Genomic DNA, 62,893 nt, shown 5'->3' on the forward strand with positions numbered 1-62,893 from the left:
TGTCCCTGCCCATGGCAGGGGGTTGGGGTTAGGTGGTCTTTGTGGTCCCTTCCAACGCGAGCCCTTCTGTGATTCTGCCTCTCGCAGAGCTGAGGAGGGCGGCCGAGGGCCTGCACCCCTCGTAGCAACTCCAGCGCTGGCAGTGGAGCAGCTGAGGTGCGGCTGACTCTCACACTAACATCGCACCAATGCGGTAATAACTAACAGCAGGGCTTGATAATGGTCTTCAAAAGAAGCATTAAATCAGGGAATGCAGCCTATAAACAGGTGTAATGGCATTAATCACCACCAAGATGCTCATTTGTCCACCCATATGCTAATTGCCACACTTGGAGGGCCCTGTGCCATTTCAAGGCTGTGAAGGGCAGGACCCTCAAGCTCAGCTTTTATTAATCTCTTTTTGTTAAGGAACAGTAGTAGCTTACAAGCTTCAAAATTTGTCTGCCAGGTACTAATAGTAACCCCTCCCAGCAGGTGTTACTTCCCGAATTTGTGCGCTCAGCATCAGGTGGTCTAACCACGCTTTTCACATAGCTGTGTGACCTTTCTCAAGTTGAAGAGCAACAGCTGCTCTGACCTAGGTGACAGTAGTTGCCCTGTGCTACCTGTCCTATGTCGGACTGCCTTTGGAAAGTCACACGTATGTAACATGCATTTTCTCAAAGCCTTGTAGTTCAACTTTCATCTCTCTGCCAAAACAGGGTACCACATTTAGAAGGCTGCAAGCTGTTGCTGAGATGTCCTCTCCTTTTCGACTGACTACTGCTGAACTTGTGCCCCTGTTCCTTCTTGGAAGAGGCAAGCATGCAAAATGCAAAGTGTCCTGCTGTAAAGGCAAGCTTGCAACACACCCACAAAACTGAATGGGAACAACTACCCCATTCTCCCTAAAGTTAGCAGTGAGTGATTAGCTTAGCAAAGAACCAGGATATACCCTGAGAGGTTCAAGCATCTCACTTTGGTGACAGCACCACTCTGGATATAACAAGGTAGGCATGAGAAATCAGGGGTTTTCTTTAATCGCTCTACTGTGTTGAATGGGTGTGTCTGGGTTAGTCTTCTGTCATTGTTTTCATTTCTCAGCTTTTCTAAGTTAAAACTGTGCATCCAAATGTTTTCATATTCTACAATAAGTGTGAATTCTTTTTTTTTTTTTTTTTTTTTTCCATTTTCCTTTTACATTGGGATTTTCTGCACATTTGAAGTTTAGATGCACTCATGACTAGGAGAAACGTGTTACTGCTAAAACTCCTGGATTCTGCTGTCACTCTTGTCACTGTATTTGTAGATTAACCACTAACATCCCATCCATCCAGAAATGTCAAGTACCTACAACTCCCACTATGTGGAATGGGGACTGCAAATATTTAGCATCCTTGAAGCTCAGGTCATTAATGGCTTTTCTCACTTGTTTACCCAATGCACAAAATAGGTATAATAGCTGTCTTTTATCACACAGGGTTGTTATTAACATGAACTAATAAGAATTTGTAAAGTTCATTTAGATCTTTGGATTAAAAGGCTCATTTCAAGGGGCTGTTACTATGTGAAAACAAACACATGCACACAAGCAAGAACATTAAATGCATGCAATCATTCATAATGTGCACTTACATAGCTGCTCTTATCCAAGGTGTTCTGAGAGCTACACAAACAATTAATTTTGCCAAACAACCCCCCCGTAAGGTAAGTGATAGATAATGGTTTTATTTTATTGAGGGAGAAACAGAGACAGGTTAACTGGTTTGTCTATAGCTGCAGAAGTGATATCAAGTAACCAAGGCTCCTTCTTCAATTACTACTAAACTTCTTTATTAAGAAACATGTATGTAGACACATCCTATGAGACATGCTAGCTTGCCTTTCTTGGAATGAAGGGAAATAGAAAGTCAATTAAAATAAGAATGTTTATTTTCCTGGTGGATTCACTAACAGATTGAAAGGTAAGACAAGGTTAAAAATAGAGTCCCTGTTAATGTGGGACATACATGTGGTCCATGTCCAATGAGAGCGCCTGGGATAGGTACTTTTTAACTAGCTAGTAGTCATCTTCTAAACAGCTCTGCAAGTCTGTTTTATTGGTTTCTCAAAAGTCACCTTTGTTACCCAGTTCCAAGCAGCAGTTGAAGTGCTTGGTTATCTCCTCTACATCAGAAATTATAAGCGTACCTTTAACTGCCATTTTAAAATAAGCCTTGAAGGCTTTCTAATTAATATTTATCCTTTAATTACCAGCTGAAGGAAGGACAATCAAATCAGATGTTTTCTCACTTCTCCTTCTTAGCCCATACTTAATCCTTTTTGCTCCCTCTTTGCTGTTAGAGGGCTGCCTGTTCTGCTATCTGTGCTGAGAATATCAGTGCTCCTCTTGTGATTAAGACAGCGATGCAGCGGGAGTTATTAAAAGGTAGTTTGTAAAGTGGAACAAGCAAGCTGTTCTAAACCTAGCGTAACCTGAAGCAAGCAATGAAGTTCCCTCTGGTTCCTTTGGTGGATGAGCTGACCTTTCTTCTTCTTTTCTTCTGGTTTTGTTTGCCCTTTGTACTGCTATTGATCACAATGATTATCTGGCTACAGCTTTTACTTGATGAAGGTAAGTTCTGCAGTTGACTGCATAAATGCTTTTGCATAAAGACTTTATCTATTCACCTCTAAAGCTTTCTAGGAGCTATTTTTAGCCTATTGCCACTCATTGCAGAAGGAAACTAGAGCTAGTTTTTAGATTTTTTTTTGGTACTATTGGTGACGTAGGAAAAATCAAATTCAAATTGTTATACCTTTCTGTTAAAAATGCTTATAAGAAAACTGAATGCTGTCAGCTGATCTTCCTTTCCCTTTCTCTCAGACATACCTTAACTTACATAAAGGACAAGTAAATATTTATATTTAAAAAAATCCTCCCCTCCCTGCCCCCCAAGAAAAACAAGAAAAAACCTCACCCAATAATTTTGTATGCTTTCAAACACCAGTGTTACACGGTTCTCCTCTGTGTGTTAGGGGAGGGAGCAGGCTTTATCAGGGGAGCTGTTAAAGGATTCTCTTAGTAATGTTGAGGCAGATTAAAATTGTTTTTGAAGGGAGCAGGACATGCATTTTCATTTATTTGTGTATTGTGCATCTATTTCTGATCTGCTGCTGATTCTTGTTTCTAACATGTCAGTAACAACTAACAGGCTTTGATTTAGGCTAATAATAGGCTTGTTGATGTACTCCTGGGGATAAAGCTTTGCTGGTTTTGCTAATCCTGGAGCATAAGCAATTGCAGCTGAGGAATAAATCATATGTTCAAAAGCAGCATTTCTGCCTTTGCAGGACAGCTACAGGAAGGGAAATAAGAACAAAACTTGATTTCAACAAACTTTAAATAATTTTTACTTCTATTTGGTGCAGTTGGTTCTTAATTAACATTATGGCAACCAGTCCTATAACAGGTCCCATAGGAGTAATGACAAGAAAACAGCTCCTTTGGACCCACAGGCAGCAGTGGAAGCGAAGGCATTCACCACAACTGAGGCTTATGTTTTTCCCTCCTTTCCTGTCTTGCATGTGTGTGGTTATTGCAGTTTTTACTCTCAGCTCCCATTTTTTTGGGCTTAACCTGTAGCTGATGCTCACAGAAGTCTCTGCTTGCTGCTAGCTCTTTCTCCACACCCTCAAGTGCGCTCTTGTGGATACACAATGATGGTAATTAAAGAATGCAGGCATATGAAGCTGTGATAATGGTACAAAACTACCCCGAGCAGTATAGGCATGGCTTGCTTCTGATTTTTGAAAAACAGAAGAAAATGATGTATGTATTTTGTGTGGGTAAGAGGTAGCTGTGCCACAGGCTTATGTTGTGCTTGGGTGTCAGCTTTTGTCTAGACACAACAACTCTGGAATATTTTGATGTCGTAATAGAAATTTTCAGGTTATGTGTACTGCATTTACTTTTATAATATCTGGCCCTAGGATGACTGTTATTGGCAGCAGGCCTCTAAGGCCCTCTTTTATATAAAAGCTCTAAATTCCATTTCAGTCAGTAAGACTAGTTGCATTACTAGATTTTGATATACTCGTGTGCTTGTAGAACTACAGCATTGAAGTGCTTCTAAATCACTCTTAAGGGAACGAAATAGAACAGTGCTCTTTTTAATGTCTTTTTGATTAATTAAGTCATATCCACTTATTTTATGCCCCTTTACATCAGGCATAAGTGGAAAAAAAACAAATGGTGCATTATATTAATTACATTAGCCCCTCCTTTAAGACAGTTGCTGGTTACAATCTAATTGGTTAAAATCAAACACTTCTACAAGCCTCTTATTGCCTAGTTGGGCTCGGAAATGCTTCATTTCCAGTGAAAGGGATTCAGAAAACCTTGTCCAGCTCACAGACAGAACGTACAAGGCTTGTAGCTAGAATAAAAAATGTCTCATACAGATACTTACATGATATTTTAAAATCTGTTTCTAGAACAGGTACCCCCTGCAGAAGAAATAAAGAAACAATCTTTTGATGAGTCTGAGTCTAATTCCAAATTTGAAGATGAACCAGCAGAGGATGAAAACCAGAATGACACATTCAGTACAGAATTTCAAGAGGATGCATGTTCAGGTGGGCCTATGGGAAAAATGAGGCCCAGATTTGCTTTTCTAAGTTCAAAATGAAAAAGCCAAAAGCAAACATTTTTTTTTTCCTTGCAGTTTCAGACAGCTGGTCTCAGAATCAGAAGATAAGATCCTCCCACAATGAGAAGAGTAATCTTTGTAACATCATGATGGTGAGTAGCATGACCAGTCTCTCTCTTTGCATATTTACTGCTTTTGTGCCTCAGTTCTTATTTTTTTCCCTCTGCCTGACTCCCCTTCCTCTTGAGTAAGAATGAATCCTGTTATAGACCAAGGTAGGACAAGATTGTACAGGTATAAATGTTTGAATGTATGTTATTAAAGGTATGTATGCATATTTGCAAAGTCTCCTGGAGAATCACATTTGAAACAATGAAAATTGCTACCTTCTCTAAGATTAGGGGTTTAGCTCAACTGTATCTAGAAACTCTCCTTCGATTTGCATGGTTTGAGAACACTGATATTATGTATTCGTAAAAGCTGCTTCAGATTTCTTAAAAGGAGTATGTAACAAAATTTAGACTTATTTCTTCCCTTTCTTGGTAAGAGCTGGAGCCAGAAGTCCCATTGTAAATTTTGCAGTCCTAATCCTTTTACACTTCATACAAATCCCAAAAGATAATCTCAGAGTGTTAGAGATCAGTGTCTTGTGTCTTCATTCCCTGTTTCCTTACTGTATGTGCATTTGCAGAAGGGGCTTGGAAGGGAAAGCTGGTCTCTGCCTCTACTGTCACTGTTCGGTCCTGTCTGCTCATTTATGTTGCTTGGATTTTTGAATTACAGCCTCTGAGTTACCCACATTTACTTCTACCAGCTTTGCTGGCTGCTTTATTAGACTAGAATAGTTAAGGACTGGTATCATCTTAAATTGCTGTCACTGTTTGACTAAGCACACCCTGAAGCTGACCTCTCACATGGAATCAGGAATATCTCAAGTCAAAGTATTTCTGACTTCACTAGCACCACCAAGACAATACAGAATCAGTGTGGTAAGATTTTTTTCCCCATTATTGTTGCTTAAAAAAATAAAGGAAAAATGCTAAGAATGAGCCCAGACTTGGTCAGAGTACCGTTTGGTTCTCCTACAGATCTTCACAAATGCATATATCAACTCGAACAGAGCAGTTTGAAGAACTGGAGTTTAAACTTGTCCCTTAAATGACATAATAACAGCAAAGGGCTTGTTAGTTTGTCGGGTGGACAAGAGAAGGAAGCAGTTACGGTCTCACAGCATTTATATCCTACTGAAAACTGAACATCTTATGAAAACATCATTGTCATGACAGTTCTTTCCCTTTTTCTTCACCAGCTGTTGTGCAGCGTGCTTTCTTCTCTCATCTGGAATTTTCTCAGCCACTTGCACCAGATCTCTAATGTCCTGAGGATTCAGCTGCTGCCATCCTCTCTGATTATCCCTGTCACTCAGCTTTTTGATTTGCTGGGTGACAATGCTGTGAAAATCCTGGGCTCCTTGAAGCTTGAAAGCAGAGGGCTGTTAACTTCAGTCTTGGGGGTGAGATGCAAGAAAATTGGAATGGTGATGAAGCGCACAGAACCACCTCAGGGTAGAAATGAAAAAGGTAGTCCTGTGACCATTGGCAGCAATCCTTTTCAGCATCAATGAAAGCTACTACAGAATGGCAGAGGGAGGTTATTTTTTTAATTAAAAAAAAAAAAAAAGTAGTCAAGATTAAGTTGATGCATGTTCAGGTCACAAAAGCTACTTTCCAAGTGAACAGTACTGACTGGCTGTATATTAAGTGGACCATAGCCAGTAGCATCTTGTCTGGTGCTTGAACGTGTATTCTGCTACATTCCCACTTCAGAGAAGGATGAGTTACTTTTATAATGGCCAAACTCCCCTCTGGCACTATTGATACTTTCTGTTCACCACCACTAACTGATTTCAGGCCAGTAAGAACAAGGTCATAACTCTCAGCAGCAGTTCTTACTGGAGCTTCAATGCAATACAGTCCAGTGAATATTTTACTTGTACTGCAATCAGCACTTCTCTGATCTCCAACTTGGGTGTTCTCAGAGCAGGAAACATCTCTTTCAATGCTCAATTCTAACACATGAAGCAAGTCTACCTCCACTTTAGAAATAATTAAGCCCTTGGTGGATGCAGAGCATGCATTTCCTTTGCTTATTTCCTTTGCTTCTATCCAGAGTATACCCTTTCAGCACATTTGACAAGCAGATTTAAGGTTAGACTGGTGGTCAATGAAACAGCTTGGTTCTACCAGTTGGTGGGGCCACCAGTAAATGGGCAGGACTGGGATAAGCTATGGTTTGGTTCCCTGAAAGTTTATCCAGCCATCAGTCTATAAAGAGAACAGTTATTTGTGCCATGTGTTGAGGCACACATTCAACACTCTTTTCAAAAGAAGAGTTAAAAATAGGGAGTCATACCCCAAAAAACACATTGCCACTTGAGAAAACATTTATCTCTGCTCCTGACATAAACACCTCACTCCACAGTCTTGCATGGGAAGGCTGTTTTACCAACCCATGCTAATTATGAAGCATGCCTTCTGTTTGCTTGTCTTTCCCTCTCCATCCCCTAAGGTCCACACACCAAGTATTTACCCGCTGCAGCATGCTTTTAAATAAAAGCTGTTTGCCCACTAGCTTTATATTAGCGGCTTATTTATTTAGAGAGAGGAAAAAACAAACAAAAATCATTCCCTGCCGTTCTCTGAGGATCCCACCACCACCTCCTCTTCCCGGGGGCCGCCCAGGGGCCGGGACTCTCCCTCTGGGGGCGGCCCAGCGCTGAGGAACCCCCGCCGCCTCCTGCCCCCTGCGAGCCGGGACTCCTCCGGTGAGGGGCCGGGGGCCGGGCAGGTGTCGCGGCAGGGCCCTGCGGGGCCGCCCCGGGGCGGGGAAGGCGCCGCCCGAGGCCGGGCTCCGGCGCGGGGAGGAGCCGCGGCCGCCTGAGGGGACGGCGCGGCGGGGCTGGGGGCTGGGCCCGCCTGGCGGCTGCCGGGGGCGGCGGGAGCCGGGAGCAGCGGGAACGCCGGGGACGCCGCTCGCCTGAGGGTAACGCTCGGGAGGAGCGGGGACGGGAGCGCGGCCAGCGGTTTTCCAGCTCCGAGGCCGGTGCTGGTGGTCCCGGGGCTTCTCCTCCGCTGGGGGGCGGATCAGCGGGGGCTCGCTCCCGCGGGTGGCTCGCTGGGGCTGCCTGCTGCCCGCAGGGCTTCGTGCTCTTCTGTCTGCCTCGCCGTCCGCTCAGAAACCTTCGCGTCTTCGTCTCCAGGCAGTTCCCTAACCAGCGTGCTTCAAGTTAAAAATGTTTTACTGCGATCAGCCCAGCAAAGGAGATAAACTGAGGCGGATAGGTAACCTGCACGGAGATCTAGGTGACATCGCTGCTTCTTGCGTGGCACGGTGATGTTTTAAAGCCCGCTGGTACCAAGGTGTGCGTCCAGGGCAGTTTTTAGTCTGTGTAAACACGCTCGGAATAGCTTTAGCCTGGCTGGGCTGGCTGTCGCTTGCAGCGTCCCTGTAATAGCAGGGAGGTTGGTGCCAGCGTGCGAAACCTGCCCGGGAAGCCGCCTCTGAGGATTATTAGTTCACGCCGAGTTCCCCGGTACCACAGCTATGCCATGGCAGTGCTGGCTTTTCCTGGTTTTCCTCTCTCTGAGCTGTGGGAAATACCGCATGATTGAATGTTTGGGTATTAGAAATAAAGCTTTTGTGTGAGGGTTCTGCTAAAAGTAATACAGAAAGCAATTTTGGCTGTTTCGGGACTGTGCTTTTTGCCAGGGGTCAATGATGCACGAACCCGAGCTGGAGAACGGGCCCAGACCCACAAAGGTGGGGACTTGGGCTGAACCTTGCCTTTGTCTTTGTTAAAACTTTTTTTCTGTCTGCGAGTCTGGCTGTAACGCCTGCCCTGGAGCTGGTCAAACCAGAGCATTCGGAGTGCACGGCGTGAACGTAGCGCGACCTCTCAGCTACCTGGTAGTAGTCTGCAAGTACCTCAATGGCACCAGGGAATTTCTGCTTTAGTTTCCCTTAGTTGCTGCATGCAAAAGCTGTTTTCTTGGTGTTAGTAGTAGCATTAGAGCCTGCAGACCCGTGTGGTTGCAGAGCTTCTTCCAGTGTGCGTGCTTGCTTACTGTGACTGCAAATAGAAGCTTCTTTAAAGTGAAGGCTCCTCTGTACTTGTGGATTGAATTCACCTGTGAGGTCTGTTCACCTGGGGCAAAGCACTGTTTCTCATACGCACTCGGCAGCCCCTGTCCCAGAGCGTTCTTGTCTCGTCTTCAGCAAGTACGTGTCTTCCTACCAAAGCCTGGAGCAGGAGCGCAGAGCGCAGCAGCAGTGGTAGCTGCTGCCCTTTCCCAGCTGTAGTTTGGTGTTTCTTTTGTCTGGGGTTAGGCCTCCTGGGAGACAGAGCCTGCCTTTCTGTATGCCAAACTGTAATACTGTAGTGTAGGTGTGTTGAACATCTTTTCAACATCTTTATTTTTAATCTTTATTTTTCCTCTTCTTATTTGTAAAACATTTACTTTGCAGGCGTTTTATAGAACGGGACTGGGCAAGCGTCCACTAGGAAGATTCAAAGTTGAAAAACTTAGAAATCAGTTCTGTTCTCCGCTGAGCTCAAAACTCTGGAAGAAACTGCTAAAAGACCCAAACTCTAACGCAGTGCGAACTGCAGTGAAGTAACGTGTTTTGATGGATGTAGATGATAAACACGTCCAGAAAGCAGCGTGTCAGAGCGCTTTGGGATACGGCACTGCGGCGTGCTGTGCTGCCTTGTCAGCGTAGGGCCAGCTGGTGCCGCGTGCTGCGCTGGGGCTGTTTACAGCCTTCTCCTGGAGGAGTCATGCGATGATTTAACTGGGCTGACATCTGGTTTGAGTGAAGAGAAATTGGGGTTCTTATGTCCAGCTGTGTGTAGAAAAACAATGCTTGAGAATTGGCTCATCAGCCTTTGTGCCCCAAGAGGGCGCAGCAGCAGCGTAGTGCTGGGTGTACTCGAGAAATTTGAATTTTTTTGTGGTGGTGGTGGTAGTTTTTTTGTGTATGTGGGTTTTTGTTTTTGAGGTGGTGTTTTTGCCACTGAAAGGAAAAACCCGTAAATGTTGGCTTCCAATTCTCAGCGTCTTTGAGTAGCTGGATGGTCAATCACATCCTTGTCAAAGCATTATAAATCGAAACAGGTAAGGGTCCAGCTTGCCGTGAGGAAAAATAACGCTTCCTCTGAGTCCAGGGAGCAGCGCTGAAATGCATCCCACAGATATGACGGCACCTCTGTCCTTTACAAGACCCAGCTGGCCCAAGCGCTCAGCATCCAGGTCTTGCCTCAGTGTTGATCCTCCTTTAAGCAGGAGGCTGGATAAAGCGGTGACCTGCGGATCCCCACGAGTGTGGTTGAGATAGTTTGAGCACGGCGTGCTGCGCTGGGTTCTTCTGCTCTGATGGGGCGAGGAGGGAGCTAAAGGTTACCAGTGTAAATGCTAAACACTCTTAGCTTTTCTTAAGCCTTTAAAACTTGGAGATCACAATGCACGACCAAGGTTGCAGTATATTCTAGCTCTATTTGTCTTTTAGGCTCTCAGTTCAGCAAAACATTTGCTCGTTTTGGGATGTTTTGGCCCACGTGCCAAACTCCAGGCAGTTTAAGTGCTTTCAGTATGGAGACATAAAAATGTCTTAGCTGTGACATGGTGTTTGAGCTTTCCTGTTGCAAATGTAAATTCCATATGGCATTGATTCTTAATTGAAACCTGCTGGAGTTATTTTTAATCCTGCAACGTATTACGTGGAATATTCTTCATGTAGCTGACTTGAAAGGCGTGCCCTTAATTAGATGTTTCTAATCAGTCCGTGGTGCTCCTTTCCGTAATGCTGTTCCTTTCTAAGAAACACGATTCTGATTTATATAAACCACTTGATTTCTTAACTAAGAAATTAGCCTCCAGCGAGCCAGTGCCAGGCAGGAGTGTGAGTTCCACTGGTCTGTGTGGTGTTAAACAGGACAAGAAAATGATTACTGAGCAAAGCCATCTACATATCGAATGCAACCCGTATGTTTTGTGTTTTATACTGTAGCCTTCAGGTGGTCATTCAGAGCAGCATCGTTGGCCATGTGGTTGAGTCCTTCCAGGTGTGTTGTGTAGCGAAAAAGCTCGTCTGAAAGCTGTAGGTTTTAGACCGAGGTGTTCATAATGCTTTCTGGTATTTGCTGTTCAGTAAGACCGTTAGGTCGGCTTGCAGGGGAGCGCGTTCTGTGATCGCAAAGAGGTTTGGAGAAAGCAATACAAAAGCTGATGTAGCTAGAACCATATTCCCCAAAGCAGATTACTCCAAGAGTCTGGAATGTGTTGGTGGGAGGCTTCAGTTTTAGCGAGACGTTGCTCTGTGCATGCAGGAGTTCTTCCCCTCCGAAATAATTGTTTCCATCTGCACAGCTTGTTCCGTCAGTGCCTGGGCTTTGGGCTGTGTGCTGTGGGGCTCTTGTTCAGATGAGGGTCTTCCCCTAAACCCTCCGTGCTAGCTGTGTGTGAAGGGAACTTTGCTGTTATCGCACAGCCAAAAAAAGGGCAGTGCCCACTGGGGGCACTTGGAAAATAAGCGACAATCTGGTCTGTCCGCCACGTCCTTTTAAAGGGTTAGAGGGAGAAGCTCTGGGACCCTCAAATCTCCTTGCATAATGTCTGGCAAGCGCTGATGTTAATTCACGAGTCGGCATTACTCGTTTCGTTTGTATGCAGTGTGAAGCTGTGTCCATCCGTTGTACCTGGAGGTGTCCTAGACCGCTGGCAGTGAACCCTGCGGCGGCTTCTCCGTGGGCTGTCCTGGTGAGCCTACGCAGTGCCATCGTACGGTGGAGCCTGAGCACAGGGAGCGGTACCGAGTATGTGGTACAGCGAGAGCTCAGCATTCCAGCAAACAGCTTGGCCGAGGCCCAGACGCATGGATTCCTGCTTGCTGAGTTTTGCAGCACTAATGTGCTTAGCGCTTTGTCCCGTTTTGCCCTTTTACAGAACGTATCTCCTAGGATGAGGGACTTCGTTAGCAACGGAGGGCCGTGCCCACGCGTTACTGGTACGTGCATTTGGGGAAGGGGCTGCCAAGGAGGTGCTGAGCGCAGTGGCGAGAGGCGGCTCGCCCAGCACGTGCTTGCGGAGCAGCAGAGCAGGCAGCCTGTGCCTTGGTAAAGCCGTGGCAGCAAGCTCCTGAGCAAGTGTTTCGCTTTTTTTTTTGTATGCCAGCTCACCTGACGCAGCACAAGAGAGAGAAGCTTTTAACTAAGAAACAGTGTGATGACACAAACGGGAGCGCTCGGCTCCCTCGCCTCAGAGGCTGTATCACGTCTGCTGTCTTCTCTCCGAAGGGCCAGGCTTCTCAATTAGCTGATGCCAATTAGTTGGGGTCAGGGAAGTGCCCGCTTCCTGGAGGGGGTGGCACAACATGACTTCAGTTCTGGGTGAGCCTCCACTGTGCTCTGGTGAACCTTCACCGCACTTTCCTGGAAAGGAAGGAGGTCTGGGGGGGGGGTGCCGAGGCGTTTGGAGGGTTGTTTTGTAGAGCTGCTGCTTTGGGGCAGGACGATGACTTTCACGTGACAGCTCTGGAGCCTGTGCACGGGACTGTCTTGCTGAGGGTGGCTGCCACCCGGCTGCTGTCAGCTTGGACTTTTTCAGGCTGCTGCTGTCAATGAAATCCTGTGCTGGTGTCCTGGGATCTCAGATTTCTCAGCATCTCTGCACGGACACAGCTGAGCATGCAGCCAGTGCTTGACCCTGTTTTTTAGTGCTTGATCATATCCCAGCAGCCCTCACCAAGGCACCATCACTGGAAATGAAAGCAGCATTTCTTGTCTTGAGGTTTGAATCCTAGAGGAAAAACAGGGCTCCGGCTGCACATGCACTGACCGGGAGCCGTCTCCTTTGACCTCCTGATTGTGCCGTAGGTTCAGTTCATGCCTGCTTGTGAGGTTGGTGCCTGACAAGTCTACTTCCCCTGGCCAGCCCGTTCTGTGCTGGCTGTCAGATTGCTGGGCAGCAATGCTGACCTGGTGCCTTGGTTTAAACCCCGGGGGATCAGTGCAAATGAGAGTCTGGGTTTCTTGAATGTCTGTTGGTCCCTGAGCCTAAGGCAAAGGATGATACCTGCAGCTGGGCGCTCCCAAGCAGTGAGAAGTCAGGTCCCTTACACCGTGGAGTGAGGTTATAGCCCGTACAGGAGCGTGTTTTACTGATCTGTGCGGTGGGGAAGGAGCCCAGGTGTGATACCTAACCAAACGCCCAGCTGGCTGAGCTCACGCGTCTTAAACTTGAAACTAAAAATATCCTTAATGATCCAGGAGGAGAGAGAGGACTGCACGCATCGCGAAGGTGCTGCCTGCTCTCGATCAGGCTCCTCTGTAGCGTAGGAGGAGTTAATATCAGTTCTTGGGTGAACAGAAGCCTGAAACTCTCGGTAGGTCCACAGCAGGTGGCCAATATATAATGGAACTGGAAGGATATCCTCTTTTGGCAACAAATAAATACAGCTTTGCTGATGAAAGTTGTTTTTCTCGGTCAAGGTAAAGCTCAGACAATGTTAATGTTTGAAAACTGCCGGGCTAACACAGTGGAAGGAAATCCTTGCATGCCTCATAGCGGAAGGTGGCCATGAGGCTGCGACGTATACATCCCTGCAGCTGACCCGAGGTACGGTTGTTTTGGTCAAATACTCGGCGACCCTGGACTCGCTCCAGCTCGTGCATAAGAAGGGTAAAAGTAGATAAAGGTGCCGGCTGTACTTAGATGCAGCGTTTCCTTTGACTAGCAGGAGAGGAAGGATCCCTGCTGCGAGCACCCGCTCCAATGCTGTCCCTGCTCCAGGAGCTGCGGAGTTCCTTCGCTTCGTGCTCCCTACGCTCTCTTGGCTCCGCAGAGCAGGCATGAAGCTGCCGGATGTTTGCAGGCCAGGAAGAGCTGGGACCAAGCACAGAGCTGCAAGGTCAGCTGGGAGAACTCACGGCTTTATTAAACACCAGGATGGTGGGGAAAAAGCTTTCTGCAGAGCTTAGTCCAGCTGCCGTGATACTTTAGCTGGAAAACAAAAAGGAGCCAGGGCCAAATTAAGAAGTAGGATCGAGGAGAACTGCTTCTTCAAGGGTTTCGTTAGCTCGGTTAGGGAGGCTTGTGCAATTCTGTAGTGGATTACACTGCCAGTGTAAACAAAGCAGGTGGCAAAGAAAAGCTGGTCTTTGTGAAGGTCCAGAAGTGTGGTTGCTAGCTGTGGGTCTATGAATATTGTTTAACCATCCATGAGTATTTCTGACAGTAATACTAAGTGGCACAGTTTGTTTAGCCCTCTCATCTACAGGACGATGTACCGTACGAATCAATCATTTCATGAGCTCTTTGGGTAAAATCCAACAAGGGCTCAGCCCCCAGACTGAGACTGGTGTAACTTGTTCATTTTCTAATTCCTTGCTCCGTTAACTCACAAACTCACCAGCTCACGTGCTTATGAGCGAGCCAGCTTCCCAGCTGACGTTGGGAGCACTCGTCCTTCCTCCTGCGTTACGGTGCCTGCGCCTCCTGCACACAGCAGGAAGCCCGAGGCCCTCAGCCCTGCGGGTGCTGATGGGTCTGCCCGAAAGGCTTTGGGGCAAGCTGCTGTACTTACACCTCCCAGCGTGGCAGTGGGCCCCTGCCGTTCCTGTGGCTGTTCCAGATCACTCCGCAGATGTTAGGTCTTACCAGGAACTGCCCAGCAATGCTTCTGCACAGCTGCAAGGGCAGTCAGCCTCCTCTGCTGCTGCCCCTCGAGCCTGGCACATGCAGGGCTCTGCCTCTAGCCCCATGGTGCTGCTCCAGCCCAGGGCAGTGTGTGCTGTGTCGGGCCACAGCCTAAGCTGTGTGAAAGGCCACCATAACGCCATGCCTGTGTCAGGAAGCGCCCATAGTACAGCAGCGGGGCTGGTGAGCCCAGCCTGGTGGTGTGACCCACGGCTCTCGCTGTCAGGCTGGCTCTAACAGCCCATCGGACTTGCTGCAGCGGAGTTAAAACACAGGTGCGGTGTGCACGCGCTTGTGTGCACGTCTTTAGGTTTACTTTCATGAAATGTTCTTAGTTTTCAACTCAGCTGCGAGTCCAGCCTGAATTTCTGACTCCTGAAGCTGATGGATTTGGCAGTGTGTGCTCAGCGGATGATCTTGATGATGTGATCTTTTTGCCTTTGAAATAGCACTGTGTTACTCTGAGCTTACGTGAAACGAAGAGCGAAGATCTGTCCTGTGCTGTCACTTGATGTTGGACACACGAGGTCCCCGATACCAGTCTCCCTCCAGCCCTGTGATTCGAGCAGTGAATCTTCACAGGAGCAAAGCAAGCAGCGCACAGGCATGCGTAGGCACTGTTGGCTCTCCCTGAGCCCTGGGACGGTCAGTGCGCAGCCAACCTCACCTGCCCTGGGTGGTTCTCCAAATCCTGTCCCACAGAGCAGTTTGGCAAGGTCTAGCAAGCTCTTCGTTCCCCTCGTTGGCCCTCAAGTCCTAGATCACGGCTGCAATCTTCTGGTTTTCGTAAAGACTCATGTAATTAAACTTTGTCGTGAATATTTTGGAAAAACAATCCCACCCCCGATGAGCTAACGAAGCCCTGACTGCTAGCAGCTCCGTCAGAGCGGCTGGCCGCGTTGTGAAATCGCTTCCAGCATTCCCCACGAGTTTTGTTCCAGCTGTTGCATCGTTTATAGATGAAACGAGTACGGGCAAGCTCTGCGTGCTGGCTGCGCAGCAAGGCTCCAGCGCGGCGTACATGGGGACAGCTGACTTGTTTTTTTTAACCTCTGAGCCTTGAAAGACGCATCCCAGTTCTGTTTCTGTCCCAGCTCTCTTCTAGAGGACAGATGAGGGGAATGCCCATAAATACAGCCCGTAGCCTGCTTCTCATCTCTCCACGCAGAAAACAAGTTTGGATTTCTCCTCGTGGACCTGCTGAAGGGATGACAAAGTAGAACAGAAGCCTGTGAGGGCAAATGCTGGCACTTCTGAGTACCGGCACAACTGTTGTTTATGGGTGGAATAATAGACACCCACTGTTGTCTGCCTGCTAATTAAAAGCCTCTGCTCCTAGGCTGGGTTACGTTTTCCTTTTATTTTGGAACTAATTGAGTAAGAGGGATCTGTGAAAACGCTGCTCCCTGTAAGAGGGGAGCATCGTGCTGTCCCCCACACCCCTCGGCAGGGACAGTCCTGCTAATGCAGTGCCTCTGCTCTCAAGTTTCCGCGCTGGGGACCAGCACGGGGAGGGGATCCCAGACCAGTGGAAAAGGGTGGGCAGCTCCGGCTGCCTGCAAGTTCCAGCCGAACTGCGGCCCGAGAGGTGGGAGCCCCCTGACAGCCTTCGGGAGCTTTTCTTTGCTCGCAGGAGAGAAACCCCCACGTGAGCAAAGGGGCATTCAGTTCCGAAGCAAACACCCTGTATCCAGGAGTATGCAGGGACCCGTGTGGTAGCTGCTCTTCTCTGGACCTCGGAAGAATTTGGAGCATCTAGGTAAGTGGATTCAGTTTTCATTATTTATGAATATTTTATTAGTTATAAACACTTCTGGGGAGACTTAAATCTTGTAAGGTAGTAAAATTGGTCCAAAAAAAGAAAATAACCAAGCAAGAAGTTGCTTTGAAAACTTCATTTTTGCCTGGACTTGGACTTGAAGTATTTTGTTTTGACTAAATAACTCGGAGTGGCCTGACGCTGCTACACAGCTTACTTCTTTCCTCCCATTGTCTCACCAGCCGTGTGGAAGCTCTGGCTGGCCTGAGTCAGGCTGTCAGTTGTTCAGTGTCTCATCGCCGTGCTAGCTCTGAAGCGTTTGCTCCTGTGCTGACCGTGGAGCTGCGCCATGTGCACGTCCTCTGCTCTAAGAGAGGCTGTCTGGCATTCCTGGGGCAGCAGCTCCCGTGGGATGCCTGACAACACCCTGACTCACGGGGAGTTCAGCCCGGGGAGCCCATCCCGCTGCTCGGGATTGCGGTGCAGGAAATAAACAAGATGACAGCCTGGCACGTCACGTCTTGGGGCTGAGAACTGGGGCAGTAAGATAGCCCCTTTCTGACCCTCCTGCTGTTTGCAGCTGTTGCCCCATCCCTTTTCCCAAACGGGAAGAAAATCCAACCTGCAGAAACCAGAGTACGGTGTGTGAAGTGCCCTGCCATGCGAGTTCTGGAGTTTGAGCTCGTGCATGTGCCTTTTTTTCCTGTGAACGTGAAGGAGATGCAGCGCACTCGGTGCAGGAGGTGAGGACGGTGCTGGGGCGAGCTCTGCAGCAGGGATCCCAGTCCCATGTGAGCCGAGCTGACCCAGCCGGGCTGTGTTTGGTGCTGGTTACTCATTACTGCTGGCCTCTTGCCTTTCTTCCTTCACACCTTAAGAATGATGTGTGGCACTTTGTCAGCACGGGCCCCTGTGTTTGAAGGAAATGAACAAGCATCTGGGTGGATATTAACCCGGTGCCTGTGGTGTCTGTCACCCCTCTGCCTTCAGCGTCCCGCAGGAAGGAGAGGGTTTTTGCAGGCATGGCACCCAGTAGGTGTCAGGCAAGTGTTTGAACGGGGAGGCAAACCAGGCCAGCCTCACAAACCAGCGAAGGTTTCTAATTTTACAGTCTGAAAATGCCCGGGAGGCAGAAGCACACTCAATTTAAGTTGGTAAATAGGTCCTGGTTATTCATCAGAATAAGTGTTTTTGTGCATTAAGAATAGCTGCTGTGTCTTAGCACTTCCTCCTATTGTTACAGCTCTTCCTTCAACAGTGGAAATGTTTTGGGTGGTTTAAATTACATTTACAGTAGTAATTAGGTTTAAACAACATTGCAATTCACTTATCTAAATATACACGTGTGTAAAAAGCGCTGGCTTCTTCCTCCTCCTGTCCTCCCCTGAGCCGTGACATGCTGGATCGGGCTGCAGGATGCTGGCTGCTCTTTGCCTTCTGCCTTCGTCCAGCGGCCACGAGCCTCAAGGCAAGGTGGGAAACTGCTTGCAAATAATCCTGTGGGTACTGGTGCTTGCAGTAAATCTGTTTAACTTATTTTTATGGCTTCCACGTTGCAGTTCCTTGCACCTAATCCATTCATTCTTGTGCATGGTTTCAATGTATGGTAAGAAGAGGAGGGGAAGCAGGAGGTGGCCGTGCATCCCAACCTGGTCAGCGTGGGGCTCTCTGCTCGGGGCTCCTGGGGCTCTCTGCTCGGGGCTGCTGCCTCTGCCTGGGGTGTGCCTCTGCTGCTCATCCCGCTCCGCTGCAGCATCGCCTCCACACTGGTACCCGTGGCTCCTCCTTTGCCTGTTGGTGTTCTGTTTTTATTTATTATTATTATTATTTAATTTTTAGTTTAAGCATGGGATTGATAGCTATTTGTGTGCAAACAAGCTCTGCTCAGGAATCATCCCCTCTTGCAGTTCGCCTGAAGCCCTAATCCTCTGCTGCAACCCTTCGGTGCTCTAAAGCAGATTACGTGCTGTGACACAGAGCTCGTGGCTGTTTTACAGTAAGTGGGGTCAGAGCCATTTGTTAAGGGCTCTGAGCCCTCCTCAGAGCAGGGGGGCAGGGAGGGTGAAGGGGCAGCACTGGGCGGCCAGGGACGTGGTGCTTGACCTCCATCCCTCCCTGGGTTGGTGCAGCAATACCACTGGGAGCTGGGGAGCTTTCCCAGGGAGATGACCAAACTCTGTCTTGCACCGTGGAGTAAAATCACTAACGGGAGCACCTCCCGGGGTCTGAGTGCTGTGTTTCTTGCCAGCTGTTGAGCTGGGAGATGCTTGCTTGATCTCGCAGCCGAGGGCAGAGCAGTGACGGCTGCCTGCCGGTAGCTGGGGCCTGGTGCACGGCCGCGGTTGCAGCCGAATGCTTTGCCGCGGGGCACAGCCTGGGTGCCACCTCCCTGCTGGGCTGCCAGCAAGCTGGGGCTTGGGTAATGGCACAGCCCTGGTGGCTCCAGAAACTGCAATAATCTGCTGATCTTAATGGCTCCGCGTGGCGGATGGGTAACCCTGCCCGAGGGTTTTCATGATGGAGTGGAGGAGGGGGATACACTATTTTGGGGTTTGCCTGACAATCTGGACTCCAGGAAAATGAACCTCCCCAGGGAAACCGAATTGTGTTTAAGGGGCTTCAGCTGCATTCTGGGCTTTTGCTCTTCTTCAGGTTGTAGTGCCTTTGACTTACGTTTGATTTGGGGATGCTTGACAAATGAAATGCTGCCCTAAGTTCTTGCAGTGCAGCTCGTGAGCACGTGTTGAAACCGACCTGCAGGCGCTGACGTCGAGCTCTGTTGGGGCAAAGGTTTGGTGCAGCCCTCCCAGACTCGCAGTCCCTGGGCTCAGGTCTGCAGGCATCACATGCTGAAATTCCTGACTATCCGAAAGTGGCTGGGATGTTTTCCACTTTATTTTTGGTCCTGGAGGAAAAAAAAAAAAAAAAAAGGTTTCTGGAACAAGCCAGGTCACGTCAGCTTGGCGGGGTGCACAGGTCCCTGCAGAGCCAAGTCCTGCACTAAAGCCGTGTCGTTGGCAGTGCTGGGCTGGTACCAGTGAGTCACTGGAACTAACTGTGCCTGCTGGGAGCACTGGTACGTCTCTTTGTTCCCATGTTTGAGTAAGGTGATCTCGGCCCGGTGAGCTTGGCTCATCTTTAATGACACCAGGAAGTCTTTCCTGGTGAATGAAAGCTCAGAACCAGGGTTGGATTATTTAGCCTGATCCGGTCCATCCTCAGCTGCAGGCTCATCTGCCCCCTCTGTCCTATTCTTGCCCCTTTCTAATGAAGTGGGAAACAAGCTTGCTACTTGCTCCTCTTGAACCCCACGAAGAGCCGGAGTCCAGGCAGGAAGGAAGGTGTGAAAGGCAGGAGGTGGAGGTACAGCTGCTGTGTGTGCACCCCAGTCAGTTAGATCTTAATGCTTCTGCAATGCTTGCATGCTGCGCCGTGTGAGTAATTAAACGTCCTATTAAAGAATTTGCTTGTCACCCTGAATGCTTTAGATTCTCCCCAGTTTTGCAATAAGCCTGTGACAATGAAGCTGGCTCATCCTCGCGCCTGACAGAGCCGGTCTGTCTGAAAACCTACCAAAAAGTAAAAGCATCTGGCTGCAGTTATTAAAGGAGATGTAATGAGAAGGAAAACAGCTGAGGGATAAAATAAACGCAGTTACAGGCTGTCGTCATCTTCCCCCAGTGCTGGCAGCCCGCGTGTGCTTTTGTGTAACCGAGGAGCAGCCTGGTTGCTTGTTTTAGGGCAAGGTGTGTTTGGTGGGAAGCCTCTTGGAGGGGCTGGGTGGTCCCAGGGCAGGACCAGTGCTTCCTTGGGTGGGAAAAGCAGCAGGCTCAGAGCAGCCAAATCTCCTCTCGTAAATCTGTCTGGTTTTGCCACTCCTTGCTCTCCTCTCGAAACCCGGCAGCGTGTGCTCACACGCGGTGCCTCCTTGTGTCACAGGCGGCTCTGCAGCACCCCTGGGCTTGTGAGCCTGGACAGAAGGGTGAGAACCTTTTCCTGCCTTTTTGCATCTCAGTGAGGTCTTTGCATCGGATGCATCCTTATCAAGCGCTGCCCACGTGTAATTCAGTGCTGTTGTACGAGCTGCAGCTCGAGGATGGGCTTTTGTTGCAGCTGTGGCTTTCACAAGCTGAAATGCTCCCAGGCTGGTGCCTTCCGTGCTTTATCTTGGTGCGGAGCTGGCGTGGGAGAAGCCGTACAGATAACCTGCGTCGTGGATCTGATCCCTTGTGGTACTCAGGAGGACCACCTGCAGTGAACGAGCTGAATAAGAAATTTAACGTAGGATGTGCGTGCAAGAGCTGGGGGCGTGCTGGGAAGAGGGGGCCAGCTCCAACTCCAGCTGTCTGGGGTGATCCTCCCCCAAAGCCAGGCTGTCTGGCGGTGCGGCCGCGGGTCCCGGCACGAATTCGGGCGGCCGGGTGGCGTTACTGCTGGAGGAGATGGATGCGGGGGGCGAGGTGGGGTTAAAGCGTCTAGACTAAAGCAGTGGCTGAAATAAGGGCTGTGCTAATGGGTCGGGAACTAAACCGGGATGGCTTCTTTGCATGCTTTCATGAGGGACCGTCTGAAACAGCTGCTGCTGCCCTTTCAAGCCGTGGCAGGCAAAGCAGGCTGACCCATGGAGCCAGTCTTACTGGGAGCATGGGGAACCCAGCGCGGTTATTACCTGGGCTAAGTCGCTTTGCATGTCTTTACAAGGACACTTTAAACAAATCAGTCAGGAGTGAGACGGATAAATATCAGAGGGAAGGGAAGTTAGGGAAATGCTGTGAAAAGGTTTGGTGGGGAGGATGGGAGTAATAGATAGGAATAAAGCCTTTTGGGTACGGCAGAGAGAAAGGACTTTAACCCTTTGCTCGTTTGTGCATGGCTTGTTGATGAGATCTTAAACAGGGATCTGGATCTTGCGAAATGCCCTCCGTAGATGGTTTGGGTTTGTGCTGCTCTTTCAACACCAGTGTCTTTCACAAAGCTGTGATTTATGCAGCGCTGAGCTACGGCAGGGTGTGCTGACTTGGCTTTTCTAGTAAGTGCTCTGTTTGTTGGTGCTGGTGTGTTGCTTTTTGTCGCCTCCCTCCCACTCTATACCCAGGCAGATTTTTTTTCCCTTGGTGTTCTCTTACTCCTGAGAAGTGTAACTCTGCGGAGCAAATCCAGTATTTGACTCCTCCTTCCCAGTGCTGCTTGTGGGAGTTACTCTTTTCACATGGCCGTGACTCCAGTTAATATTTAGCAAGCTTCAGCTCCAGCACCGGCTTGGAAGTAACTCCTTGCTACTCCCTGATTCCTCCGAGTGCCGGCTCCTGGCTTAGTGCTGTCCTTCAGGTGTGGGCAGCTCAGCCCCTGGAGCCCCTGCCTTGGAGTCACAGGTGTATCGGTGGCACCTTCTGCTCCGTGTCCCGTGGGAGGGCAGGGAGGGAGGGAGGAGAGGCTGGGTGCAGCACCAATCAGCGACACCTGCCAGGTGACGAGGAACAGCTCTTGGCAAGCGCTTTCAGGCTCCTGGGCTCGGCAGCAGCGCTTTGGTGCGGCGCGGATGGACTGACCGCTGCGCCCCTTCCCCGCCGGACATGGACAGGCTGGGCAAGCAGGGCTCGGCGCTTGCCAGGCCGCGGATCCCCAGGCCCCAGGTGGTGCTGCAGCCCATCCAGACACCTGGCTGCTCGCCAGGCAGCAGCAACTGCAGGTACGGGGCTTGGTGTGCGGGGCACGGCTTCGCCGGGTGGGCATTCCTCCCCCAAAGGCAGGCTGGAGAGAGACCCGCGGCACGACGGGTGGAAACGAGACAGATGATAGCTCGCTTGCCTCTGGAAATCTGTTCTTTAAAAGTGTGCTCTCACCGCCTTGATTACGAAAACCAAACATATTAAAACTTCCTTTTATTTAGTGTTAAAACTTGCTTTTATTTAGTGTGAGCATCATAGTTTTTTTCCGATGGTGTCAGTCTGGAAGTTGGACCCGTGGGTGTGTGTGTTTGGGGTAGCGCTGTGGGAGCTGGCGAACGCTGTGTGCATCTTCACAGTTCAGTAGTAAAGATGCCTTCACAGCTTGTCTGTTTTGAAGGCTTTTCAGTTACGTACAGAACCTGTAGGAAGGTAAGAACCGCTCATGTATAAATACTCTGCAAACCACGTGGAAGGTACAATTGAAAACTGAACTCCTGCTCGACAGACACCGTCCGCTTTGGGTGCTAACAGGACGTTACCTGACTTAAGGTCGCATTTAAAGCCTGTTCGCATCAGCCTAAACTCGCTCCAAGTTTCAAGATGTCTCCCTGCTGCGGTGACCTAAGTGTGTTGGTTCTGTATGAATATGCTCACAAGCATCTTATTTATAAACGTAGCATGCTTTGATGTTTCTGTCCGACTTCTCACTTTGCCCAGTCTGTTTTGGATTTGTGTGTAGAAGCAAGAAAGGAAGTCTTGAAGAGATCCCAGGCAAAATTTGAGATTCAAAAGAAAATCTTAGGGAGAGTGACCCAGGGGTAATATGGTAAATTACTTTAAACTTATCGGTGTGTAGGAGGACCAGACGAATACTTAGAGATTATTGCAGGGTTTCTTTGATGAAAAATAAAAATATCCTGTAATTTTTTTTATTTTATTTTTTTTGCCCAGCAAGTTAGATTTGTTCCAGGGTCTTTACTGGTGCCCGAACCTCTGTGGTCAGATCTGAAGAGGCTCTCTAGCTGTGACCGTAACATTCAGCCTCTACCGAGGGGCAGTTTGCAGCGGCTCAGCCAGCTCTAAGCAGGTGAAATGTGTCCCGTGCATACCAAACTCCCGTGGTGGCTTACACCTAGCATGTGCCCGTGCAGTGAGGTGCCTGGGAGATGATACGCAGAACATCCTCGTGGTCTAATTAATTGTCTTTAATGACTGTTTGTTTCCCCAGCGGTAGCTGCGGGGATCCTCACTGGATTCCCATGCAGAGCATGTGGTGGTGTCACGTCTCCAAAGCGCTCCTGAGCAAAGGCAGGTGCTGAGCCGGCTCTCCCCACCCCGTGCTGCTCCTCTGAGCTGGTGCTGCACGGGGTGCTGGCAGGCGGAGGCTTTGCAGGCAGCTCCTTCCTGGTGCGTGGGGTTAACCTGCCCTCGGCAGCTGCCTCGGATCAGCTCCCCGGCCTGGCTGTTGTTCTTGGAAGGCGTGCTTTCTGCAAGGCCAGCGTTTCTTCCTCTTGCTACATGGCCTTGAGTGAAGCACTATTTATAGGGCTTAACTGAGCAGAGGCTTTTCATGGCGACGTAATAGCCGAGCAGTTTGTCTTAGGTGTGATAACTCTCCCCCGAGAAATGCAAACGAACTTAGCCTCTCTTCCCCATGTTCCAGCATCCCTAGGCCCCTTATGCATGAAGCATAGCTCGATTCTGCAGCACGTCTCTCACCCCCTCCTTTGTGCTGGCCAGCAGCTGCTTCTTGTCTCCTCCTTGTAGTCCCTTGCCTGTTCCCACATATCTGAGCAACACAGAATTACTTTTTCTCTGCTCTAGTGTAGGTACGGCTGGTAGAATGGGCTACCAGAGCTGACAACAAGTCGTGTCATCCTTGCTTTAAGTTCAGCATCGAAGCAGCTGTAAGATATTTAGTACGGGTGAATGTGTGCTTCTCTAAAAAGTCTTTGTTTTAATGAATAATGATGTGTAAAAAAATGCTCTGAACTTATTTGTAAAGGATTCAAACACACTAAACTAATCTGTCCTCAGAAAGCCACGTGGTCGCTCTCCTGCTCTGTCCTCCAGCTGGGAAGCTGAGGTCCACAGGGGCTGAGCGTCTTGCCTAAAGTCACAGGCAGTGGAAGTAAAGTGAGGAGGTGAGGGTGTCTCGTAGCAGGAGCGTGTTTTGGGGATGGGTTCAGTATCTGGGAGGCATTGACTCATTCCGGCCTTGCTCAAGTCCCTGGCACCGCGTGCTGCGGGGATGTGACAGGCGCGTCCCTAACGGGCAGGAGTGAGTGCCAGCACCTCGTCAGAGTCCCGTGCGGGTGCTCTGCCCGTGGCATCCCGGGGGGACACGGGGCTGGCTCTGCGTGGGGGAGGCAATGGGTAGGAACAAGCGTGCAGGAGCCCTGTGTGCAGCGGGAGGTGCTGGCTGCTCTGTGGGTTTGGGCAAGCTGGTGCCCTGCTGGTAGGAGAAATTGGCATGGCAAAGTCCTTGCAGCTGCTGGAAAGGAAAACTGTTCAGAGTTGGGGTGTGCCCCGGTTCTGGGAGTGCATGAAGATGGAAACAGGGCTGGAAATGCTACCCTTAATTAATAATTCTCATATGTTCATATGGCAGATCAGTTCAAACTCGCTTTAAATCTCAGAGCTTTGTTTTGACCGTGTGCCTCTTTCTCCAGCAGGATGTCCGTGTCGGCAAAAGGCCTTTCCTGTTTGGCTTACCTTGCTGCAGGGAAAGTGAGCCCCGGGCTCCTCCGTAGTGACCTTGCGGTGAAACAAATGGAGAGAGGGCATGGCTTACGTCTTCTGAGGTCAACCCAAACCTTAATGCAACAGGGCAGGCACCTAAACTATCAGACTAGACTAAACAGGACTTTGTTTTTGGTTTGGCTGTGTCTGCACGGGTTTATCAGTCCCGTGTTTGTTCTGCTCTCGGTTTCAGTCTGAGACACCTCCAGGCAGATCTGTGATTTTAGGCAAATTTCGCTATTCCTTCGCTTGCTTCTTTAGACCCTTTCCAAAGGGAGAGGAGATAAGTCTCTTCCGGACGAAGGGCTGGGATGGGAGTGTTGAGATCGTGTTTCTTTGCCCTTACACACTTTGATACCAACGTTTGGTTTCAGGTAAGTTATAACCCATGCTTTATCCAAAGCTTGCAGCGCTGTGGCTGAGGTAACCTCGAGAGGTCAAGTCCGGCACAAGGCACAGCAAAGGCGCCACGCGTTACACAACCGCATCTGTGTGCAAGTAGTTCTCTCCCCGTAGTGCTGGACAGATAACGACTGTTTTGTCTCGGTGGTGTCACCGCGGGTGTCAGGACAGGAGCTGGGGAGTGGCTGTGTTGTTGGGGGGGGAGAGCTGGCTCTGGTCTGCGTTGCTCTCCACGTACGCGGAGTGATCTGGCGTGTCCCCTTTATCACTTGCAGAACAGGCTTCTTCACAGCAGCCTTCGGTGACGCTGCTCCCAGAGCCGCTTGCATAATGGCACATCTTGATGAACTGATTGCCGTGTTGCTGCAAACAAGCTCTAATCTTGTTAGCAGGCCGCGCAAGGGACATTTGAACTCTTCTCGCTCGTGCTGTAGATACAGACCTTCGAGTGCGTTGTCCCATAGGTGCAACGTCTGTGATAAAATGCCTTCGTACAAACAGAAGCGGTGGTAGGCAGCAGTGCCACATGAAGCATGGAGGGCCAGAGGCACTGTAACTTTTTGTAGGGGTTATACTCTGAGACAGTCTGCATGGCAGTGTATGTACGAGCAAGCCCCGTGTGGTTACGGGTATGCAAAGATACGGCAGCAGTGGTAGACTGCTGCTGTGATTGCTTTAATTCTGACTCTTAAACTGCTCTGGGTTGTTAAGCCAGGGAAAGTAAAGCATGCTGGGGGTATATTGGGTGAGTTATTGTTCCTCTTTGCCACAGTAATTTGATAATTAGTCTACATTTATGGTCTCGTCCAAGAAGCTTGAACAGCCCTGTGCTTCTCGCTTTCTCCCAAGGGAGACAGCGCTGCTCTTCTGCTCCGCGGGTGGAGGGGAAGGGGGAGTTGGCAGGCTGTGCTGCAGGCTGTGCGCGAAATCTGGGGGATTGCAAGAAGAAGAGTTAGACCTTAAAGTAGGACCTGAAAGATTTGCAATAGCTCTTTCTTTTGAGTCAGACCTTTGGCTGACTTACTATGAATTGGTTCTGTTCTGTTCACAGAAAAGTTATGGAACTTGTGTCCACGACATCTCTTACGTTAAACTTGCTATCTGTGCATTGGAAATTGGTATTTTTTTGGCAATTCTGCGAGTCTGAATGAAATCCCGAACTGTGCATCACCTAAGATTATGCTTCATCTAAGGTTTTGATGAGTAGGCTGTTGTCTTTCAACAGGGATCTGTTACCACATTAACACTGATATATTTGAAAGGATGATTGAGGTGTAAACTTCCAATTCTTTAAGTAAAACATATATACTTATATTTAGGTGTAAGTATATAGGTGTATCTATATATGACTTTTGAGGATTTTCTCTATTTTTTCATGTACTCCTGTCCGTTATTTCTTGATGCCTTTATCTCACTACTTGATCCTAAACGAGAAAATCTAACACATTATATAACTGTGATGATCTGATCTTCCAGGTACATCAGCTGGATTTAAACTGCTTGCTTAAGATAGGAACTTGGAAGCAAATTAAAGAGTTTTTTTTTTTTTTCCTGCATAGACGTGCTTGGTTTGTTTCCCTAAATCTTATGTTCTTGTACTCATTGATTGTTTTTGACCTTGAAGTAAGTTGCGGGTGAGATGCACATGTTTTGTGACGTTAACATATGTGTGTTCTCTGAGTTAGCATCTTTATCTGTCAAAAAATTGCAACAAGATAAAATAATTTCCAACTCTCTTCCTTCAAAAGAGTTTTTGTTTTGTGCTAGAGTTCTAAATTGCTATGAAATGACTCGGTGTACTGCTCAGGGCTTGCTCTTGAGGTTAACTCAGACTCCTCCTAACTGTTTCTTTGTTTCCTGTGTCTCCTTGTGCTTGCTCCAGATGTGTGGATATGCCCTTAAACTGGGTGCTTGCATGTGCCTTATATAACTTAGTTGTTCTGTTCTTGTTGCCTTTTTTCATCTTATTTCTTCTGGAACCAGTGCTAAAAGAATTCCACTTTCTGCATTTACACTTGCCACCTTCTGTTCTGTTTGCAGTACTTAAGAAGGAACTTCATTTATTCACCTGCTAGGGAGTTCTTTCAGTGAGGAAAGGATGTTGAGCAAGCAGTGAAGCAGTCCCGGCAGCTATGATCCTTTGAGAAAGTCTCTGACGAGAATGATTCAGCCCAGGAATGAACAAATGCTAAGCAACGCTGTTTGTCTTATTTTGATATTCAAGAGGGCCAAGAGTTGCCTGAGTGTTTACAATAGATTTGCTGTGTGTTGGCAGTATCTAGGAACAGATCAAACCCTACTCTGAGATTTCATATCCCAGCTTGGGACTGGTGAGCCACCAACACTCAGCTACCAACGCTCTACGCAGAGAGGATCTGTAGAAGAAATAGGAAAATGAACCATGTAAGGTCCATGCCAGGCTAGTTTTGTTTCTCATAACTGCTATTAATCCTGTAAAATCAGGCTAGACTGAATATGTAGGTGAGCCAGGTGGATGAATCTAGAGCCCCACTCCAATTAGCTCTCTTAAACGAGAGGAGGAGATGGCGTTAGGATGGTCGGTCTTCCCACAGTCATTCCTTAGCAGTTGCCCTTAGCTAGATCTTTCTACCCAGCTTGCTCTTCTGTTGGGTTAATTTTTAAATCTGTATGATGTTAAGCTTTTTTGTAATGCTTACAGTGCATCTGAGAGAACTTGATTATTCCACTTTGCCCAGTTGCAGCTGAGCAATTAACATTTTAAGCCAACAATCTACACTTGAAATCTAAACTGTTGCTATGTTTATACGTCACGGATTGCCCTCTGTTGACTTGGGAATGCAATGAGGAAGAACAATCTCCTAGGTGCACTGAATCTGAAATTAACCTTCCACTTGGCTGGTTGGATTTGTAAAGCACTGTGCAGCGCGTTCAAGAAAAAACAGACCAGAGAATAAAGCATCTTCTAAGTTTTAAGGTCTGACTCTAGCTTTGGTGTTGTCCCATCTCATAGGGCGACAACAACAGGAGCTCGGGACTTGTAGAGCTGGGCTTTGGATCCTGCTAACGCTGCGTATTGTTGCTGTGTGTTGGTGAAACAAGGCATAGAGCGTCACGCCGTGGGGATGTCGAGAAGAAAAGTTCAGTTGGCCTTTGGGCTGTTCAACCCACAAACAGTTCGAATATGGCTCTCCTGTAGGAGACATGCAGTGTGATGAGCAGTGGAGCTTGTTGATGCAAGGACTCCCAGCTCACCTGAATGTCATTCCAGTGGAAGGAGGTAAAATAACAGTGGGTTGCACAGAAGTAAGAGTCACAGTGGGACGTGGGTGCTTACAGCAGTTCCCTGGTGTCTCCCAAAGCCACATCCTGGCTCCATGTTATGTTGTCCTGATATGGAGCTGAAGGTGCTGGTAGACCAGAAAGAGCCGGTGGCAGAAGTGCAGCCTGAAGATCTGGGCTGTAGGGATGTTGTGACCCTTCTCAGACGTACACCAGGAATCTGCCCCAACTCTTTAGCTGGGCATTGCTTCACTTGGTCCTAGCATCTCCTGGACAAAGCTTGTATTCAAAATCTGGTGCCTGGATAAGTCGTGTGGGATATCTGACTTAAGTCACCCTTTGAAAGAGCTGAAGATCATAAATATGGCCTTAAATTTTTGTTGTTGGTTTTTGGTTTTGCTTTTTAAATTATTTTCAGGCAGGCCTGTGGCAGGTTTTGGGTTTGCCATAGCTCCAGGTGACACAGGCTTGCTGCGGCGGGTGTGCCAGGGTAGGTGCTGCTGGGTCTGCAACCTGGATGTAAATGCTGTTCGGTGTGAATCCCCAGACATTTCTGGGATGCCAGATGAGCCTGCTCTAAACGAGGCTGAACACGAAGGAGAGGTACTTTTTTAGATTTCCTTTGATCGGTGTAACTTAGATTCTGAAGTATACTTACATATCCACTGCACCATCCCACCAGTGTAGCGCGGCAGCTTATGGCGAGAGGAGAGTTACGTGCCTGCTAAGTGCCTTCAGCAGAGCAATTGGGGCAGCTTGTAAGGCAGCTCGTCAGCCTGTTCAGTGTTACGCGTTGAGAGACTGCTCTGCACTGCAAACTTGGCTGTGTCGGTGCTTCTGGAAGTGATGCTGGCCAAAACCATGTCCCTCAAAGTGATCAGAAATTCTCCTCCTAAACTTAGGTCTCAAGTGGCGCTATCTGTTGACCATCCTATAACATCTTAACAGGACGTCACGGCAATGATGTACTGAAATAGGCTTTTTGATGGTAGCAGGGTGGCTTTGTTTAAACCTAATCCTCTTAGGAGAAGGCTGGCAGCCAAATGCGAGGAGATGCAGAGATGTAGAGTATTGAAGAGTTGATGTAAGCAAAGCCATCTAAATTTTAACTCCTAATCTTAGTTTTAATTTTAACTCTTAGCTCTTTATCCTAGTGGGTAAAGGCATAAGTATAAGGGAAAATAATGATTTAGGATGGCAGCTGTATGAGAGCTGTGAAAAATGGATGTCAACTATGAAGGTTAAAAACCAATAATAAAATCTTAGATTAAATATTTCAGTGCTCCACCATGCTGTGAAGTGGAATCTCAGCTGCAGGTCTGTTCATCCAGGAGTAAGAAGGAAAAAAAGATGTGGATGGATAGCAAACAGAATGCCTCTGCCTTTGTCAGAGGTGGGCTGTGTGGTGCAATAGCTCTTTTCAATTTTTAACTTTTGTGTTCCTGTAAAACAAACAAAAGGCTTACTATTCGTGTTCTCCGCTCTGTTGCTGTCTCCAGATGTTCTGCAGTGATGGTTATCACTGTAGTTCTGACCTTTAGAAGAGAAAGGCTGGCTGCATGCATGTTAGGGAAGTATAAGCAGAGTATGCGTGCACATGTGTAAATATAAGAGCAAAATAGCCTCTACCGCGTGCCTCTTAGTTTTTAGATCTTCACATTTGTTATTTTAAGACTTGAAATGCTTCTTATAATAGCAGTTCATGCCAGAACTGCTAGTAATGCCTTTCCAGAATGAAAGGAACTAAAACTTGCAAGATAGTTTTCATCAGTAACTTTCTTAGTCCTTCTACACCTGTGATGTTAATTCAATTTTGGTGGTGGTTTTGTTGTTATGTGCTGTCAAAGCATAAGACTTACCTGTTTGTTGGTGTTTTTTCTTTGTTGTGTGACTAGAAAGCAATTCTGTGCCATGTTCTGTAGTGGTGGCTGTTCATAGCTATTCTTGGAACATTTTTCAAACCATCCCGTGTTGGCATAGCGTGCGGTCTCTTGATTTTTGTGTTCCGAAGTTAAACCGTTGAGGTGTTTATATAAGTAGGCTACTCTTACACCTACTTCTTTTTGTCTTTAAAAAGATACACAGCAGGATTTAAAGGGCTTGCAACCCTTTGAAGAGAAAAACAAATTCATTTTAGGAGAGACATTTCTTTATGAAACGATGAGAAACTCACAGCTTCCTTTAGGGGTGTTGAAAGCTTAGCTGAACGCCAGTCAGGACTTTGGCTGTCCATGAATTACTCAGCAGGGTGGTAAGAAAATTCTGTATGTTTGGGTTTCCCAGGACGCTTCCACTGTTTCACAGCCAAAAAATCTGGTCTGGGCAGGAAAAGAGGGCCTCAAACATCTGAGCTGTTTATTGCATGAACCGAACTGCAGGGCACAGAGCTGTGTCAGATTTTGCATACAGGGGACAAGCCTACGGAGGTTCATGTGCTGCGGTTGGGAGTCGTCAGGCTTGCCAGATAGGCAGAGCACATGTGTGCAAAGTTTGAAACGTCTTGGTTGTCTGTGGATGTAGAGAGCGTATGTGCAAGCTTACAGGGGGATCTTGGAAGCAAGTCTGGGAAACGCAGGAGGTTGGAGGTTGCTGGAAGGACCACATAGGAAGACTTGTGCCAATATTGTGTCCGCTCATGTACTTGGACAGTAGTTTTTTTTTTTTTTTCCCTGCTCTGGTGGATTTGATCCCAACCTTGTCTGTTACTGCCAAAGACTAACAAAAGGAAGTGTAGTACTTACCTCTGTTTGGCTTTTACTGTAGCCATTAATCAAAAAGGATGTATTGTGAATGCCGTACCTGAATGTGTGTAGCTTAATCTCTCTTCCTTATCTCTTCCTCCCTCAGTACCAGACATTGCCCTTGCAAAATGAGCCAGCTTCCTCAGAAGAGTCCTTTGGCATCCCCGTTGTCAGAGGGCATCACTTCCAGGGTAGATTCTTTGGACAACTTGTCAATGGACAGTTTTTGGCTGGAAGTAGAGAACATTAAACAGAGCACTGAAGCCGAGCAAGAGGAATGCAGCCTTGCAGATGTCAAAGCACAAGAGGGTAGGTTGCCAAAAACGTTGGGAGTGAGGGGAGGAAGGAAGATGTTTGTCTTTGAAAATTTTCTTATGCACCTGAATGGTTGAAAAGCATGATGGCATATGGTTAGAATGTTACTGTCAAGTCACAGTTATATTTATTTAGATATTCTTTTTCATTGGATGATGGTTAATTCCTTGCAGAAGAGGAGTGCTAGCCTCACCTAGTTTCAGCTTCTGAAAAAAAAGCTGACTGAAGATAGTTGAGAAGTACATTCATGGCTCCAGACTTTTTAAAGCAGCCACCACTAAGTGTGGGTGCCCTCATTCCTTGTGCACTAGCTGTGTGGTGAGCATGCTTTAACAGCTAACAGCATTTAGGACGGATTGTTTGTGTACGTGGTCCTGAGACTTTATCGTTGGCTTTTACAAGAGCTGCGTTTGTGGAAGGCAAACTTCCCCCTCTGATTCTCTGTTCAAGAAACCATAATAAACGCTGAGAATGACAAGGGTGCATCCACGCAAGATTTTTCTGATACTACTTTTAATTTTCTTTTCTATTAAAGATCATTTTATGCATGTGGAGTGTTTCAGTTGGGCTTTCTAGAGCATTGCTTTTTATCCAGGATTTTGGAATAATTGGAGTCTGTACCAATTTCCTTTTGACATGAAAGTTAAAATAAATATCCCAGGGTGTTGGAGGACTGATGAGCGCGAAGCAGTTCCACAGCTGGGGGTTGCACGTTTCCTGTGTCCATTCTGCATGGTGGGATTGCAGCCTGCACAGCCTACAGCTGTTGTTCTGGCCTGATACTGAGAAGGATCTATGAGTGTAATGGAGAAATGTTTGAGTGAAAGTCCTGGTGTGATGCTATGTTTGGAAAGGGTAAATAACTATGTTGGGTTCATAAAGGGGCCCTGGAGAGTGGGACAGGAAGATAATCTGTGCTGGCCATAATGGGCAAGACACTGAACATCAAGGCCCACTGTCAGTGTCCCTGCATCAAAGACTTAAACTTGTGTTTTAGAACTGGAAGAGATACAAAAGTGACTCAGAAACTGACTGCGTCAGGGAGGAGACTGTGGAAAAGAGGGCATGCCATTAGATGAAAGGCTGTCTAGGATATCCGAAATACTGATATGCTAGAGGCAATTTGATTGCTGTGTGTAAGCAGGGACACAAAGAAAAGTTTCCTGTAATGCTGTGCGTTAATCTCGTAGGTAAGAGCTAACTGCTTAATTGGCACTTGTAACCAGACAAACTTGAAGTAACGCTCCTGGTAGCGAAGCCTTCCTGGCAGGCCGGGGAGGGCAGCGCGATGTGCTCAGCCTCTGGGTGCCTTCTGGGAAGGAGTTCAGTCAGCAAGCCTTGTGCTCGAAGCGTAAGTAATGAGGGGAAACTTGAGGCTGGCCTAAATGCAGGAGGCCAGGCTGGGCTGGTGCCTCCTGGGTTTGTGTCTCTGCAGCCTCCAGGCGGAGCCAGGTGAGGTGGCCGCGCAGCTGGGCCGCTTCAGGCCAAAGGCACTGCCGCTGTTTGCATAAAGGCCAAGAAGCTGAGCTTGGGCAGCAGTTAATAGCTCCGTCTGGAGCCGGTGACGAAGCGCTGATAACCATCACGGCACAGAGACATGGCGGCTTCGTGCAGATAAGGCAGCGCAAAAATGCTGACCCAGTTGGAAGGTGATGAGCCCCGCGTGAGGGGTGGTGAAATGGGAGGCTGCTCATGGCCTCCCACTGACAACTGGTCAGCCTGTAACCTTGGGGAAGAACTGGGTCAGCAGGAAGGTGTTGGGGTTTGTTGCTTGTGGCCTCACCCACAGTTGAAAGGGGCAAAAACAGGCTTTTTTCTCCAACAGGAGTAGTGTAGTATTTTCCTAGCCGCTTGCTCCAACTATCTCCAAGGCCCATGGTACAACAGATATATGCATAGTGTGTGGTGGTGGCACTAAAATATCTGTTAGCATCTTCGTAACATGCAGTCATCTCTGGGAAATGTCTGCAAAGGCTGTTTCTTCCTCTGAAAAATAAGTGGGAAGTTGCACATAATGTTTTGTCTGATATCGTAGGATGTTTAGCTGTCATTCAATTTTTTGGAAACTGAACATAATTATTATGAATACTAGTTTTGGTTATCTCATATTTCAAGTAAGTTCTTGCAACTGGTGTGCTTTAGTTTTGCTTATCTATTCCCATTTGTGCCTCCTTCCCCAAATGTTGCTTGTCTAGGTCTCAAAAGGCAAATGTTAAAAACTCTCCAGGCTTAAATCTGCAGCCAGACTGCTATGGACTTCTCAATTCTGGCCTATTCCTCTCTGATTTTCCTCTTCCCATAAATAACCTATTTTACTGTTTTCCCTTTGTGTTACTGGTAAACATAATTGGGCCAAAAATATTAAATTGAGAAATTAACATCTGAGGTGCTTTGGCATCAGATGGAGCAGTAGGCTTAAACGGATGTCCGATTTATGGTCTTCTGCTTAGTATTGTGTATTAGATTAGTTTCCTGTTATGACTGGATTTGGATATTTTCAAAATTTGCAAGCAATACACTAACTTCCTGTAGTTCCCAAGGACAAAATAGAGAAGTCTTTTGCATGCTGTGATTCTGTGAAACCGCGGATGTAGGACAAATAGCAGTATAGGGGGAATTCATAAATGTGGTTGAGTCCCAACCCTACACACGCATGAGTAGCTGTAACCAAGTGAGCAGTGCCAGTGGGGATGCTTTTAACTGCTAAGCTTTTGGAGAACTGGACGTGAGAAGTGCCCAAAATCAATGTGGGAGAGCTAGCCAGTTGGCTAGAAGTCCGGCTCTATTTGCTCTGGTGTAATGCTGAATAGAGTTGTGTTTTCATGCAACTTGCAAAAAGATATTGGGACTCCAGTAAACTCCTCAGCCTTTGGAGCATGCTCCTTCCATTCTTAGGTGCAGTGACAAAACAATAGTCGCTCCAGAAAAATTAAACGATTTAATCTCATAAGAAGATCTGTGTGGCTTTTATTGATGCAACAATAATGAAGTTTTGCCCAGCAGCTGTGATAGATAAGAAATACCAGTCTGCATCAGAAAGAAAGAATGGGAATGAACTACTCCGTTTCAGTCAGTTCAGTGTTTTTTTTTGTTTGTTTTTTTTTTTTTCTTTTCCCGGTATAACCTTAGGGAGAGCTGTGCTGGAGTTGCCTGCAGTGAATGATTGTGGTACTTAAAACTGAAAAGGTAAAGGCTCTCTGGTGTTCACACTATTAAAGTTGAAGCCAGCTGCTAAATTGCTGCTTTTATCCTTGGATTTCAAGTAACTGCCATGCTCGGGGCACTTTCCCACTTGCACAAAAGGCACATCCTGTAAGGGAAAAAATGTCTTCTGTGTTTGAAGTGCAACTTTTATATTGAAGATTGGTATGGAGTTGAGCTTGTTTGAATAATGCTGCTGTTAGTGTTTCCAGGCTTGTCACACTTCACTTTGGAACTGGAATGGTCTTTAATTTTAGAGGTGTTCTGAGTAGATACAGCCATAAGCGAATGCATAGAGCAAGCAGAATACTTTTGTCTAATGTCTGTGTGGGTAGCAATCCACTTAAAAATATAATACAGTAAAGGAGCAGTGACAGTGCATGCAAATAATTCTGCAAGTGTATTAAATAAAATCCACTTGAAGCTATCAGACTAGTATCTGGATTTTTCTAAAGTTGATACTGAGGCATGCATATGGATAAATAATAGTTAAAAGAAATGGCCAAATGATTGGGAATTGTATGAAAGCCAAATGGGCAGTGTTAGATGTTGTGTGGTTTCTCACAGACCTTTTGTATGCTGTCAGAGGACCCTTTGTGCCCAGGGAGGCAGTGCTGTTCGCTCTGACTTACTGTACTGGTGTACTTGTGCCTGCTGCCACAGCTCCCCTTTGCATGTATAGTCCGTGTGAAAGCAGATTTCAGCAAGTACAGTTGCATTTCCTCCCATATCCTGTGAAAGCCCCCACTGGGTTCAGTTCCTCTTGCAGTCCTCGTGCTAATGCCATACAGTCGCTACTGTGCGCCTTCTGCCCAGCTCTCTGCCCAGCACGTGTATTACCAGGGTTCTGGTAGCACACACGTCTCAATAGTCTTTTTCTCCTCACCCTAGGTGAGGAAAAAGGAGTGTGTGGACAGTTATAGCTGCCTGAACTGTCTTTTGTCTGGCTCAAGGCTGGTACTCAGCCAGCTACCTGGGAGCAGGACTTCAAGAGTAGCCTGAGCTTCCCACAAGAGATGTGACTCTCGATCATTGCCACCCCAGAAAGGCAGTGGCTCAGGCTTCCGATTTTCTGATGTTTCAAGAACTCACATTGCTCTTCTTTCTCTTCTTGCTCCCCCTTCTTGTCCATTGTCTTGCAGAGGGAGAAGCTGAAGCTGAGTGGCTCCAGGATGCAGGTCTGTCAGACCTCATCAAGGACCATGCCTCAGAAAACGACAACGTGGTGCTGCTCTCCACCCTGACGAAGACCCAGGCCGCTGCTGTGCAGCGACGGTTAGATACCTATTCCCGGTCTCGGAGGAGGAACAAGAAGCATCCTGTGCGTGATGTTCGAGACATTTTTGGAGTGGTCAGCTCTGGGGTATGTTCATTGAGTGGAATGTCCCGAAAGGTTTTGTTGTACTGTGGTAGCAGCCTCAGCTTGCTGCACCTTGGGCTGCTTCTGTTTCCAAAATAGATGGCTTCATCTTTTAAGCTGAAATGAAGCTTAGATTGCAGAACTTCTGCATCCAGGTTGCAGGACTGAGAAGAAACTACTACAGAACCTGCAATTCTATAATCTTCCTAGAGACTGCCGGAAGAAATGCTTTGCACCTACAGCACTGCAGCCTCACGGAGCTCTGATATCATTTGGAGCCCTCTTGTGTTTTCTTTATTCCAGTGACATTTTATTCCAACTGCAAGTTCTTCTTAAGTTCCTCAGTTAAAATTCAGCAAGTTTTTAAACTTGCATATTAAGTAGAAATCTGTTGTACACTCTGTTGTATGGGAATGAAGATTTTTAGCTCTTAACCTGAAGTGCTCACTCACTAGGTTTCTTATATTTGCACTTGAAAATCTGAGCAACTAAATCCAATCTGATAAAGTGACGTTCTGGTGTGAATTAGTTACAGATGCTAAATGGGGTGGTTCTGTTTTCATGGTAAGCTCATCAGTTGTATGCCTACTCTAAATATATAGTACATCTTCTGTACAGATTAACTTCTGTCCATCTGCGATGACTTTGCACAGGTTCCTTTTAGCTTTCAGTCATCTGTCCACAGCTCCATGTCATGAACAGGTTCTCAGAAAGTTGCTAACTTCTGGTAACAGAATATGCTTTCTTGTATTCTGGCTAGTTCTAGCAAGAGTAAGGTTTTCCTTAGTAGAATTAACTGCCAAATGTCTTTTTATACTTTAAAGATGCACTTCTCTTTCTAGACCAGAAGAGGCAGGTTACCGTAACGGCTGCAATGGGAAACTTTTAGGTACTGACCTGTGACTAGATCCCGTGCAGTTTGCTCTGTACTCTGTTAGCCCCTTAATGTATAAACAAAAAGAGAAATTGGCTGCTGATCGTGAGGAAGTAAGACTTGCTTTCATGGTGTGGAAATTCATCATAAATACCATGTGTGAAAGTTGTCTCTTTTTCACCTGCCTGTCAAATCCCCTAATTGTTATTCTTTTAATAATTCTTAGTTTCGGAGCAGTCTTAGTGTCCTGACTTCAGCAGCATTTTCTCAAAGTTGCAATCAATGTCAGGTGTTCTTTGGCTTTTTTTTTTTTCTACCAAAATCAGGTTGTCATTATAATGACTTCTGTTCAGCTTTGTGTAATTAAGAATGTTTTGATTTACTTTTCAGGAGACGGTAGCAGAGAAAGAGGAGTCCAGCCCAGATCAGTTGTGGCACAATCTACGGACTTCAAATGTTCAGAAACGTAAGAAGGAATTTTTAAATGTACAGTAGGATTGGAAATGGGGTGTAGGATCTGAAGTGGGACTGGAACTGAAAGGGAAGTTAGGCTAATCTGGACTCTGAACTTGAACAGCTCTATCTCCAATATTAGCTGTTACCATTAAGTAACATGTGGTATCTATACAATACTGCTGTCAAGAAAGGCTGAAACATTGGCCTTGTGTTTTTTTTTTCTTTTAAATGCAAGTTTACAAAATTTATTGAATTTAGTAAACTTTTCAAGGGCCTAGTGTTGTTAGGAATTAGCACTCAGTGATAACCTTCAATCTTCAAGAAAGCAATTAAAAAAGCAAAGATCATATAGTGAAATCCTATAAGCACTGTACACAGTTGCATGAAGAGAAGTTAGCCACAGGTATGTCCTTTAATTTAAGGCCATGCTCATGTCTTACTACTGACCTGGTGTTCATAGCTGTCATGTTAAGGCTTTAAGCTAGGCTCACTCTGCTATGACAGCACTCTTTTCAAATGCTAATATGATCCTTTTTCTCTTTCCCAAAAGCAGTTGACTCCAAACATGTATTAAATGGCTATTTTAATGTTTTCTAAGCTTCACCCTTTTAGCTTTCTGAAATTCAAGGTGTTTTCTCCTCTGTAGCAGAAACCCCGGATTACTCCTGCACAGTTCGAAACTCTGGAAAAGAGGAGGTGTTCAACATGGACATTGCCTACTCAGAGCAAGCAGCTGTCCTGCTCAAAGGATCATTCCTGTCTGAATCCAGAAGAATAAAGGATGGAAATGCCCTAACTGTAAGCATAGGAAGAATTTTTCATGTTAGAGCTGAATTAGCTTCCCTTCTTGCTTAGATGGGTGCGAGACATTTGATTCAATTGCATGATCAACTCTTGGAAATATCCTCCATAGATAGTGTTGCAACAGGCCTGTACTATTTGAAGAGTAATACTGAAAAAGGGAAATATTTGTTGAATTATGGGTTGAGTAGAAATGGGAGTAGTTTTGTTTATTTGCCTAGTGTTGAAAATAGAATGCATAAATGCTTAGTTAGTGATAAAGAATGATAAAAATGCAACAGAAGTTGATAATCACTAGGATCAGTAGAGTTGCTTGTACTGAACCTTTTGTGTGTGTGTGTTTTCCTTTAGAAATTTAAAATCCACAAGGGCAGACTGGGAGTGACCAGGGTTGGAGATCTATCTGCTCAGGACATGAAGAAGATCCCCACGCTGGCCCTTATTGAACTAACAGCTCTTTGTGATGTTCTAGGCTTTGAGCTGAAGAGAAACAAGGCAGCAAAACTGAAAACAACAGGTTAGTTGTATGTTCCCTTGATTTTTATTTTTTGTGCCCACCCCTCTTTTTTTTAGTTGAGATCTTCTTACAAATTTGTTTTTCAAGTGGTAGAACAAAGAGGGTCTGTGATAAGAAACCTTGTGACGAGTTTTTTTGCATTAATTTCTTCTGGAATCACTGCGTTATGATATCAAGACCTACTATCACCTTTACATCTATCGTGTAAATTTGTCCTATTACCTGTTCTTCTTCTCCAGAACTTATAAAATGTGCTATCTTAGTCTGTAGTGCTGGAAGTATCCCTGACACCTGTATTAGCAGTGGTATAGACTTAAAACATGTTTCTGTTGTAGAGAAAAGACTCTTTGGAGTTCCACTCAACACTCTGCTGGAAAACGACCAAAAACTGCTTCCCAACACTAAGGTCCCTCTGTTACTCCAGGCAGTAAGTTTTCTTGATTTCATTCGTGCTTCTGCTCCTCAAAGCTGGGAAACCTTTGAGGCTTGTGATAAGGAAGGGCTGACTTCTCATCCTCTGTACCTAAGAGCTTTCTTTTTTTCCCCTTTTAATAGCTGCTATCTTGTTTGGAAAAGAGAGGACTTGAAACAGAGGGCATTTTGAGAGTTTCTGGGTCCCAGACTAGAATCAAGGTATGAGCTCTTTACCTTTGAAAATATTGGTTGTGATCAGGGAGCATGTTGCTGAAGCAAGTCTCTAAATAAGGTCTAACTTAAATTGTTTTGTCTCCCTTCCCCGTACAATTAGAAGTGTCCGTTACTGGGAGATCAGGGAATGTCTGTCGTTGAGGATATCTGTGGTCTTTTGACTTGATGGGTTGACCTAGTGTTCAGCTATAGAATTTCTATTGTATTTGCTTACTGAAGCATGTAATAAATTCCATCTTTTTTTATAGAGTCTGGAACAGAAGCTAGAAAGAGACTTCTATACCGGCCTTTTCCGCTGGGATGAAGTCCACCAGAACGATGTATCTGGGCTGCTGAAAAGATTCATAAGGGAGCTGCCTGCCCCGCTGCTGACAGCAGAGTATCTTCCTGCTTTTGCTGCTGTACAAAGTGAGTCCCTCTTTTGGCTGTTTAGTGTCATTTTTCTGGTTTGTACTTTTCTAGTCCTGGGCTCTCCTGTCAAGTCTCTTGTTAGTAAGTGGATTTCCTGGGAATACAGAGCATGATACGCAATATAGATTGTCAAACTCAGTTTGCTGGGTGTTATATAGACTGTTATGCATCAGCCTTGATGACTTAGTCACTAGTTCTTGGTTGTACCCAAAATCTTTGTGTAGGAACGCTGTCCTGAGTAGGTTATGTTATTACATTTGAGGCTGCAAGGTTACTATGTGAATTAGGAGATCCTAATTTCAAAAAGTTAAAAGAACGCGCAGACTGAGCTGTGGCAACTGGCCAGGGTGCATGGTCCTGGACCGTCTGCAGCAGTGCAAGACAGTGAGTCTTCTTCTGAGGCTTGTGCCTCAATAGGTGACTTGAATGTTTTGAGCCAACTGTGTGTGCATTTTTTTTTATTTTTTATTTTTGGACAAGAAATAGGTGGCAGGGTCTACTCGGTTACACATAATACCAGCAAGTCTTCAAAACAAATCAGTCATCTGGAACAAAAGTGATTCAGTTCATAAAGGCTGTATGAGCTTGATTTACTTCTGGGATTTGAGACCTTGTTTTACAGATGACAAATGCTACAAAAAGAAATTGCCTTAGCACTGCTCTCAATCTACGTGACCTGAGAACTCAATTTCCATTCTTGAAAAGAATGGTGTCAGAAGCCTGAACCTGTCTTTCCCTTTCTAGATATTCCAGACCTGAAGCAAAGACTGCAAGCTCTGAACCTCCTGATCTTGATCCTGCCTGAGCCTAACAGAAACACACTAAAGGTAAGTCTACCTGTTCTTGATTTAACTGGAAAAACATGTTCTCATTCCATGTTTTTGTTCAATGAACTCTATCAGCTTTTGCAAAGGAGAGTGTAAATAACATGCTAGATGATTAGGAGGTTGTACTTCAGTGGTTTGGGCATAGAAACTTGTGATGGAGAAGAGTAAGCAAATCTACAGGCTGGGAAGTACATGTAAACTGTAAGCACAGTCTGCCTTTTGGGTACAAATGCAAGAGCAGTAGGAATCCATCTGGTCTTAGGGGGATTTTTACACCGTCTTCAGAAACGTTCTTTCTTTTCAGTGTACTGAAGCACTTTGTTATGGAGTGGAAAATGTATAGGTCTCATCTTAGTGCACCCATAGACAATATATATGGGAGAAATTCATCAGCTTTGATGAAGGTGTGAGGCAAAATAGATCCAAAGGGTTTAATGTTCGACATCTGGGAATAGATTTGGGGGTCCCTGGGGGAAAAGAGGGTTGGCTTTGGATTCTGTAACTTTTACAACTGGAGTCTGTAAATTGCCACCAGTCCAGAAATAAGAACTTACCTATTTCCTTCACATACCATCTTTTCTGATTCATGAACTGGACAAACCATCTCCCTGCTTGGTGTAGTTATTTGTTGCTATTCTATTAAGAGAACTTGGCCACTGTACTTCCTGACTAGAGAGTTGGATTTTTTCATGAATATCTAGGAAAAGGTGCTGATAGATGATCTCTCCAGCAATTGTCACTCCAGTTTCTTGAGTACTATTAGGAGTTAATATCTTAAGTCTCCTTCCCTCTCTTCAGGCTCTACTTGAATTTCTCAGCAAAGTGGTTGCCAGGGAGAACAACAACAAAATGAATCTCTGGAACGTTTCCACAGTCATGGCCCCAAACCTGTTCATGCACAAAGGCCTGCCAAACAAGATCCCCGAAGGGAAGGAGAAACAGCTAGCAGAGGGGGCAGCTGACGTTGTGCGGATGATGATCCACTATCAGGATTTGCTCTGGACAGTAAGTTGCACAGGTGTTTTGCAGTATGGTATAGCAATGCCTTGGTCTGGATGGAACTGGGGTAGGGAATTGGGATAGACTTGGAAATTTCAGACAAACTGATTGTTTCCAGGCAAAGCTTCTGTCTGAATTCCAAGATGACCTGTTTTGAAGGTATATAGATATTTCATCTGGTTAAGGGGCTTCATAAAGCGATGTTTGGGTTTCTAAATGTCATCCTCACCTCTGCTTGATTTGTTTTAATTCCTATGTTCTCCCTTCTTCCCTGCCCAGGTCTCCTCTTTTCTGGTAGCTCAAGTGAGAAAACTCAATGAGAGCAATAGCAAAAGGTACCAGTTCTGTGACAAACGGATAAAAAATTTGTTGCGGAAGATTCATGCTGATAAAGACAAGGTGGAAAAGAACCAGGCAGAGGTGAGATAGAGCTGGTCTCTTTCACAAGTGCCAAATCCTTTCCCATTATAGTATTTTCATGAGAACTTGAAAAAGTCTAAAGAGTGGTGCTTTTTACAGAGCAAGAGGGAGAACAATCTGCAGCATCCCAAACGCTACTAGCCAGATTGTGGCAACAGCTGACCCTAACGGCAAGCGTATTGAATAAATCTGAAACTACAAAATACTGTTAAGATGTTGCATGTTTACAGGAGAAGGGGAAAGAGACCAGGAGCAGAAATGCTGGATTTAACCTCACATGAACAGAATTTACATAGCTTTAGGTGTCCCATGGGCTTAGACACGTCTACCAGGATCGTCAGAATTCTTTTAGTGAACTTAGAGCAAAATATTTAGACTACTACAGTAATGTGAAAGTATGTTTTCAATCATCTTGCATTGCAGTGCTGCTGATCCGTATGGGACAAAGTGAAGGAGAGAGGCGAAACTTCTCTATTTCACCTCTTGTGTTGATGCTGGCTGAGACTTTTAAACAGATGTTGCTATTTGAGTATCAAAGCTGCAGTCATTCTGCTTTTTTGGTTGCCACGGTTAATTGATTAGTGTAGGTCTGTAGCAGGTAGGTTACATTACACAATGCTGGATTTTAGGTATCACATAGCAGCAGTGGTGACACTGGGATGATCTAAGGACATGAGCAAAATGAAGCCTGCAGGTAGGAATAACACCTGGAGAGCTTAAATCTGCATACCTGAAGAAAAATTTGTATTCTCACAAGCCAGCAAATCCGTCATCTTTCTGTACCAGTTGGGCTACTGAGATGTGCACCTAAAATTTATCTGGTTATGTATGCATGTCACTCTTTTAAAGGCACTTGGGTTTCAGAAAGGTTAACTACAATTTAGGCAGCCCAACAGATGACCGAATACTTAGGATTGTGCTAACAGTGCTTCCTAGTGGTGTGTGGTGCTATTTCTGCAGAACTAGAATTGCAAAATTAACATGCTTCGGTTTAGATCCTGTTAGAATGGTTCCTTGTTCTGCATAAAATTTCTGAAAAGTTGGTTCAGGAAAGTGTTAATGAGAACAGTTGACAAAACAGTACTCAGATTCTGTTCTGTAATAGTTCAGGGCTTCCTTTTTGCAATTATCTTTTGTTCTAAAATTCAGTAGTCCGTGTAAGACTGTTCAGTTGTCTAAACATTATTCCTGTTGTTATTCCATATTCCTGTTTTTTAAATGAATTCTAGAGAAGTCTGTCATGCTAGTGGAAAAACACTTTTTCTGAATTTATTCTGCCAAATCCCAATTTCGTCAAAACCTGCAAGTGCCAGTACTGTATTTGAACAGCAGAGAGCACCAGCACACACCGATCGAGACCAGTGTTTTTCTCCCCAGTCACAACACTGATGCACAGATGATTTGTTTATAATGCTCACTTTGATGCTTTTATAAGCTTCCATTCTCTAGTACGTGGAATAAGAAACATAAATTCTACGAACAGCTGGCTGGATAAATTTCATTCTTCACATTCTCCAATCTAGTTTGAAACTTGATGTTTTAGCTGATAACGAAGTCTGTCTTGAAGTGCTTTATTCTTTTTTATTCTGCTTTTCTTGTTCAGCCTTCCAAGGTTGTGAAAGTCCATGCTTCGCTTCTCCTGAAGGATTCACTGGAGGTGCATTTGAACAATGCAACCCGAGTCGCTGATGTCTTGAGGCAGTTTCAGAAGAACTTGTGCCAGAATGGCTGGAATATTGTTAACACAGTCAACCTCCTCAAGTGGTAAGTGGCTTTTTCTCTGCTTATTTGGGGAAAAAAAAAAAAGGGAGAAAAAAAAAAAAGGGAAAAAAAAAAAGGGAAAAAAAAAAAAGCAGGTGGTCAGGTGGTCTAGTTACTATGCTTTCTGTCTTCTGGTGTAGCTGATGTGGTGGAGCAGGGAACTGTTGCAAACTGCTGTCTGCTTTTCCATTCTAGATTTTGGGAATGGTGTGTTGGGTGGGGCAGACAAATAGTAGTTCAGCTGGGTGATTCCATCGCTGTGCTCAGGCTGGCAGGAGGGTGGTGGTCCCCTCATCTGCTAGAGGCAAATGAACTATTTGCAGTATGTGCAAAGCCTTGCTGGAGAGAAAGGGAAGTGGTGGAATAACACTGACCATGCAAAATAAACCTTCTCTAGCTCTCCTGGAGAAAAGCATCACCTGTGTGAGCTACTTGCCTGGAACCAGTATTTCCAATGGGCATAGGTTCATGTAGGGGTTTCCTAAAATAAGCTCTACAGTTCCCTTCTATGCTCCAATGATGAATTGCTGAAGTAATCCCCAAAATGAACAACACAATTCCCTGACCCTGCAGGGATGTATGCAGCATTCAATAGGTGAAATGTTAGCGCATCTCCTGACTGTGTCCGTGGGCAGGAGATGCCCAGACGGGCATCCCCAGGTGGATGGGGAGTTGGCTGAATATGGGTCAGCGGGGAACTAGTATCTCAGTGAAGCTCCTACAGCCTCTGAAGTCTTCCTGCAGATGAGCTTCTCTTGGACAGGCTGTTGACTGCAGAGGAATGCTGACAATGAGAGTTGGTATTTATGCCTTTTGTCTTTCTATTGAAGTGTTTGTATACAGTGTGTTTCTCATTACAAGTAGGGAGTATCTGCCTTGTTCTTTGCACAATTGTGGGTGTCATTTCCAACAACCACAGTTCAGGAGAATCAGCAAGGTTGCTGCACTGTACAGCCTTGTAGCTTCCTTGACCATTGCTGACTTCTGCACCGTGAGTGATTCCTTTGGAAGAAGCGTGACTGAAATACCTAACCTGCCCTTCACAGAGCTTTAACTTCTGTGTTTTTCCTTTCTGTAGTAACAACTCAATGGAGTGCACAAACTTGCTCCTGTATGAAGTGGGAGGCAATATTGGTAAGTCTAGGTGGTAACTGAAAATAACTTTGATATCCAGTTTTTATGTCTAACTTACAATAGGAGGGAGTCATAAAGATTAGGTGATTTGGAGGGGGCTCCAGAAATTAAAAGACAAATGAACAAATGTGGGTTAACTGCGCAAACAGCAACTGTCAGAGCTTTCCTCTATGAATAGGGTAGTGCCATCAGATGGAAAGGAAATCTAAATAATAGAACAGCAGATTGGGGGGTCTGAAAATGGAAAGGGATTCTTATGTCCTGTTACAACTGGTTCTGAAGATTGTTGTCTACTGGAGTGATTTGATTTTCTCTCAGTATTTCTCATCATGGCAGCTGTAGAAGGAAAAATCCATCATATCAAATACAACTTGGTCTAGCTACTGGATTTGATCACTAACATATTTCAAAATGCATTTCAATATCCTTTTCAAGAGCTAAGGTTATTGGGTATGAAAGTTAGATTACCTTTCCACAGTTGAAGCTCAGCCTTCATGTGGTTTCAAGAAATACGCATTCATTTTAACATAAAGAACTAGATCTTTTTCTGATTTGTCTAACCGCTTCTGAATGGTTGTAGTGTTGATATGAACGTGGACAAGTACCAGTCCTTAGGGGGAAAGTAGTAACTATGGGACTAAGAATATAAGAAATGTTTTTTCTGAATGTCTTGTTCTCAATAGGTGAACGTTGTCTGGACCCAGACACTTACCTCTTAGACTTGTATCATATCAATCCACATGCTGAGTGGATAATTAAGCAAAATCCATCGTATCCTCGGATGTTCTAAGAGAGCATGATCAAAACAAAGAGTTTGGTTGAAGCTTTTGGAAGGCAAGAGGAAGGCATGGAGATGTTCCCACTACAGTCGCAGACTGGACAATGCTTGTGTCTTTGAAGGAAAAGAGTTTTATTTACTACTTCCATGACAGCTGGCTGTGAGTACAATAGCCCACATGTAAACAGGGGAGTTGATAAACAGCACCCATTATCCTTACATAGCCAAATTTGCAGGGATATGATTATTCCTAAATGAACTAAAAAGCCCCCCAAAACACCCTGCAAACAAAGCTACAGCAATTATACAACAAAGATGGAATGTAAGACGAGAAACATCTCTTGAAGTTGGTAGAACATATTTGTTTCTTCTGGATTTGCTGTTCTTTGATCACATCCACATTTTGGAGGAGAGACAGTTACATGCTACAGCGGTACTAATCCTCTTGGTAAGATCCACTATTGACTGCTGCACGTTACCAGAAGAAGCTGTGATCCTGGGTTTCAGCAATATGATGCTGTTAATTTCTCTGAAGAACGAAAAGGGATGCTTCCAAAAAGGCCAGATGAGATGTGAAGCTGACATCTTGTATTTAATGGCTACAATTGAAAACATTGAATTGTAACACAAGAAAAAAATAGAGGCATTTATTTTGCTGGAAAACCTATATATCAACAGTTAACCAAGGAAATAGGCTGAAATGAATTTGAGGTTAGTAATCTGACCTGGAAGGCTCCGTGTGAACATGACTGTTAAAACAAGAACCCTGAGATATGCAGTGGCTCAAATAAGAGGTCTGTGCCTCTATCTGTCTGGTCACTACAGTGGGTACTAAACTGAGCCCTTTACCACTCCGACCACACGCTGTCATCCTGCAGAGCATGGTGGCTGTGGTCTGAAGAGTCAAGGGGAGAGTGGAGCACTTGCACCATGCATTATTACATAATCATCATCTGACCTCAGTTCAAATGAGACTTCACTTATCGAAGAGGAGTGCAGAAATATTGTTTTCTTTTGCAGTGATGCTGAAATACCTCACATGAGGGAACCTACTATGCAGTTACAGGTGGTGGAACATGCACCTTCTGAAAATCCTGACATTTTTTATACTGTTTTTAAACACTGTTGGATATTTATTCATGTGGCAGAAGCAGGGCTGCCCTGCAAGTGTATACTCAAAGTATTTCATTTGCCAAGTCCTAGCTGCACTAGTGACAAGCTCTCCAGTATTATTTCTGATGTTTAACTGAATTCATTTCCACTGCAGTCTGAACTTTCTCTCCCCTCCCCTGTTGTGCCTCCCCACCCCGCTTTGTTTGGCTATTCCTATTCATTTTCTCAAAGCCCTGATTTGTATTGTAAGAGCACTTCATTCTGTAGTTTGTCTGCATGGTTAAATTCTCTTGGTGAAATAAGATCCTTGAGAAACAGGTGAGCCATAGTTTGTATTCTTTCTAACCTGCTGTGAATATGGTATGAGTGATGCTGAAGTCGTGAAATTATGCATATATTATCTACTTTTTTTGGTTGAGATGTTGCAGAGGCACTGATTCAAGGGGTTATCTTAGCTATCTTTTTAAGAACTTATAATGGTGTGTGGGGAAAAAAATCAACACAGAACCCCAGACTCAAGACCTCTTGAGGTGACTTTTTTGTAGGGCTTTAAATTGTGCCTACCAGGGCATAATTGCTGTCCTTTAGGATGGGTGCTCTGCGTCTCTTAAAAGATGAAACTGCTTTAAAATTGGGCATTCAAAATCAAAGGTACCTATTCACTCATCGCTTCTGGAAATCTTTGTTGCAGTGATGGAGCTTAGCAAAGGGCAAACACCAGAGATGGCATTCTCTAAAAAATACCTGACTCACCAAGGTGTTTGTAGGAAAGACTGAAGAATCTGTTCCAGTTCAAAGGTGCTTTGTAAGCTAAATTGCATCTCTACAAATCACAAAACATTGAGTTTTTTTCCACCAGTTCTGTGCTAGATTTTTTTAATGTATTGGGCGAAGAATGCTACATCGCTGTTTCTATGAACGAGATTTTTTTGTCTTTTTTTTTGAACACCAAACAATGTGAATCAGTGCTGTGAAAAACAGGCCTGGAGAATCTCACAAGACAAATATCAGTTCTCAAATATGAAAGGTAATGTATTAAAAAAAATCTCTTTCCAGATGATGGATGTACTTTTTTATTTTTTTTCCCAAATTTTGTACCAAAGAACAAGTATGAATTTTGAACAGTCACTGATGTGCAACCTGCTTCTGGATGTTGGCTTTTAATAACTTTTTTTTTTTTTTTTACAAATTTTTAATTCTGTATTTAAAATTCATTTAATCAATGAGACAATAAAAATACAGTCACACTTCTTGGCTCCAGTTTCATTAGTGGAATGAGTTAGCACAGTAAATGGCAGCAGTCTGTGAACTCCAGCAGAATTTGCCTTGTGCCTCAAGAGGGGTGGATGTACCCGGAGTCTACATGAGCTAGACAACTTTCATGTTACAGCTTCAGATAAAGTTCCTCTCTGGCTGATCCTGTGGGGTAGTTGTGAAATAGCAATCCAGGAGGAGGACAAGGAGTCAGTGTTGGGTTCAGAAAGCCTAGAGGAATGTGTGGAGCTGGTCTCTTGACAATGAGTTGATGGCCCAGCCCCTTCGTGAGCTCCAAGGATTAGCACCTTCTGAAGAATGAAATGCTCTTGTTAAAGAAGGGAAGGTGTTCGAGTCCCATGGGAAGTCCCTTTTCTACATCCTGTCAGTGCCTTCTGTATTGAGCTGAGTTCAGTTACATGCAAGCCTGGAAGAGTGGCCTGGTTCACCAAGAGAGGAATCTAGTCTGAAAGCGTGGTTAGGTTATGGCTTACATTTTAGTGTTTGATATCCAGTGACGGGATAGGGCATAAATCCACTTCTATCTGTTCAAAAGCGGTAACAATAGCAGCCTGTCCAGTATTACCACTAGGCCAGCAGGACTTGCTATCCTGTCCTGAAAGAAAAGGAAAGAGGAGAGAATCTGAGTGGCTTTAGAGAGCTTTCAAAGCAATTATCTGAGGAAAACACCAGCTTATCAAACTCATTTCACCCATTCATCTTCAGTAGTATCAAAGTGCTAATCTCTCCCATCCCCAAGGGCGTTTTTTGATTGATCATTACACAGCTATCTCCTCTGCTCAGAACAAAACCCAGTATTTATTCTGTATGCAACTTAGTCGCGTGTGCTGAGATAACAGGGCATAGCATCAAAGAATCTTGCCAATGCTGGTTAAACATATTTGTAGGTGAAGTGGAACTGAAATACCACATTTTAAAATAAGTAATTTGCTTCAGGCAAAAGCTCTGCAGAATTACAGGATCTTTACAGGAACAAGTGAAGCTTCAGCACTTGGAGGGAAACACCACGGGAGAACAACTAAATAAGCTTCCTGGAGCAAAGTAAGTAAATGACAGCAAGTAGTTGTAAACAATGCCCCCGACCCCCCCCCAAAAAAAAAAAAAAAATTAAATCCATTTCTTGCCCTTGTTCGTCTGTGACAACAAAGCAAGCAGCTTCTGTGTTTGTCTGCTGGCTTGTGTCTGTGAGAAAGAAACTTCCAGGTTCTCTCCAAATGCTATCCGGCTCCGATTGTACACCAGGGCTGTGTGCAAGGTAATGCCCAATGTGAATATACACAGGTATGATTATAGTGATATGACTAAGACATGGCTGTGTGCTGCAAGCACCTGAGTTATAATCTTGAAAAAGTTAATCTGATCGCGACATGTTTTTAACCAAGTGGGGGAGGGGATGTGTGCTTGGAGCTCTCTCCTCTTGGGCAGATCATCAGTGTCCTGACTCTTCTGCGCAGCTTGTGTGGCTGGCGCCCCCCTGCAGGCACCTCCTTTTTTCACTAGATGGATTTACCTAATTCTAATCTGTTTTCTCCCATGGGGAAGGAAAGAAGAGCATATAGTTCAATGTTTTAAGTTATTAGAAAATACCCAGTAGCACTGAAGGATCAGCCAGGAAATGGCTGTGGCATCCCTGTCAGGATCAGCTCCCTTGTTCTCCCCAGCCATCTCTATCCGCTGTGGACTGAGGCTTGTAGCATTTCTTTATGCTGACAGACTCCTGAAGCAGCTCTACATTGGCTTTCCCTTTCCAGTTCCTTGCTGTCCAGAGAAGGCAGGCGACCTCACCTGCCAAAGTGCTTCTCTCCATTGCATGGCCCGAAGTAGGACCCAATGGACTTAAAGGAGTTAAAGCAGTCTTCCCGCTCTGTTTTGTTATGTAGCTCTTTCTAAGGCATGGTCTAAAGAATGTGGGGGAAGAAAATCTATTATTCTATTCGTAATTCTTGGAAGGAAATCTGAAGCGATGTTTTTGACTGTCCCTACTTGCCTGGCTGGCATAGTTGAAGGAGTGAACAACAACTAGGGGATGAAGGAGGAGAAGAGGAAGAACAGCAACAGAAATGGAGGCTGTAGGCATAGGTCTGTAAGTGTGGTTCTTTTTGTAACTGGGTTTTTGTTTTTTTCTCCCCTCCCATCCCTGGATTTGGAACTTCTGTGGATGCACATGAGCTCTGCTTGCTCGCTCCAGACCTTGTTCTTGTCAGGTTGCATTAGAAACCTGCTCCAGTGCTTCCCCATCCTTTGCTGGCTCAAAACTAAAGGCAGGCTTCCCTTGCCTCCAGCTCTTGCTGTTCTGCTCTTTCAGCGCTGGCCAGGGTGAGGTGAGCCTTCAGGACCGCGTATGCTTCATGTTGCCCCATAAATTTGGAAACAAAGTACAGGGACTGCTTGTGATCACGGGAGCAGCATGAGCAGTGTTGGAGGGCACCAGCACCCATGGACATCTGGGCAGGATGCTGGGAGTCCCCAGACTGATGTTGCCTTAATGCAGAAGGGTCTTGCACCTGGTGTAGGTCTTCAACAAGTGAGGAACAGCAGCTCCTCTGCTGTTGGCAGCCAAGACTGGCTCTGAGCATGGTTGTGGGCAGACGTGCTAGCACAGTGATTGCTACAGAGGGGAAAAGAAGCTGCCATATCCCCACATTTGAAATTCTGGGACCAGAATTTCTGCAAGCACAGGCTCAGTCACAGCCAGCGTTCAACTTAGATGTATGGAAATCACAACTGCTTTGTGCTTTTGGGAGGAAAGATGACATTTGGGGGAGGGTGTTTTACTGTTAGCAATCAGAAAGTGTTCATGGATGTTGGACAAAGACCAAGGTAACTGAAATTGCATGTTTTGAGCCTTTCTCAAAGTTTTAAAGGTCCTGAGGCGTAGGGTTGTACGTAACCGACCTGTGTCACCTCCTGTCTCAGCAATTTGCATGTGCCTTGTCAGTGCAAGCAAGCTGTGTTCTTGTCTGTGCTGATGACTCTGTAGTAAGCCAGTCTCTGGACACAAGAGGCAGTCAAAAAGTGGAATAATTGCATTTTACTTATAACAAACCAGCAGAGCTGGCTCAGGGTTTCAAGAGAGACAATTAAATATATTGCATTGTTTTCTTCAAAAGGAGAAATAGACCTGGGGGTTTCCTAATAGCCCTCCTGGTTCAGTGCTGCGCTCTCGGAGCACGTTGTTGTGGTTGCATTTATTATAAGCCACTTACTATTATCCCTAATTATTTAGCTGGGGGGAGGTCTCTCACTAGCAGGCGAATTTGTGACTTGATGAACACTCAGCTGTCTGTATTTAAGATAAAATTACAGTAATTAACAAATCGATCAACCCTACTTTTGCTTTCCTGGCTGGGACAGAACAAATGGGCTAAATGAGACCTATTTAGCACAAAGGTAGAGAAAGGGGTTTGCAGACACAGGCTTAAAGCTTTTTCACACACTGCTTTCAATGGTAATGTCACATAATTATCTCTTGTTAGATCATTTTGTCTCTGACAAAAAGCTCTGGTGCTGTGCTCTCTTCTGCTCAGCCCAGCAAGGCAGAGCTGCGTTGGTGAACAGCCAGGTGGGTTTTGTTAAACCTGAACACCGAACAGGGGTGCGCTGGGTTCTGTGGGTGATTTACCTGCTTGTGTGCAGAAACTGTCTTTGGGGAGAGCAAGAATAATCCCTTAGGTGGTCTTGTGTTTGTCATATACCTGCCAGTGTATTGCTTTTTGTGTTGGTTTGCAACCCGAGGGTTTGGGGCTCCCATCCCAGCTAACCTTCTCCACACCCTGGCCAGGGCTTTTTGCACTGACCCGTCCTTGTAGTGCCCTCGTGTGGGAAGAACTCGGAACTCGTCTCCTCTTCTTCTAGGTAACTGGTACCTGCTCACAGTTGCTCACGTAGAAAAAATAAAAATAAAATAGCTTTTCTGCAGCTACAGTTTTGCTCTGGATTTGTGGATAGGCACCTGCCTAATGCCAGCATCGCTTAAGCTGCCACTAGCACATCACGAGTGGGTTGAAATAGTACAGGGTGCAGAATTGTGATCTGGCTTTGAATTCATGCCCTGACTTAGCTCATGGTTTCCTAGTGAAACCCAACGTGTGGAGTCACGTGCTGTCTGGAAAACATTCGGCTGCAGGGATTTGTCCTGTTTAAGCTTTTGAGGTATGTCTGGGTTCTTTGGCAGGCTCACGTTGCATGTGTTGTCAGCTCTTCCTCGCTGCCTTGTCACTCCCGGACCACCTGGCATCTGCAGTATATTTTGGGCAGTCCTGTTACAGCAGACAGGACACTGCAGGGCCAAGGAGCTGCTCCTCATTTCCCTGTGTTTTGCTGTAAAACAAACTGGTACAGGGTGGCTCTGGCAATCAGTGCAAAGATGGGGAGGGCAAGTAGGTCCTTCTGTGGGAAGCAGCTGTCCCTGTGAGGGTTTGGCAGGGGTGGAGGGTGAGACTATCCCAGTTACAAAATGTGGCTGCTTCAGCATCAGCTGGCTGCTTGTGTGGGGGCAAGCTGGTGCTGCTCGCAGCGACGGCTGCTCCTGCTGCACCTACTTGTTCAGCAGAAGAGGGGTTTGTTATACATATGCTGTGTAAGAAAGTTGGGGTCAAATGTATTGCAACGGAGCTGTATCCGTACCCCGCTGTGGTGTAATAAGGGTGTTAGGTCTGATAGATACATGGGCACCAGAGGGTGCCTGGTTGGTTTGTGGCCTGGGCCTTGTTTTGTGCTGTGCCTGGCTGCCCTCCATTTTGGACACAGGTTTTTATGGGCTGGGCATTTTGCTGCTCTACTCCAACCCAGCAAACTCTCTCCATCAGGTATTTCCTCCATCTGATGGCCCATCATCTGAGGGCCTTGTTACACAGTGTGTGTGGCTGCCCTCCATTTTGGACATGGGTTTTTATGGACCAGGCATTTTGCCGCTCTTCTCCAACCCTGCCCTCTCTATCGGGCCTTTCCTCCGTCCAGCTCCGGAGATGTCTGTGGCTGGAGGGGACATCGAGTCGCTGCTGTGCCTGTCACACAGGCACAAGGAAAACCCGCGCTGAGCCGTCAAAGGCAGAGCCAAGAGCGCCTGAAAGCTTCATTAGCCAGGCTTTGTTCTGAGGCGCAGTCAGGCGGGGAAATAATGCCCGAGTGTTATCAGCCATGTGCAGGCCGCGGTTGCGTAGCAACCCCGACGGGGCCTCGGCTCTGCTCTTCCCCAAGCAAGGAGTGCTCGTTCCCCTCAATTTAGAGGCACCACAAACTGGAATTCATTACTGACGAGAGCTTGGCTAGATTTTACATCTCATAAATGAGATGGCGGCGGTGTTGGCCTCGTTTAGCATCGCGCAGGTGCAAACTCGCAGGCCGAATGAAGCTGGGACGTCCAGGTTTTGTTTGTGCGTTCAGCTGGTGCTCATCCCTTTGTCCTGCTGGGGCTCAAAATGGGAATGAGGACTGGAAACTTCATTGCTCCTTTCGTTTTTAAACTTCAGTTTTGGTGTATATTGAGTAGAAGCAGCTCCGAGCTGAAAGAGGGATGGGGCTGCTGAGGGATCCGGCAGGCGTCCCTGGTGAATCTGCCTGGGTTTGGTTGTCCCCCTGCTGAGTCGGCAGAGGGAAGCCCGTGCTCCCCTTACCATTCATCCCAACAACATACCAGGTTTTCTAACCAAGCCTGTGCACCCGTTGTACACCCCTCTCTGCGTGCCGGAGGATGCTAGCACAGAAATGGCACTCTTGAATCCCACCAGAGATGTCAAATAGGGAATTAGCTGCAGAATAGTTACTGTACACCTAAGGCTGTGTACAATACTGTGGAAATCACCATATTAATTTTGTGGTCAGCTCTTAACATCTGTATTGCCATTCTGCAGAAAGGGCCTGGTGTAGGCACTGAGATTTGGGATCTGTGGTGGAGCAGGCCTGGAACGAATCCACTGTGTGCTCCCTCTGAGAAAATTGAGGCATTTTCTTTTACAGATTAGCTAGTGGGTCAAGTGACAGCAAGTAAAAAGAATATTATTTGTATATTGGAAACTTTTTTTCCTCTGTTCTGTCCTTTAACTTGAGTCTTTCAATATTGAACAATAATACATCTTCCATTCTCATTAGTAATTCAGTCTGCAGACTGATTCAGATTAACTTGGACTCTCAGTGTATTAAACACTTTAAGAAAAAAGCAGAAGAGCTCAGGATGTTTATGAAAAGCAATTTCCTCAATGCCAGGCAGTTTAATAACTCTAGAGCCAGTGGCATTCAGGCTCATTTATTTTAAGCTACATTTCCAAACTGTGACGGGTCAATAATAAATAAGGCAGGGTGGCAGGTTTGGCATAGGAAAGAGCTCATTTCGAAGAAAAGAACATATGAAAGTCCAGCCCAAAGTGCATGGAATAATGGGGCTTTTAGGTCCACCAAATTAAAGGCTCATCTGAGAAGCTGAATCTTATTATAAATCAATATTTCCCGGGTGACCTATTGGCAATAGGTGAAAATTTGGAGGTGTGTATGGCAAAACTCTGCTCATCTCTTGTCCAAATAGCTTTCTTTCTTGTAACAGTACAGTCTTCTGTGTATCGGTCTGGATTTTTCCTGTAATCGAGTTCCTGGTGGAGCGGCATGTTGCCCCCAGGCAGTGCTTTGCACCTGAGACCTCAGACCTATTCAAGCAATAAATGCAAGCATCACAGTATGTTTCAAAGGACTTGTTAAAAATATAGGAAATCAGTATCTTGTAGGAAACAAAGTGAGTTAATGCTGTTTGTTGAAAACACCTTGTACAAGCCATATGGGACACTGGGCAGGTCAACTGGAATGTGTAACAACATTCACCTATCTCCTGCTTCTCTCTATGGATATTTAAGCACAGATGCTGGTGGGTTTGAGTTTTATCTCCCTTTGAGGTATAAAGCGTGCTGAAGAACCCAGCTGAATTGCTTTGCTTTGTCTCCTGCACCATGTATGGAAATTTGGGGCTCTGTGGCTCAGGAAGGTCTTTTTCTCCATGTCCACCATGTTCGGGGTAGCAGGTTCAGAAAGTAAAACTTCCAGAATAAATTGGAATAGCCAGCTTGTCATAAATATACAGGGATGGGGAAATTGGCTTATTTTAAAAAAGCTTCCTTTCAGATTATTCCTTGGTAGGGAACACCCTCTTCTTTTCTCTATGGGACGTGAAATTACCATAAATGGTTCCATGTTATACAAAATATTAAGCTTAATTAAAGTGTTATCTAACTCCCTAATATTTAGCGCGTATCTGTTGGATATCTTCTGTGAGTAATTGAGTGGGTAAGTTGTCTGTCACTTGCTCTGAACCCAGCCGAGAGGTTTTGCTGTGCAGGCAGGAGGCTGAGGTGGCTCTGCTTTTTGTTTGGTTGAACACAACATTTACAAATCAGGTGCCCAGCATGGAATTTATTTAAGAGTCCTAACTTTTTTTTCATAATGTTCCTGAGTGCTCACTTATTAGAAGGCTCACACTGTGAATCCCCAGGTATTCATGAGATGTTTTATGTGTCTGTATACTTTAAATAAAGCTCACGAGTGCAGGCTGCAGGCCCCAGGTAGATGTGGAGTTGATAGTTCCTCCTAATTACTGTAACTAGGAGGCTGTGAATAGATGTCCTCTGTCTTCCTGTAACATCCTCATGTTGAAAATCATGGTGACAACTGTTCCCTTCAAGCAGTTTTAGTCCTGAAATAATCTATTTCCTCAGAGTTTGAAGGAATTAGATCCAGGAAACATGGCAGTGCTGTCACTTCTGCCAGTGAAGGTATCTGCAATGCTCCTGTCCGTGTTCCTCCTGGGACCCACAGGCTTACACAAAGCCTGGGACAAAGTCTCTGCTCTGATCCTCTCTCATGATAGCCTGTGATCCTTGTAGCACTGGGAAGGAGCTGTTCACAAATGGAGAATGAAATTTCAGTAATTGCCAGAGGCGGTGTGGGTTTGGACCTTGTGGTTAACCACTCTGCTCCTTGATCTGAGAACAGACGTGCTCTGCAGGAGCTGCGTGAGGTGCCACGGAGCTTGAAGTACTTTTGTGTGGTGTGATGTGTTTGTGGGGTGATGTGATGTGGGGGCACTGTGCAGGGCCTGGGAACCTGCTCCCTCTGCTCTGTGACACGTTTCTGACCTGGCTTCCCATGGTGACCCTCCCCTTCTCCAGCTTGACAGAGCTGCACCAAGGCTGGGGTCTTTCACCTGGTGATGAACTCACGCGTGGACTTCCTGATATGAAACAGAGGCTTCAGTGGTAGATGGAATGATGCTGGAGTTATGGGGGCCCTTTCTTCCATGGTTGTGTAGATAATGGAATGAGCAAGCCCCCAAATATGTCCATTAGAGCTAATAAGGAGTTCTAATTAGGTCCATCACTGCCAGTTCATGACTTTAATCTGTTATCACAAATAATGCTTTTTATATTGGACTGTCTGCCTGTGACCCTTGGCATATCATTACCCTACAAGCATGGGTACCTAAAAATGGGACCTCTTGATGCTGTAGCATTTCAGCAAGGCTGTTTCTGAGATCAGGACTTGGATGTTTAAAGAAACAAACCCTGAAATCCTGACCTTCTAAGACAGGTCAGGCATAAAAATATCTTTACCCCATCCCGTTTTCTCCCCGTGTCCTAAAGCTTCTGATCTCTATGACCCGATGAATCAGGACTCTCAGGGAAATATCTGTATCATCAGAGTGCTACAGCTGGCAGGTTAATGAGACGAACACGATTCAGCTGGAGCTCGCATCCCTCCACTGCGGCTGCTCAGCGCACCCATTTCTTCCTGTTCTGCGTGCCCCGTCTCTGGGTACAGATATACACGTGTGAATACCTACAGTAGGATGCAAATGCAATAAGCTGTGATAAATACTGCTGCTTTGGTGGTTAAAGGATTATTTTTAAGCTACCGTTATAAACTGAGTCCTGTAGCTTGCTTGCATTAGCAAGGATTAAACGGAGAGAACATGATGCCTTGTACTCCTGCAGTCCTATCCCCCAGGATGCCTCTGCTCTCAAAGCCATTTCTGAGTCATCCCTTGATGTGCTCGGCTGCGGGGCACTGACTAAGTCCCCACATACTCAAGGGCTTGAATCGTGGTATGCCGTGCAGGGATGCCTGCTGCTGCATCTGGTGACCAGGAGCAGCATGAGTTGCTGATGATTTTTTGGCTTCATTTTAATTCCTTAGACTTAAAGGCATGCTGCCAACGTGTGGGTGGTCATTTTGCTTTGATACTGCTACTTATGGAGACGTAGAGAGCAAGAATTGTCACCTAGATTAGATTTTTCTTTCCGGGTCATGTTTTGGCTCACAGGTGCTTTGCTTTCAATCCAGATTTGGGGGACGTGACTTTTTTTTTTTTTTTTTTTTTTTTTGTCTGTCTTTCCTTCCCAAATATCCTGTCTAATGCATACCAAAGGCTGAGGAAAATCTCTATCTAAAAAATTGTACATGGCTCAAGGCTTCCCTGCAAACCAGAATATCTGGTCAGGTAGCTGGATAATATGTAAAAATAGCAGAGAAGGCAAATAGTCTGCCAGTTTTAACAGCGCTCAGCTCAGATGATGCAGTCCCAGCTGTTTTCAATCTTCACTTTGCTAGAGAACCTATTTCCAAGACGATAATCATTTGACAGCTTTTAATCTTCCAGTGCAGATGTGACAAAATAGTTTCATAATCTGCTGCTGTGCTGTAGGCTGCTTGTCCTGTAGATCTGCGGCTGACTAATGCAGGGCTTTGTCCCATGGTATGTGACAAAAGCACGCCAGCTCACGCTGCGTAACTCTAAGGACTGTCCTGTACAGTAAATGCCTCCAGAAGCGGGTATGCTGCAAATGCATTGTGATTTTGAATGAGCTGGAAACTTGAAACAAAAAGCCACCAAAACAAACGAGATGTGGAGAGCACCTTGAAAAAAAAGGTGAGTCAGAGTAAAGAGGCTGAGTAGTACCCACTGCGGGAGCAGGGGAGTGACTTCCCTGCGCTGTGCCTGCAACGTGACTGCTCTGCGTTCAGTAGTGTTAGACGATCTGTGGGTTTCAAGCCAGAATTAGGAGATGGTGACTCACCCTTGCTCCACAGGGGTGTAGAGCAGCAGGCAACAGCACGCTCCCCTTTGCAAACGATGCCGATGAGTTGAGAAAACCCCAGAGATGTTTCTGTGAGTCATTTGTGGGCGAAGAAAGTGCAGGGATGACGGGGAACAATCTGAGGGTTGTGTCATCCAAGGGGTGCTTTGCTACCAAACTTGTGGGAAGGGGACAAAGCCTTAGAATTAGGCTAATTAGCCTTAGTAATAAGGCTGCTTCAGAAGAAGGGTGGGGGAATGTCTGATTATACATCTGAACGTTTCATTGTAAGTTGTGCACGTGGTCGTTTGGGGTTGTGTGCACTCAGTTTACACCAACAGCGCACTAATTTGACCTTGTTCATGTGGATGAAAGAGTGGTCAGTCACTTACCACAGTGTCTGCGTGTTCACTTTTTCCTAGATGACATTGATAACTTAAAAATAGCAATTTCAATGAATCTCTATGTACTTGAAACAAAGATGAGCCTGGATGAAATATCAGTATCTTGGTCAATCCTAGGATTTATTTCTGGGAGGTGGCAGTGAGCCATACAGGGGAAAAATCTCAAAAGGCCTTTTTCTTTTGAGACCTCTTCTGATTAAACAAGAAAGTTGTTAGCTGGAAATTCCTTTTTCTTTCTGTGCCTAATGAATCTACTAAAAAGCCAGTGGAAACGTGCGTGGAAGTCTTTGAGAATCTAGCAGTTGTTTTACTAATAATAGTAATACCTCAGATATAGGTAAGGATTGGAAACTAGTCCAAAGCTCAATCTGGGCATAAATGCTATCATTTATAGTCTGTGTTTTTAGAAACAAGAAATGACTGACATACATGCTTAATTCAAACTAAATAGCCTATAAAACAAGTTCCCTAAGGCTAATAATAATAATATCAGGAGAAATGAATATAGGGATGATTGAATACAGGATACACTGAAGAGCGAATATGGAATATAGATACATATCGCGCTAGCAAGAACGGGCTGGTGTTTATGGTCTGCTCAAAAGTCCAATCCATCATCTGACCAGAGGATGTAATGCGGTTAGAATCAAAAAGGATGGCTCTGTTCAAAGCAATAGATGCCCATTATAAACCAGCAAATGCAAATAATCAATCAAAAGCAGCAAGCGAGCAAAAGGGGAATATCATCAAGCAATAATTCAGATCACAGCTGTGATTATGAGCAATAACCTTAAATCTGCTATTTAATTAATATTAAGCTTCTGACACCTTCTAGGATGGGAGCACACAGACCTCCTCAGCCTCATATGACAGTAGTAAGACATAACATTATGCTCCTTACGTATTTAAGGCAGCGAATTAACCATTTATGGATTCCGCATCGAAAGCTTTCAGGTCCGTGTATAAATAATATTCCCTTTGTCCAAGTGCTGCTCAGGCAGTGGCTGGGCTGGGACCAAACATCCCTTGCTAGTGACACCAGCTGGGGCAACAGAGTGGGTGTGGGGTCCCCGTAAGCTTCGGTCCCTCTTGGTGGCTGCAGGAGCTCCTGTCCAAGGACTGAAGGGTAGCATGAAGGTGCTGAGCTCAAGCACCCAGCTTAGCTAAGACGATCTGATGTTTTCAGTAACCTCGTGTACACCTGGAGAAGTGGGCCCTCCTGCTCCTGTGGCTTGGATGGTCAAATGTTTTTTCCAGGTGAGTGTGCTCGCTGCTAGATAGATCTATCTTTGTACAGAGGTTTGTATTTGCATTGCTGATGGAGCGACTGATTTCCAAGTGAGGGAATCAAGCAGCTTCCTTCACCTTCCTGGGCAGTGTGAGTGTGTGCGTGCGTGTGTGTGTGTGTATTAAATGACCTTTGGAATGAAAATATTAACAGAAAAGGAAAACATGATTGTAATTTATGAAATGTTAGCCCAGATGCCTCTAGGGGGGAGTAGACCTTTCAGTCTTTCAAGCTGATACATTGCTGTGGTGCCTGCATCCACACAGGTGCATTTAAAGAGTCAATTAAGGAAAACTGTGTATTTACACAGGCTGGATTAATCTCATGTTTTGGCAACTTTCTTTTTAAATGGCTGAGACTACTAGTATTGCTTAAAGATGTTGCTTGTTCAGAAAGTACTGGAGGAGGTATTGGAGGAAAGAAGTGAAGCCCAGACCTAGGGTAATAAAGCGTGGAGGTGGGCACACTCCTCTGGGACTGGGCAGGAGCAGGCTTCAGGCTGACCAGCCAGTGCACGTGCTGGAGCAACCCTTGATGGTGGGCTTTGGATGAAACAGGTGTTGGCAAATGGCTGCAAATAATTATCAAATTTCCAGGGATGCTTTCTGAAAGGGAACAAATGAAGTAGGTACTCTCCTTGCAGTTGCTTTGTGCAATTCAATTTTCTGGGGAAAAGCCCTGAGTTTCTATCTTTATTATTGGCTGGGAGCTTCCATGTGGGAAGCTCCTCTTTGAACTTTGAGGCAGATCAATGCAAAATGAAATGGGGGAAAATTGTTTATTGCTGAGGAATATGCAGCACTGTGAATAATAAGGAACAAAATGCAGCTGAGGGCTCAAATTGAACCTCTATTATGCCTATGATTAAAGATAATGTGCTAGGAAGAGGGAATTACAGAAGGGCTTCTGCACTAGGTTAGATGGCTGAAAATACTGTGATTGCTGCTGCTGAGCCCTCATTGGCCTGGCCTTGATATCTAAATCATAGGGCTATTACACAAAATGAGCTGGATGCTCTGTCTGAAATGCAAAGTCCTTCTGCTGCCCAGCTGGCTGGGGGAAAGTGGTCCTGAACGGGGCTTGGAGACTGCCTCTTTGCTTTCCTTGACAGCTAAAGGCTGTAGTGCTTTGCAGGGCTGAGGAGCTGGCAGGGTTCCTTCTTTGTCCTTTTGTTAGTGGTGAACAGCAGGTGAGCTCGTCTGACACAGAAGAGAAGCAATGGCCAAAGCCATTCCCCTTCTCCCCATGTTCTCTGTAGTGCTGAGCTAGAGCCGCTGTGGGGCTAGGGCTTGGATTATTAGAGTAGGGGCTTCCCTTGAAACGCTTGGAAATGCCAATGAAGGGGAAGAAAATGAAGCTGAGAGCAGAGAGCCAGGGCACCCCCAGCAGTGCTGGTACATGGAGCAGGGGAGCCTGGTGGTGGGTGCTCGGGTGGGACTGGCAAGTTGCAGGGGCTGGGCTTTGTTTTGTCTGGTTGTAGGCATCATTATAACCCTGAAAGTATCCCCTGAACATCTCTGATGCCATGTGTAGAATAAGATAAAAGTATTCCCTTGGTGTATTTTGGTCTGTGCAGGTTATAAGGTCTTTAGAAGAAGTGTGTGTGTATATGAAGAGTTATAAAATTTGGTTAAATTTTTTGGACTATAATAACATATAATAATGTGTACAACAACCTTGGAAAGAAACTCAGAAAGTGGTAGAGGCCTCTTTATGGTTATCTGGTATCCACAAGCCTGAGCAGCGCACCCCTGTACAGTGGCACAGATATACAAATAAACCGCCTAATTTTACTTCAAAATTTCACAGTACAGCAACTTTTTAAGAGGCTAAAAATGAAATGTGTGTAGGCCCATACAGTCATTTACTGTTCCACATAAACCTCCAGTCAGTTCATGAGTGATTGTTTTGGTTTAAAATTAATTTTTGATTTTAATGAAATCTGCGTGTCTCTATTGATAAAGGTAATGTATAGGTGAGCACGTGCAAGATTAAAGACATTCTCAAGAACAAATATGTGCTTTAAAATAATTAGGGTTGTAAGCAGTAGCTGAGGAGTTATTTGGAAAACTTAATTTACATTTCAAATTTATCTGAACTCAAAATTGGGAGACACTGCTTTCTGTTCAGAACAAAATTGTTTTCTGTAAGGATGAGATGATCTCGGCGACATGCTTTTATTTAGTAGTCCCAGGGCGCTTTCCACAAATTTCAGAACCACTCAGTGTCACGAGCCGTTTTCTCCGGGAAATCTTCTCCTGCTGCGCGTCCTCAGCCCCTGTGAGCCTGGATCTGAGGACTGCTGCCATCAGCTGCCCTCGGTGCTCTGCTCCCAGCTCATCTCCCCCGGCACAGAGAGGACACTGCCAGCCGCCCGTCGGCCTCCAGCCCAGAAATTCCCCAGAAACAGCCGCAGCGGCCCCGCTGTCTTTCCCTCTCATCTTACGGGGGGGGGCAGAAAGCATCCTTTACTGTCTCTGTTTTCCCAAAGCTTAAAAATCGAAGCACTATTTAATGTGCTAATTGAGTTGCTACACAGCCATTTAACCAAACCTTATTTTTAAATGTAGAACGACTTAAATTCAGCGTTACAGGGCACACGGTTATGCGCTCAGCCTCCGGTCACTAAGGCTGGGCCTACCTGTACCACAGCGTTGTGGTGCTGCTCCAGCTGGCCCTGGTTCCGCTGTATTTTCTGTGTTCCTGGGGCCATTCCAGCTTCTGCTGCTGCTCTGCGTGCCTTTGCCTGGGCCGTTAATGTCACAGCTGTCATCACAGTGCCAAAATGTGGCAGGAATAGTGCTAATAGTGAGCTCCTCCTGCAGAGGAGGACTTGGGGCCCTGGGACTGGAGAAGCTGTTGAGGGAGAGTGGCTGATGAGACCACGTGTTTGTTCGGTGGTTATATTTTACTGAAAAATCGAGTAATATGTGCAGGGTAAGCTGCCAGCTCCCTGCAGGTGCATTTTTTATGTCCTTAAAGGAGGAAAAATGCTTTGAATTCAGAAGGCCCAGGCTGAGGTGCTGGGCTGTGAGAAATCCAGCGGCGGTGCAGCATGGCCGAGCCCCGTGCTCAGGTGATGGTCAGCCCCACAGGGAAGACAAGGCCATGGCTCCTCCTGTACATCTGTGAAACTTCCAGCATGCCTCCATGGCCGGTGAAATGTGCCTTTGTGGCTAGCTCAACCATGGTGTGGCTGTGCTAGATGCCCACCTCCCCCTCTCGTGTCTCCTTGCTTAATGCAAGCAAACAAGGTCAGAGGCACCCTGACTCCCTCCTCCTCTTTTCACAGTTGTTCTGCTGTAATCTTTTTTTTTTTT

General features: G+C 45.9%; 2 protein-coding genes across 6 annotated transcripts; both read left to right on the top strand.

The window, feature by feature from the left end:
- Positions 1–2,100: 2,100 nt before the first annotated feature.
- Positions 2,101–7,091, top strand: ADIG (adipogenin). Of its 2 annotated transcripts, none has more exons than XM_035343766.1 (5): positions 2,101–2,407; positions 4,456–4,596; positions 4,686–4,762; positions 5,920–6,265; positions 6,346–7,091. In XM_035343766.1, exons 1-4 carry the CDS (start codon positions 2,386–2,388, stop codon positions 6,232–6,234), a joined length of 555 nt encoding a protein of 184 aa, XP_035199657.1. In that variant the 5' UTR covers positions 2,101–2,385; the 3' UTR covers positions 6,235–6,265; positions 6,346–7,091. The 2 variants fall into 2 exon arrangements, with proteins under 2 accessions (XP_035199657.1, XP_035199656.1); XM_035343765.1 differs by having other exon boundaries at positions 2,188–2,593.
- A 2,384-nt stretch (positions 7,092–9,475) lies between these two features.
- Positions 9,476–47,799, top strand: ARHGAP40 (Rho GTPase activating protein 40). Of its 4 annotated transcripts, none has more exons than XM_035344132.1 (15): positions 9,476–9,784; positions 31,043–31,245; positions 35,595–35,815; positions 37,077–37,152; positions 37,789–37,940; positions 38,295–38,460; positions 38,796–38,887; positions 39,016–39,093; positions 39,357–39,516; positions 40,264–40,346; positions 41,145–41,351; positions 41,625–41,765; positions 43,369–43,529; positions 44,605–44,660; positions 45,344–47,799. In XM_035344132.1, exons 2-15 carry the CDS (start codon positions 31,065–31,067, stop codon positions 45,448–45,450), a joined length of 1,881 nt encoding a protein of 626 aa, XP_035200023.1. In that variant the 5' UTR covers positions 9,476–9,784; positions 31,043–31,064; the 3' UTR covers positions 45,451–47,799. The 4 variants fall into 4 exon arrangements, with proteins under 4 accessions (XP_035200023.1, XP_035200024.1, XP_035200021.1 ...); XM_035344133.1 differs by lacking the exon at positions 9,476–9,784 and adding an exon at positions 15,996–16,121; XM_035344130.1 differs by lacking the exon at positions 9,476–9,784 and adding an exon at positions 21,541–21,810.
- The last annotated feature ends 15,094 nt before the right edge of the window (positions 47,800–62,893 follow it).

The sequence above is a fragment of the Oxyura jamaicensis genome, chromosome 20, assembly GCF_011077185.1.
Source record: "Oxyura jamaicensis isolate SHBP4307 breed ruddy duck chromosome 20, BPBGC_Ojam_1.0, whole genome shotgun sequence".
NCBI classification, from domain to species: Eukaryota; Metazoa; Chordata; class Aves; order Anseriformes; family Anatidae; genus Oxyura; species Oxyura jamaicensis.

Coding starts and splice junctions, on each gene's coding strand:
- ADIG (XM_035343765.1), top strand. CDS start 2,467: ATGAAGTTCCCTCTGGTTCCTTTGGTGGATGAGCTGACCTTTCTTCTT. Junction 4,597..4,685: donor TCAAGAGGATGCATGTTCAG/GTGGGCCTATGG, acceptor TTTTCCTTGCAG/TTTCAGACAGCTGGTCTCAG. Junction 4,763..5,919: donor ATCTTTGTAACATCATGATG/GTGAGTAGCATG, acceptor TTTCTTCACCAG/CTGTTGTGCAGCGTGCTTTC.
- ARHGAP40 (XM_035344130.1), top strand. CDS start 21,695: ATGGACAGGCTGGGCAAGCAGGGCTCGGCGCTTGCCAGGCCGCGGATC. Junction 31,246..35,594: donor AGATGTCAAAGCACAAGAGG/GTAGGTTGCCAA, acceptor ATTGTCTTGCAG/AGGGAGAAGCTGAAGCTGAG. Junction 37,153..37,788: donor GACTTCAAATGTTCAGAAAC/GTAAGAAGGAAT, acceptor TCTCCTCTGTAG/CAGAAACCCCGGATTACTCC.